General features: G+C 42.4%; 2 protein-coding genes across 2 annotated transcripts; one reads left to right on the forward strand and one right to left on the reverse strand.

The window, feature by feature from the left end:
* The first annotated feature begins 12158 nt into the window (after positions 1 to 12158).
* On the forward strand, positions 12159 to 56830 carry Ccdc158 (coiled-coil domain containing 158). Its single transcript, XM_051198285.1, has 24 exons — positions 12159 to 12401; positions 14465 to 14605; positions 16046 to 16263; positions 19367 to 19476; positions 19777 to 20104; positions 20408 to 20484; positions 21859 to 21969; positions 24192 to 24306; positions 30428 to 30547; positions 31092 to 31289; positions 31480 to 31962; positions 33970 to 34159; positions 36592 to 36744; positions 40203 to 40315; positions 42280 to 42438; positions 43677 to 43769; positions 44600 to 44725; positions 45601 to 45749; positions 47639 to 47698; positions 49920 to 49979; positions 50440 to 50507; positions 53457 to 53615; positions 55220 to 55327; positions 56628 to 56830. The coding sequence occupies exons 2-24, from the start codon at positions 14539 to 14541 to the stop codon at positions 56702 to 56704; spliced, it is 3342 nt and encodes a 1113-aa protein (XP_051054242.1). The 5' UTR covers positions 12159 to 12401; positions 14465 to 14538; the 3' UTR covers positions 56705 to 56830.
* Positions 56831 to 58738: 1908 nt separating this feature from the next.
* Stbd1 (starch binding domain 1) lies at positions 58739 to 62043 on the reverse strand. Its single transcript, XM_051198297.1, has 2 exons — positions 61807 to 62043; positions 58739 to 60365 (listed from the first exon to the last, which is right to left on the reverse strand). Exons 1-2 carry the CDS (start codon positions 62018 to 62020, stop codon positions 59593 to 59595), a joined length of 987 nt encoding a protein of 328 aa, XP_051054254.1. The 5' UTR covers positions 62021 to 62043; the 3' UTR covers positions 58739 to 59592.
* Positions 62044 to 72089: the final 10046 nt, after the last annotated feature.

Genomic DNA, 72089 nt, shown 5'->3' on the forward strand with positions numbered 1-72089 from the left:
CTCATAATCAAATCAGGCTGCCAACTTCCTGGAGTATTGAATTGTCTGAGTGCCCACTTACAACACTCATTTTTTTAAGGTCCCCTTTCTATTTGAAGCTCACAGATTACAGAGGTTTGTGTCTCTGCCCCGCCTTTCCTTTTCAAGGACATTGAATCCCAAAGAAAGCAATTAGAAAATAATCTTTTATTGCCATCCCTTTGTAGTTTTCTCCCCCATTCATTTTCCTGTCTTGTTTTGTACCCAAAGAAAAGTAATACTTTGGGCATTATACTGTCATCTATAACCTGGCTGCTTACAACTGTGTGCATAAATGTGGACGTGCCTTCCCTAAGACTCAGGATGTTCTGTCCATTTCTTTCCCCTGCAGTAGGGAACCAACCACCCGACCTTTGATGAACATGGGGCATCGCTCAGCAGTGCCTAAGTCCATTAAACATTTCTTTCACTGGCTCAGAAAGAAGATCTGAAATCAGTCTCTGCTTCTAAGTGTCACGCTAGACCAGTAGTTCTCAATCTGTGGGTCATAACCCCTGAGGGAGATGGATGGAACCATTCACAGGGTCGCATATCAGATAGCCTAAAAATCAGATATTTATATTCCAATTCATACCAGTAGCAAAATTATAGTTATGAAATAGCAATGAAATAATTTTATGGTTGGAGTCACCACAGCATGAGGGACTGACTGTATTAATGAGAGCCACTCCTGTAGACTCTTCCCTGGTTCTGCCCTTATTCTATGAACTTTCACTAATGCTTAAACACCTTGGAGCAGGAAAAATAACATTCTCTCTTCTCAAAGGCATCCATATTGTAATCCCTGGATCTTGGGATCATGTTAGGCTATTCAGCAAAGGAAGAACCAAATGGAATTAAAGCTTTAATCAGCTGGTTTTCCAAACAGGAATGCTATGCCCACTGGAATCACAAGGGTTTTTTTAAAAAAGCTGACAAATGGGTTGGGACTAGAGACACTTGCCTGGCATTCATGATGCTGAGTTCAATTCCCAGAACTATAAATAAACTAATAAAGTAGAAGCGAGGCAGGGCTGGAGGGTGGACTGATAAGTGAACCTTAGGCTGTGTGGTTGGCTTGAAAGATAAAGCAATGGGGCACTAGGTGATGTGGACCTCTAGAACTGAAAAGGAGAGGAAACAGTCTCTCCTGGAACCTCCAGAGGGGAGTCTGGCCCTACAGATGCTACAATTTTAGCCTAGAGAAACCTATGTTTCACTTCCAGCCTACAGAATTATAGATTGGCAAGCTTACATTGTGTGAAGTCACCAAACTTGGGGTAATCTGTTATAGCAGCAATAGGAAACGGGCACATACCTAACATCTCATGGGAACTTTTGTCTCCCTGCTTAAACTGCCCCCCTGCCTGACTTTGCCTTTCGCTAGTTGATTCAGTAGAAGTTATTAAATGCTAACTGTGTCAGGCACTGTGCCTGGTTCCGATAATCTGCGAAGAGTTAGATATAGCCACACCCTTTCATTTACTCAACATTTGTTTTCAAACAGTAGACAAAGAGCCTTGACTTCTAGGAAGGCTAGACCTCTACTACAGGCTCTGGTTAGGCAAAAAGGAAGAAAATACCCCCTGCCTTCAACAAGTTAATAAACATAAATAAAACATCATGATTCAGTGTGACGTGTTGGGGGATATTATTTTAAGGTGTGTTACTTTTGTTTTTGTTGCATTTTGTTTAACTCGGTGAAGCTGTGTTACTTTGCCTGTCTAAAACACCTAACGGTCTAATAAAGAGCTGAATGGCCAATATCTGGGCAGGCAGAGAGGATAAATGTATGAAGAAAAATCTGGGAGAAGAAAGATCTGGGAATAAGGGAGGAAGGAAGAGGACTTCGGGGGCCAGCCACCCAACTACACAGCCAGACACAGCGTAAGAATGAAAGAAAAAGTACACAGTAATAAAGAAAAATAAAAGCCCCAAGGCCAGAGATACATGGGATAATTTAAATTAATTAGCTGGCAAGAAACAAGCCATGCTAAGGCTGGACACTCATAACTAAGAATAAGTCTCCATGTGTGATTTATTTGGGAGACTAAAGAGCCAAAAGAGTAAACATCACATTACAGCGATGAACACATGATACAGGAGTACTGAGAGAGACCAGGCAACTGAGCTGCGGACACAGGGAAGTCTGAGGGGGATGTGTGGGTGAGCAAGGCTTTTCTTGCAGCACAAGGTGGGAAAAGATGTTCAAAAGCTTTGGTGAGAGGTAACATTTCTGTTGCCTTTCATTGAAACAGAGATGGGAATGGCTATTGGCGGCCATATTGGACAAAGCAGATTGAAGCAGACTATACCTCTGTGGATCCTGCCTTCCCTTTCCGTCCTGAACGCTTCTTAATGGGTGGGAATTAGTAACAAGTCACCTTGGTCATGCCAATAGGACATCACTCTGGGATGGAGGTAGGAAAATGGAAAGAACTTGTATATGGCAATATAAATAGCTACTTTCAGTTCATCTTATGTTTAGACTGTCATGTGGGGGGGAATTATAAATGCTGTGATTGTTTAAATAGATGCAGACAAACTTCCTCCTTTCCCAGCTGGAATGTGAACTGTCCCCCACAGGCTCCTGTGTTTGAATACTTGGTTCTCTGCTGTTTTGAGATGTTATGGAACCATTGGGGCTGTGGCCTAACTACAAGAGGATGGGCCTTGACGTTGATATCAACTTCTGGTTCCCTGCCTCCCGGCCTGTTGAGATGTGAACAAGCTGTGCTGTAAGTTGGTGCCACTACAGGAGGCAGGGATTCCCTTGCCACTATGAGATGTGAGCAACCCAGCTGCAGTGAGCATCACCACAGAGGGAATCCTTAGCCACTATGCATCTTGTCTTAGTTGAGGTGCTGGAGAATTCTACACCTTGATCCAAAGGCAAAAGGAAGTGAACTGAGACACTAGGCAGTACCTTGAGTATATATGAGACCTCAAGGCCCACCCCCTAGTGATGTACTTCCTCCAATAAGACCACACCCACTCCAACAAACCCATACTTCCTAGTAGCACCCTTTGGGAACCAATTTCTTTCAAACCACAACCTCTGCCTTACCTGGATAGATTGTATTCCCAAAACTCTGCTCCAAAATAAGCTGCCCTTCCTTAAGTGGCTCTGTCAGACACTTTGTACCAAAGCAAGAAAACTAACTAGCATATTGAACATACAATTCTCCTAGGATAATGAAGAGCAATAATAGCTATAATCTTTATCAAGATTTTAAAAACTCTCTGTAGCAGGCATCATACTATATTCATAGTCCCATTTAATCTCTGTGCAGTTCACTGAGGTAAAGAGTCTTATGCCCACATCCTGCAGACACCAACAGGTTCTAGCAACCTCTACAAAGAGCCACTAGCATTCTCATGAATACACACGTGGATTTTATCATTAAAGGTCTGGAAGGCTGTGCAATTGGGTTCAAGATGCAGACTTTTTCTTTTCTCTGTTTTTTTTTTGAGACAGGGTTTCTCTGTGTAGCCCTGGCTGTCCTCGAACTCTCTTTGAAGACCAGGCTAGCCTTGAACTATAAGGATGGAAAAATTTAGCCTAATTCTCCCTAGACTCTGCCCCCTAGCAGTGAGTAGGCAAAAGGTCATTCTTGACAGGGCGGTTTACAGACAGCACCTGTGAGTGAATGAGAACAGGAAATGAGCTGTGCCACAATACCCAGAAGCCCTAGCGAAAGCATACTTCCTGGGCTAAGCACGGGCTTAGATAGTTCAAATTGATTGGGCCACACTGGATACTATGAGATGATTGGTTTGTGATGTGCGGGCTTTGTTGTAACCCTATAAAAGCTGTCTGAACCCTCTGTACCCAGGGTTCCCAGTCCTCTACCCCATGTGGAGTATGGCTATGGACCCCAGTGCACTGGAATATAAAAGACCTCATGCTTTTGCATCAAGACCGCTTCTCGTGAGTGATTTGGGAGGGCCACCTTTCCTGAGTCAGGATGTGAGGGTTTGAGCCCTCCTTGGGTCTTTCAGAACTCACAAAGATCCACCTCATCTGCCTCCCGAGTGCTGGGATTAAAGTCATGTACCACCACTGCCCAGAAGGGTAGGACCCTATTCAGAATTCATGAGAGAAATGCTAGCCAGTGTAAACTAGTCATGGTTATTAGTTTCCTTTTGCTATCTACAGGATAGCTATATAGTGCAGTTCTGGCCAATGAGAAATAAGCAAAAGTCTGATGAGAAATCAAAAAGCTCCAGACCTGCCTGGAATGAGGATTCAATACTGGAGGTACGGCATTCACTGTGCATCCATGAGGGGAAAAGGCCACACATTAGAATGACAAATGAAAAGTCTAAGTGGAATTCTTGATTTGATTAAGCTGTTTCCATGCCTAAGAGCTGACCTCTACCTAGACTTCTTGTAGCTTGAGAAAAACAAGCTTCAATTTACTGAGGGCCATGAAAAGAAGACTTTAGTTTTTCAACAATTGAAATCCTTCTTAGTGGATATGTATGAATGTATGTATGTATGCGCGTGCGCACATATCCTATTTTCCTTGAGAAAGTCACACAGCCTGCATGATGATACTTTGCCTATCAAGGGCCAGTTGCTGTCATTCCCAACTCCTCCTGGCTTAGCCACACTGATTACTCTGTCTTCCTCAAAACACACACAAAGTAAAAGGGGGAGGGGCAACCTTACCAGATAATGGAGTTCAAATTCAACACAGTATTTCTTCCTCCACCCTCAAACACAAAAGAATTCCTCCTTCAATTACAAATGTCTCCTTGGGGGATGTAATTGCCTGAAAGCCCTTAAATATCCCATTGCCCTTGACTGCTACTAATCTGTAATTTCAAAATAGATATTATATTAAACCATATGAATGTCTGCTGCTTCAAAGAAATATAGGAAAACTCTAAAGCCTAAAAAAAAAAAAAACCCCAAAAAAATCAATGAAGATTGATGGACTCATATTGCAGGATCACTTGGTTCCAAAATCAGACCTATAATATATAGAGGGACAAAGGGGTTTTTTGTCTATACTAAAAATTGATTCAATTCCTTCTGTGTATAAAGCAAGCAATTCTCCAGAAATATTTGTTCGTTTGGCTTTTGAGACACTCTTGCTAGCTTGCTCTGGGCTAACTATTTTGGCTCTGTGTCCCCTGCTGGATTTGATGGCATGCACCACCACACCTGGGCTAATGATCTAAAATTATAAGAGCATTTAAAATATTTTTAAAGCTGGGTGTCTTCGGTTTAAGGGAGAGGTTTTTCTGACCGTGAACTATGCCACAGCCTTCCCCGACGTTGTCTATCTTTAATTTGTTTTTTGTTTGTTTGTTTGTTTTTTACAACAGAAGTCTCATGTAGGAACTGATCTAGTCTTTCATACACAAAAGAGAAGTTTGGCTATCAAATTAGCACATTTTCCTGGGGATTCCACTGAATAAATGAGCTAGACACACTTCCAAACACCAAGCTATCAAAAAACATTTCCAGATAATCAGGAATGCATGAAACAACAAATTAAGTGGTAAGTGGCATTCAGGCAATGCCCAGGAATTTTTCTTTTTCTTCAGTTTCCGATAAATCTGACACAAGTTAAAAAGTTGCCGACAAAACACAAGTTCATTGAAGACAACACTGAGCAGAAAACTTACCTTGGAAATGATTAACGGTTCTCCATGCTCCAGGCCACCTTTCAGGGTGAAGCCCCAGGGAGCCCCTCCCTCTAGGAGCGCTTCTACGTAAACGAACCTCTCCTTGGGGGTCCTGCTGGGGTTTGGTGCGGAGCTAGGCTCCTCCAAGTTCCTAGGAGTCTTCATCACGCCCAACACATGGTCAAGTCGGCTTCGGTTTAAGGTGCCTGACCTCGATGGAGGCCGGCGGAGCTTCCCTGCTGGGGTTAGATTGTGCAGCGCGGTACCCACGGGCGGGGAGAAATGTCCTCAGCTGGGCTGGCGTGGCTCGAGACTCTCAGGGTATGCGGACCGAAGGCCGGGCCGTCCGAGCTCCTCAGGGTGGACCTGCTGGAATTCAAGGCACTAGAGGAAGTCCCCTAGTGGGGTCTGCCCACTGAGTTCGCACCGACGTCCTCCAGGGTCACCGCAGACTGCTTTAGGCTCGCACACGCGCCAGAGCCTTCTCTGTGTTTTTGTTGTTGTTTTACCGAGAAAAGTAAAAAGCCTTTCACGCCGCGGTCTAGGAAGAAAGCCGCAGAACCGCAAAGGAGTAACTCCTTTTTGATTGATCATCAACTCTTTCTTCCTCAGCAAGTGAAATTTACCATGACAATAGCCTCCGCCCTCCGCAGAAACCGCGTTTAAAGAAAGCGGGCGCTAGTGGTGCTTTCGGAATTTTCGATCGTGTCCCTGGGGGCGGAGAGGCTGTGCGAAAACTTTGTACCCATTTTTTGTCAAGCATTAAGTTCATCGTTTATTTCTCGGCTTGAGGGAGGTTTGCAAGAGGGAAATAGGAAGTTGGGGCGCGTGAATTCTTAGTGGAGCGGGGGTGGGGGGGCGCCGTCCCCAAATCTCAGAAGCGACTTGCTTCTTTTCTTTGGCATTTTTAGCTATGGTCCGTCCCTCTGCAGCCGCCCTGAGTGAGAGTGCTGATGGCAGAGGCCAGCAGAGGCCAGCAGCAGCGTCGCGACCTTGGGGGCGCAAGGAGCGCGCTCTTCAGATTTCAGCCACAAAGACCTGGCAATGAGAGCTAGCCATACACCGAACACCGAGGAAGCAGAAAATACAGTACAGATGGCTAGAAATAGTTACCAGAAGAGCCCGCCCCTTACTAATTAAAGCAGAACTTCGGGCAGGCGTTGGTATTTTGAAAATCCCTCCAGGCCCTTCTGCTGGGCAGCCAAGTTGGAGACGCTGTGGCTAAGCGGTTAGGGATAACATTCAAGTGTCATTAGAAGACTATGCCACAGGCTACACAGGACCAGTCTCTCCAGTGAAATTGCTTCACTATGCAAATTGAGGAAGGCTTTTTCTGCTCTTGGCTGTGGTCAACCACAAGAAGCCAGTTTGTCACTGGTTGTGTACTAGGCACTCAGGGCTGAATGAATGTTACTGACCAGGTTATCAGTATGACTTTGTAATAATACTATATAACATTACCAGTGTAACTTTGTAATAATACTATATAAAATTTAACATTATTTTCTACTCAGAGTATGAGCAGTATTATGATAGCTAATTTATCTTGTCCAGAATCCTCTGCTCTAAATTTATTGGAACAAATTAGAATTCTTTTCAAAGAATATGTTTACCCAACGTTTTCCTATTGAAATTTGTGATAAGATGGATTTTATTTTTGGAAACTGAAGTTGTGATAACAATGTGATTTTGGTGTTTTTACTTACACATAATGAAAAGTAGATACTGAGAAACAAATAAGACCGAGATGTTATAGGAATAGTGTAATAATGAGTCAGCTAAATGGCTTGCTAGGTAAAGCACACAGGGTGTGTAAGCCTAACTGCCCCTTCCTGGAGCCCGAGTACAAAGCCAGATGCAGTGGTTCCCATCTGCAAAACCAGCATAGCTATATCAAGCTGGGGGGAAAAGTAGGGAAATGGCCTGCAAGTTTAAGGTCCAGATAGCCTGCAGAATACAACACAGCCCCAGACACAATGGCAGTGGAAGAGTCCACCTCAGGGATGTGGAAAGCCAGAATCGAGTCTTGAAAGTTATTTTCTGACCTCCACATACACACCGTAGCATAGGTGTACCCAAACTCTCTCTCTCTCTCTCTCACACACACACACAGCCATCACACACACACACATGCATATGCACACAATAAATAGATACATAAGCTAAAATGACTGTGGTGCTGAGGCTGGGTTGGGGTAGCTCAGTTGGTAGGGTTCTTGCTTAGCATATGGGAAGCCCTAGGTAGCACAGCATCGGCCACATCCAAAGGTAAAAGTCTTCCATAGGTGCATAGAGCTCAGGCCGGCCTGGGCATGTGAGACCCTACTACCCCTTAACTCTCAAAAGACTAACATTTAATGACTAGCACAGGGCATGTGTTGCTATATTTGCAGTAATAGCTCCACCATACATATCATGTTTTATATAATGGTAGCATTCTAATGGAAACATAGGTATGACAGACGAAAGTGGGAAGTCCTCAAGGGCAATTTAGGCTATTTTTAAAACATTGATATATCCTTTGGCAGTCTAATTTGTAATAAAAAGGAAAAGCTTAATGAAAAGGAGACTGGGCATGGTGAGTGCCTGTAGACCCACCTACTCTAGAGGCTGAAGCTGAAGAATCCTGAGTTCTAATACAGTTCAGCCTTAGTAATATAGCAATATTGTGTCTCAAAAGTAAATGAAAAATAGTAGGGTGGGTGATTGCTCAATACGTTAAGGACCGCTATGCAAGTGAGTTCAAATCCCCAGAACCTGTGTAAAAGCCAGCTGTAGCGGTCCATGAGTCTGTAACCCCTGTTCTCCTACGGGAACACCAAAGACAGTGTCCAAGCACACAGAAGCTTAGAAGTCAGCTAGGAAAGTCACAGGCCTACCAGACAATTGTTTTGCCTTCATGTGTGTCTGTGTGAGGGCACGAGATTCCCTGGAACTGGAGTTACAGACAGCTGTGAGCCACCATGTGGGTGCTGGGATTGAACTCAGGTCATCTGGAAGATTAGCCAGTGCTCTTAACTGCTGAGCCATGTCTCCAGCACCCCTACCCTCCTCCCCGCCCCCACAACTAGCCAATTGTGTGAAACAGTGGCCAGAGACCCCATCTCAAACAAGGTAGTAGGCAAGCGGTGACACTTAATGTTGACCTTTGACCTCCACACAAGCAACATGATATGTGCACCCCAAGGACACACACATGATATAGTGTAGCTTTTCCCTCTGGGTTTCACAAGGTCTTTCCATAGTCATCTTGCTGCAGAGTTAACTTGACCTGGCAGTCATGGTGTGCCTGTGGAGGTCAGAGGACAGGCAACTTGTGGGAGCGTCCCAGGGATCAAACTCAGATTGTCCATCAGGCTTGAAGTCAAGACCCTTAAATATCACTCTCACCCCGCAAATACGGTCCCTGGCAAACCATCCACAATTGGGTCTCTGCTATACACAAAGGAACCCAAGCAGCTTCTTCCTGGTTTGTAAGAAAGGTCTCAGAAACAAAAAAGCTTCACCATTTCCTTTCTTTCTCATCTACTGGACCCGCTCTCTCTGCCTCTAATTTAGAATTGCCTCTACTCTAGCAATAAAAAGTCCCTTTGTAGCAGACACATCTATCTAATCAGGCGGCAACTGTGCTTTCAATGTATATTTGACAAATTCTGTTTCTAATCAAGTTCTTTTTTACAAATCTCATACTGTGTCCTTAGACGAGAAACAAAATCACAACACCTTGCTCACCACCTATCATTCCCACACTCAACTCTTTCAAATGCTATTTGCCTAGTCATGGTTGTGACATCCTGGAAACGACATATCTATTTGTTAACATTGTGTAAAGGAAAACAATTTGTTCTTTGTGAAGTTTTCATTTATTGATTTAATTTTACATAGTATCCTTTACTATTTTTCTGTTTTTATTAACATTTTCTTTCATTTCTGTCTTTTTTTTTAAAGGAATGGTGTGTGTGTGTGTGTGTGTATTTGTGATCCAACCAAGGACCTTGCACATGCTAAACAAAAGCTCTGCCATCAAGCTACAGCCCCTACTTTTCTCATGTTTCTAATGTGCTTTTCATTCTTTTCTGTTTTATGGAAACACGATCTCACTATATAGCCCTGGCTGGTCTGGCAAGCCATATGTAGACCAGTGTGGCCTCAAATTCACAGATACCTAGTAGCTTCTGCCTCCTAAATGCTGGGACTAAAGACTGCTTCTAACTCATTTTCAAAGTATTGGGTTTTTGTTTGTGCTGTTTTTAACTGTGCCAGAACGTGTCTGAAATATGAAGCCAGGGTGACATCTAGTGGCACTTCAGGGTCACTAATTATTAAAGTCATTGCAGACAAGATTTGAAATACATATACATACTGAAAAGATTTAGTCTTAGGCTCTCTCTGAACAATCAAAAACAAACAAAACCACTTTATTTTAAAGTTTGTATATTTCTCTAGGCAATATTTCAGAGACAAAAAGAGTCATCTCTTCATGGCTCTTCTTAAGATTACAATTTAGGGAGCTGACATCTCCTTGACTCCAAAGGCCAGGATGTAGCTTACACATTGCTCTGGAAGAAGACACTTGGAAGAGCCACTAAGGCACAGTGGTTAGTTTACATCAATAGGATCTTAATGCTAATGTACTCCCCTGAAGTACAGAGCTTTATGAATACTTCCACATAAGGGGTCCAGTGAAAATGAAAACAGCATGGACTTCATGAACTAGTCAAGCCTGTCATGAAATGATCCCACCACAGTCATCTTTTGGGAATGGTCAAAACAAAGCTTTGGAGATGGATATCGATGAAGGTTGCATATAACAATATATTTAAAAATAAAACAATAAAAGCCAAAGAAAATAATGCCACTTAAATACTTAAAATGCCCCACAAAACAAATAAAGAAATGTAACTTTAAAGAGGTTTTAAAATGATCATTATATGTATACTTTAACACAACACAGCTATTTATAATAGTATTTTTAAAGTACTATAAAAAAAGATAACACTATTGGGGCTGGGATGTTTATCAGTGGTCCAGCATTTCCCTAGCATGCTTGAGGACTAGGATTTGGTTCCTATGACTACTGAGGGAGAAAAGAGATAAATACACAGTGCATGAGGCTGGGTGTCTTAGCAATCCCAGTCTGGCACAGGAGGTCTGGGAGTCCCTGGTCTTTGTGGGAAGGTTGAAGAAACTGGGTTGTAGTGGCAGCAAAGGATGGATGGCAACAACAAACTCACCTTCATAAAAATTTTCCCTCGCACTTCTAACTGGGCTGGATCCCACATTTAGGGTGAGTCTTCCCGCTTCAAATAACCTGATCAAGACTTCAAAAAGAGAAGGGGGGAAAAACCCACTTTATTTGGGATACAAGCAAAAATGAGTCACCAATAAAAATCGTGTATTAGGCAATTAAAATATTTTATGCCATAAAAACACACTTGTGTTTTGATAGAAATAAAAAGATTAAAAAGAAACTAACTGGAAATTGTTTTCTGTCTCGTCATAGAGATTAGAAATATTATGGTTTAATTTCCTGTTTATGTGCTTGATACTTTAATTTTATAGGTCTTTGAGAACATATAGGAAACACTGAAGATACAATTTTTTAAAAAAGTCTTTAATTCGTGAAGTATTATACTTCATAACTGCATTACAAAGGCGGTGTTCATTGATATTAATAGTCAATTTATACATTATATATTTGTTGCTGCAGTCTGCTTAACGTTGATAGTTAACAGAATTCAACATCACAAAGCCAGAGTTGGCCAGCGCACGCCTGTAACAGCATAGTCTAAGACAGAAGGATCCCAAGTTTGGGGCCAGCTTGAGCTATATAGTTTCTATCCTCAAAACGTCCACAAAAATCCCTCCAGGTGGTAGCTATCAGACTCCCGCCTCTCTGGAACCCTTCCGTTGGAATGTTAATTTGAACAGCACGCAGAAGTGTGCAATCTCAAGGTGCTAAATTCCCCGTTAGAGTTAACCACAGAGTAACCGAAGCACGGTGGAGAAAACAGCTCTCCGGAGTCAGAAGGGTCAGCCACCCCGAAAACAGTCTAAACCTGGAAAAACATTCCGGAAGGAGGCTAAGCACAGGCGGGCTGCAAAATGCGAGTTACTCTGTTAGCTTGAACAGAGGGGACCGGGGAACAGGACTGCAAGGGTGCGCCCTTGCTCGGTGCAGTCCCAGGGAGGATTTGTGCTGGCCGGTACCTGGGAGGGTCTTTGTGGGGCCTCAACGAGAGTGAGGCGAGGAGCAGGGCTGCAAGGCAGGAGGAAAAGTGAAGAAAAGTGTCCGGACAGACCCTCCAGGTTGCCTGGGCGACGGCGTGGAGGCTGGGGAGCGCGCCGGAGTCAGGGGGAGGCGTGGAGTCGCATGCCGCCCGCCCCGCCCCTTCCTCACGCCCCGCCCCTTTCTCGTGCTTCTTACGCCCCGCCCCGTCCTCCTCCTCAGGCCTCGCCCCTCTCGTGCCTCATCCTCCCCGCCCCTCCTCGTCCGCCCCGCCCTTTCTCTCTCTATGGCTTCCCCGCCACCAACCGTCAGACCTGGCTCGCGCAGCAGCAGCTGGCGGCCGGAGCGAGCGGCGCCGGGACGCGAGGTGGAGGGTCGTGCGCCGAGGAGGGGCAGCTGCGCGGGCCGCGGCCTCGGGGCACAGTGGGAGCCGGCGGGTCCCGGGGTCGCGCAGGTGCGGCCGCCGCCCCCACGGACATGCGGCCGGTCTCTTAGGACGAGGTGTAGGTAGCAGGTATGAGGGCGGGATGCGTCCTAAGGGTCAGGGCTGGGTTGTTCTCCCGAGGACCTAGATCAACTCCTGTTACTTCTGGAACCTTCCGTGGCTTTGTGTTCCCACGTGGTACCGGCCCAGTAACTTTGTACAGCTGTTTTAGGAGCGTTCAAGTTCTCCAGGGACAGTGCCAGGAAAACTGGGTCTTTGTGACTACGGGGGTCGGTGCAGAGATCCTTGGGCCCAAAGGACTGTTCACTTCTGTTTCTGCGGGTCTTCCTGGGACCACTGGAAGAGATGAGAAAATGTGGGGACAGACAGGAGTGGGACCTCGGACTGTCACCAGTCTTTCATCCCACATGGCACTGACACACGCTGTGTGACTTGAGCCCCTTGGTAATCCACTGCAGGTCCCAGCTTTTCCGCGCCAGCAACATCTGTCCTTTCCCACAACCCCGGCAGAAGTCCCCACTCCAGCTGCCCTAGGTGTTGTTCCTGTTACTAGTTTTGGTATGGGAAGAGAAGATAAACAGCATTTGTATTTCCAATATAGTTGCTCAATTAAATTGTTTACTCGGGGCATATCTTTTGTCTTTTTAGTACATCAGTTTCAAGATCGTGGGGTCAGTGTACATTGGCAGAAATAAGGTATTGAATCTCTTTCTCTGTATCCTCTAAACTGAAAGGAAAGAAAGGAAGAATGAAAAGGGCAATGCAAATAACAGATCGCAACGAGCAAATACTTAGGGTACAGCAAAGGGGACTTGCTGTAGAGCAGTATCTGATGGGAAAGGAGGGCTTAAACCAGATGGAAAAAGGGTTTTTGCTGATGCCCGTGGAGCAAGATTGGCAAAATGGCACTGCTTTTAAGGGAAAGAAGAAATGCCATTTAAGTCAGCAAAATACAGTGGTCAGTTAGATGTGTTTAGACAAAGGGTAGCTGAAGATACTAACACGTGTAACTTAGGAGTGAAGTTCGTAGAGCCATTAGCTAACATTAAAAAGCAGATTTAGAAGGTTATCTGACATTTTGCATTTGTTCTGTGTGAAGATGTCTTCTTTTGTTCATTCTGTTCATTTCAGAACAGGGCTCCTGGGTGACCTTACCTGTGCCATCTTTCCATGTGGTACAGAGGGTGGGTTGAATACCCTATTTCTATTCTGTTCCTACTGGGACCTCTTCCAACATCTCTTCCCTTTTGCACATTGTCTCCAGGGAAAGTCTCTTTTGAAACAATTCTCACACTGCTGCTCTGAGGCTGCTAGCCCATACTCAGGGCCCTGACTCTGAAAGTCTAGTCCAGGGTGTATCTCTCCAGCTTCTCAGTTCCCAGCGGGATGGTGGGGACTACCTTGGGAGGGAGAATCCTCTATTTGCATACATTTGAAGGTATTCTGTCTTTAGGGTACTGAGTGTGGAATACACATAATTTTGTTGGTTTACCACCTTGATTTTATGCTTGTTTGAGTGAAAATAAAGAGAAATTTGGAATTAGGTCACTACCACCATTTTCCAAACTTAGAAGCACCCTCCTGACCATATATAAAATATAAACAATATTTAACATTACGTAAGGCTTTTGGCTTTTAGTAATGAGATCTAATTTGCTGATTTGAGATCCTTGGAAGGGAGATAAGTTCTATGATTTAGCAACATAATTTTATAAGCAACTTGAAAGCATAACTGCCCCAATCAGATTATTAGATTTTAGTTGATCTTTAGTAGCCCTTTGGAGGCTGGCATGGTGGAGCACACCTTTAATCCCAGCGCTAATGAGGCAAAGCAGACTGGTCCTCTGTGATTCAAGGCCAGCCTGGTGTACAGAGTGAGTTCCAAGCCAGCCAAGAATACCTTGTTTTGTCTGGATGACCCTGCTCAGACAGAACAAACAAAACCCCTTTGGTCTTAAAATCAAATTTTTTATAATGAAATTTGACTTTTAACATATTAGTTTTATGTAGTAATAAAATTCTTCTGTATACATAGCTATTTTTTAGAGGAAAAATTTCAAAAGCATTAGAAGTCAGTCTGTGAACTTTTCCATACAACACTGTTATAAACTTGAATACTTTATCTCTCACAGACAAGAACTGAAGGATCCAAACAGGAAAGCACTCCTATTGCAAGATCTCTAAGACGAGGTAGAAAATAGTTACTATGGAATCAAAAACTTGTGAGTCAAATAATGAAGATCTTTTATCAAGTGGCATCACACCCAATGGAGGTATGTATTTTCTAAAACAAAATGAGGGAAAATTAGAATGAAACTGGCTTCGTAATAACCATCTCAGTTCCTAGTTTAGAATGTGCCTTGTTTTAACTGCAAGGCACAGAACTTGGTTATGAATGTCTCATCTTTCTTCTTAGTACTGACCTCATGGGTGGCTCATCAGGATCCTAGGTGCACAACTTCTTGACCTCTAAAGTTTTGGTTTCTTTAGTTAGTTTTTAAGATTTACTTTACTTTATGTGTATGAGTGTTTCACCTATAGGTATGTTTGTGTTCCATGTGTATGCTTGGTGCCCTCTGAGGTCAGAAGAGGGCATCAGATCCCTGGATCTGGAGTCACAGGTGGGCTATCAGCCACCATCTGGTTCCTGGGAATCAAACCTGGGTCCTCTGCAAGAGCAACAAGTGCAATTAACTTTGAGTCATCGCTGCAGCCCAGGCTACCTGTTCACACATCTTACTAGCATGTGTTGCATTTCTGTAACTGTCTCTTACTTCAGCCTCCCCTGTGTTACTATGGAACTCCTGTTTATCTGCCTACTGAAAGCAGTGCCTGTCAGCCATGATCCATGTCAACACCTCTCCACCTCACCCAGCCTTTTCAGTTATAAACATTTAAATGTCTTAGATTCACACTTGCAAATTCTGATTCAGTAGGTTCAGAGCAGGGCTTAGGCAACTGTATTATTACTTTAATGTTTTTCAAGTGATTCTGGTATACTGCAAAGATTGACAACAGCTATTACAGATTCTGATATTTACTCCTATAATACTGCTCTTTTGTGTGCATACCCAGCCAATCAGTGTCAGTGCCCCCTCTTTTATTATTTGCATTCTCACTGGAACAGCAAATGCTCATCAGTCTAGCTAATACCTCCATTTGGGGGCTGGGCTGCTGGAAGATTTTTGCTATGAATCTCTCACCAGGCTGCCACAATCTAGGTCTCCTATCTCAGCAGGGTCCTGATGCCACTGAGAACTATTTCCTGTGGCCAGATCTCTTTCTAGGTTCAAATCTATACCATACCGGGTGAGATTCAAACTCCTTGGCATGACTGCAAAGCCCTTCATGATCTGTATTCTCATCTTCATATGTGGCAGCGACTTTTTTCTTCTCCCAGAACATCCCAGCTGCCTCTAGCCCACTGGCCTTTAATACAGTGCTTCCACTCTTGAATGTCCCCTTGTCTTCTCCAGACTGGCATCACTCGTACATAGTTCAAGGCTTTCCACTTCCAGGGTCACGTGATTACCCGTGTCCCCAGCCTGTCCCTCCTTTGTGTCTTGTCCTTCAAGGTGCTCTGAGCTGTACTTCACTTACCTGTTTTTCCCATGAGACCTTGTACTCCTTCAGGGTTTGTTAAAGGCACCTTCTACAATAGTATTTACCACAAAGTTGTTTTATGAATAATTAATGAATTCTCTACTGTTTAGGTTCTTCAAGCCCGTTTTTTGTGTCATCTATTCGTGGTACAATAATTGAAAACCCATCTTCAACTGGGACTTTAACACAAATGCCTTTTTTCCCTAAATATGAAGTGGAACTTGATTCTCATAGAAAAGTCATCCCTTACCCTGGGAAAGAGCACATTGAACGTGTTTTGGAAGAATATTCACATCAAGTTAAAGATTTGCAGAAAAGACTAAACGAAGTGAGTTGCGTTCTTTTCTAGCATCTGGCACCATTAGGCCAAGGAGACATGTTGTCTTGAAATAAAACTTAATCCCCCAGAAAGAAAACATTAGCCATGGGTCTATCAACTAAACCTCTCCTTTCTGTTGGGCTAATGAGACATTTACATACCATTTTCTTTCTGGTATTAATAATGTCTTGGTTCATGATATAATTTTAATAAAATTTGAATGCTTTAAAATGTTATAATTAATGTCATTCATATATTATTAATAATTGGTTTTGGCCTGCTGTCCTACTATTATGATACCTGGCTTCTTTTAAGTAGAAATGAATATATATATACAATTTAACCATTCTGTATGTATACATATATATGGTTAAATAGAATGGTTAAATAGAATTTGGAAGGGCTTGCTAAAATGTCAAGTGGACCTCATAGAGAATCAAACTAGGTATTGAGTTCCTAGTAGTTTACTTTCTAAAATCCAGACTTTTTACCACCATGTACTAAAGTTTTATGCTATCCTTGTCTGGTACCCATTCTCTGTAGGTAACCTCTGTTCAGCAGTACTAAGCCATTTGCTCATCTTGGGTGGACCTTGTTAATCTAGATTTCCGTGTCTGTTGACTGCTGGAAGACTTACAGTCTTTCAGGGCTCTCTTTAAAGGTTCTTTTCTCTGAAGCCTTCCTTCTGGACAGCACTGAGGGTGTCCCTGTGCAAGTATTGTTTGTGCACATTTTGTGCATCTTACTATATCCATCAGTATGTTATTCTGCCTCATCAGACTAGATAAAGACTTTAGGAGATGAACTTACAATTTTATTAAATGTAAAAATTATGTCATTGCATTATACACATGGCATACAAAGATAAATATGTCATTGCTCTCAAAGGAATCCATAGTTTTGGAGATGGGCTAGTCATATAAACAAGTAATTATGAGACCTTGTGATAAATATACCACTAAGACAGAGGGAGCACAGACATAGTAGTAGAGAAAAAAACCACTAACTGGGCTGGCAAGATGGCTCAGTGGGTAGAGGTGGTAACGCACAAGCCTAACAACTTGAGTTCAATCTCTGGATCCTACAAGTTGTCAGGAGAGAATGGACTTCCTAGAAATGTCCTCCCACATGAGAGAGAGAGGAAGAGAGAGTGAGCACACTATTTTCTATGTCTAATTTATTCCTATCACCTCCTGATAGAGTATGTCACACTTGGTTGGTTCCCCGTAAACACTTGTGAAATACTTCTAATATTTATTAAATGGTGCTGTTATTGTATTCCTATGTAACAGAAATGTGCTAGGTACCAGATATATAAAGATGGAAAAGACACGGTCCCTTCCTTGCAGTCCTGTGATTGAGACATTTACAGTAGGAAGTCATATTGTGGGAGTTGTGCTGCAGGTGGGTTAAATGGTGATGCTGAAGCCACATGACACTTGACGTTCCTTTTCTGATTTGATTTTGCAGCTTATGCAGCCTCTGATTGTGGTAGGCATCAGCCTAGGGCAGCGGTTCTCAACCTTCCAAATGCTGTAACCCATTAATACAGTTCCTCATGTTGTGGTGACCCCTAACCATAAAACTATTTTCATTGCTACTCATAACTAATTTTGCTACTGTTATGAATCATAATATCTATGTTTACCAATGGTCTTAGGTGACCCCTGTGTCAGGGTCATTTGACTCCCCCTAGGGGGTCATGACCCACAGGTTAGGAACCATTGGCCTCATGCACACCAAGCAAGGACTCTGCTGCCAGCTGCTTCTGCTTCCTCCCTTCTTCCTCTCCTTGCCCTTTACCAGCCCCCATCTCCTTCATCCCCTTCCCCCTCCCTTCCTTCATCTTTGTGCCCTCCGTTCTTTATTCTGTCTTAAACAGGGTCTCACTGTAGCGCAGGCTGGCCTTAAACTTGGCCTTCCCTCGCCTTAGCTTCCCAGCCTTTGGGAATTTAGACATGTGCCACTGTGGCCAGCCTTAGCATCCTATTCTTGTTTCTGTTTTGTTTGTTTGCTTATTTGTTTTTAAAAGGTTTTTCAAGAAAGGGTTTCTCTGTGTAGCCCTGGCTGAAACTCACTCTGTAGACCAGGCTGTTGTCAAACTCAGAGATCACCTCCCTCTGCCTTCTGAGTGCTGGGATTAAAAGGGTATGCCACCACTGCCCAGCTTCCTATTCTGTATGGTTGTTATCTTTGTGTATGATACTAGAATCTCTGCAAGCACAGAGTTAAGGTTAGGGTTAGGGTGAAATCTCTACATTATCTTTGTTTCATCTGGATCTTTTTCTGGTTTTCCTGTTTGCTTAATTTTAGTCTCTATTTTTGTATTTCAGAACCTTGTCATTTTCAGTGGTTTTTGTTTTCTGTTCAGACTCAAAAATGAGGCAGATTAAACAGCTCTTCATCCTACACTGGTCATCAGCTGTTAGTCAGGGGATGCTTCAGTGCTTGGCTTTGGCAATCTCTGCATTTTTCTGTAGTTGAGCACCTTCACAGCTTTATTTTTATATTAGAAAGTACTTTAATTTTATATGTGTGTTTTGCCTGCATATATATGTGTACCATGTGCATGCAGGACTCACAGAGGCCAAAAGAAGGCATCAGATTCCCTGGAACTGAAGTTAAAGATGGTTGTGAGCTGCCATGTGGGTGCTGGGAATCAAACCATGGTCCTCTGCAAGAGCAGCCAGTGCTCCTAACCACAGAGCCATCTCTCCAGCACCACCACCTCCCTTTATAGCTTTTAGATGACAGTGGCTGTTGCCAAGAATTTAAGTAGATTGAACGCAAAAATTTGATTTTTCTGTATATATCATTTCAACCAGTTTTCCAATTTTAAGGGACAAAGCATTTTCCTATTTTTGCTTTGAGCTGGAATATTTGTTTCAGAAAATGGACAAGAAAAGGCCAAGCCAGGGAACCTTGCTGATGTCTTCTAGTTACCTAGGTGAGAAATTATTCACTGGGCTCTGAACTTCAGTGGTGAGGGGGCTTTTGTATACATAACAATAAATAATGCATAACCCTTGGGAAATTATTGTCTTCTATAGGCACTATGTTTTGATGGTTTAATATAGATATAGATTAATTTGTGAGTTTTTTTTTTTTTCAGAGCAATGAATTGCATGAGAAACAAAAGTTTTACTTAAGACAGTCAGTCATCGATTTGCAGACAAAACTTCAAGAAATGCAAATGGAGAGAGATGCCATGGCCGACATCAGGTTGGGATTTCTTACCTGACTTTCTCCTCCAGCAGTGCTAGAGACTGGACCCAGGGTCTGGGCATGTTAGGCCAGTGTTCCGCTAGAAACTACTTCATGGTTTTATTCTTAATGTTGGATATAGTCATAGTACTTGGGTGCTGAGATAAGAAGATTGCTTTGAGTTTAAGGTCAGCCTGGGCTACATAATTGAATTCAAAGCCAGTCTGGGATATATAGCAAAATTCCATGTATATATATTAAAATTGAGTGAAAATGACTTTTAATCAATATTATTTATTTTCTTTCATTGTTTCGTAGACGAAGGGAGAGTCAGTCCCAGGAGGATTTACGAAATCAGCTTCAAAATACAGTTCATGAGCTTGAAGCTGCCAAGTGCCTAAAGGAGGACATGTTGAAAGACAGCAGTGCACAGATAGAGCAGCTAAGAAAAATGATGCTTAGCCATGAAGGTGTGCTTCAAGAAATCCGATCAGTCTTAGTTGACTTTGAAGAAGCCTCAGGCAAGAAAATATGTGAACACGACAGCATGTCTACCATGCACTTCCGCAGCCTGGGCTCAGCTATTAGTAAAATCCTAAGAGAATTAGACACAGAAATCTCTTATCTTAAAGGGAGGATATTTCCAGTAAGTGGTGAGAACACTACTTTATATTACAATGCATTGAGAGATAGCTTGTAAAATCCTTGAAAAATAAGCCAGGTTCTCATTTTTTTGTTCTCTGAGATGAACATCATGTTCTCTGTTGACAATTTGCCTATAGTGCGATGTAAGTATAGCCAGAGCATGTGTTGTAAAATACAGGCATAGAGTTTGTTGTAGTATTATTTCTATTTTTATGTCTCTAAAGCCTCCCTTTCGTAGAAACTCTGCATTTTCTAGGCTTTAGAATTACCAGCACCCAACTTAACATCTCTATTTTAAAACCAGGTAGAGGACCAACTTGAAACACTGAAAACTGAATCACAGAACAAAATAGAATTATTACTTCAACAACATCAAGATCGGTAGGTGTCTGGCCGAGGCATAGAAAATCACAGTGAACTATATTCCAGTTATAGTCTCTCTCACCTACAGTTCCAAAGTCTACAGACTCTCAGACAACAACAACAAAAAAATTTCCTTACCTACCCATAGCAAACTTACATTAATTTTTCTGAAACCTATTGAAGCTGTAAGGAAGGCTTCATTCAAGACTACATAAATATATAGCCCTGTAAGTTTTGCTACAGGGAAAGAAAATAAGTTCATCTTCAACACAGTAAGGACAAGCGGAGATTTCTAATCAAGGAAGGTGAGGGACTGGTGGGTGGAACATTGTTCACATAAGGGTTGAAGATTCTTACTAAAGGTAGCCGTGGATATAGACTTTTAAGCTGAAGGATAGCAACTTGATCAGTTGTCAAGGACTGATCAGATAGTAAGAATGAGAATATTCTTGCTGTGGTTGGCCTTGGTCAAACACCAACCAGAGTGGTCAAGGTCAAGGCCTAGGTGGAAAGAACAGCCTTAGTTGTCCTAAGAGTGATCTGTCATAGATCTATTGATTAGATTAGCTGATATAAATAATTTAATAGTCTGTGACAGTGTAAATATTTGTAAACTTGTATCATAATGTGTTTTGTTGATAGGACCCTTCCCTATGTCTCCCTGGAGAAAGCATATGACATATGGTACATTATGTAACATATACTATTCATAATACTCAAAGGTGTTTGTTTTCTTTGAGAACAGGGTCCCATTGTTGCGCCACCTGGCCTGTATTCCAAAAATCTTCCTGCTTCACTTTCTCAAGTACAGGACCAGAGATACCATGCCTTGCTTGGTTCTCATGGTTTGACACTGAAACTTAGATTCTGAATTCTGAAAACTTAGTTGGTTGTAAGTAAAGGCTTCTAGAGTTGCTATTAAAAGAGCAGCATTGCCAGGTGTGGTGGTGCATGCTGTTAGTCCCAGCACTCAGGAGACAGAGGCAAGTGGATCTCTGTGACTTTGAGGATGGCCTGTTCTACATAGCAAGTTCTAGAACATCAGAGCTACATAATAAAAGAGATCCAGTCTCAAAAAGAAACAATTAGAAAAAAAAAGAAAAAGAAAGTAAGAAAGAGGGGTGGGGAGGCGTAACATTTACAAAGCCAGGCATGGTGGCTCACGTCTGCAATCCCAGCTCTTAGGAGGCAGAGGCAGGAAGATTGCCTATAAATTCAAACAGCCAAGACTACATAATTAAAGTCTGTCTCAAACAAACACATGAAAGAGTAGGATGTGTAAAACTGGAAACAAAATGCTAAGTTTGAAGGTGTTGGAAAGCGTTGATTTTTTGAGAAAAATCACGGGTAAGAATCTCCTGTATTATAACAATCGTTGTGTTCTTTCTGTAGAATTGAGCAGCTGATAAGTGAGCATGAAATTGAAATAACAGGACTTACAGAGAAAGCCAGCAGTGCCCGGAGCCAAGCCAATAGCATCCAGAGTCAGCTGGAAATCATCCAGTATGTGCATGCTAATGCTTTCAAATGATGTCCTAAGAACTATCACTTAGCTCTGGAGACCTGGGTTTGAGTCCCAGTACCTGCATGGCAGCTCACTGCTGATATTCATGATTCTGGTTCTTGTGTACATGGGGGTAGAGGCCCCTGCAGGCTTTATGGCCAGTAGGAAAATGATCTAGGTGAGGGAAGAATGAAACTGAGCTCAGCCTGTCTTAGGTAGCCGATGCTGAGCCAGACTTCCAGAGTCTGACACCAATTGGTTCATTTTAGCCATATTTAAGCATGGCACAGTTTTGGAAAAAAAGTTTTCTGATAGCTGTTAACTCAGTCCCATGAGTATAGTAGAGGTTAAGACATGTTTACATTGATACTCTTATAAAGTAAACCTTGTTTCTTTTACAAGAATGGATACTCTTAACTCAGAGATTATGGCCAAGATTTAGAGTCTAGGGGAGCTTGACTTAGGCAAATCTAGTGTCAAAATTGGCCTGGTCATAAGATAACATAGAAGTTACTCATGCTGTTGTAAAATATGTGACATCTCTCACAAGGATGTGTTTTAAGGCCTAGAAACAATGCTCAAGATCAGGGGGGGGAGTGGGGGGGAGAATGGTCTGGGGTAAAAACAAATTCTGAGGGGTACAGGTGGGGCCTGGCTCACCAGACAGCAAAGGATTACCAGGATGTAAACTACATTCTTTCCCAGCATCCCCAGAGAACAGGCAAACACCTTTGAAGATTCAAACCTGCAGTGTAACTTCCTGTTTTCTCCAGTGCTTATCTGAATGCATGAGAATTTGTGTCTTCCACTGTGGGTACAAGGCATGCTTGTGGTGCACATACATACATGCTGGCAAAACTCATACATATAAGACGATCATTTAGAAAACTATTATTTTAACTAATATGCTGTCCTAGTGTCTTTTTTAAATTGCTTAGTAATTGATTCCATGAGAAAGTGATAAAACTTTTACAACACTTGAACAGAAAAGGTAACAGTAATTTTTTTTGTGTGTGTCACACAAAGTATTATTGCAAGTATTCAGGCCCCTGGATTTAATGAGTTGTCCATTCAAATGATAGACAAAGAACATATACCACATGTATATTATAAATATATATAAATAATTACATGTATATCTATATGACTATATATGTGAACACATATACATATGTGTTATACCAAGGCACATATCATATGAAATTTTATAATTTGAACTGATGCATAAGACTATGTGTAGACATTTACTTTTAGAGGTTTGTTGTGTTTATATTATGTAACCTTTGTGTGTAGGTACAGGCACCTGTGTGCATGTGGGGACCAGAAGAGGGTGTCAGATTATTTGGAGCTGTAGTTTACTAGGCATTTTCAGAATGTCCAGCTTGTTATGTAGGTACTGGGACCATAACTGGTTCTCATGGTTATAGAGCAAACACTCATAACCAATGAGCCATCTCTCCCACCCCCAGCACAGACTTCATTTTTTTGTTTTGTTTTTTGTTTTTAAATATTTATTTATTATATACAGTGTTCTGTCTACATGTTTCCCTGCAGGCCAGAAGAGGGCACTAGATCTCATTACAGATGGTTGTGACCCACCATGTGGTTGCTGGGAATTGAACTCAGGACCTCTGGAAGAGCAGGCAGTGTTCTTAACCACTGAGCCATCTCTCCAGCCACGTTTTTTGTTTTTTTGAGACAGGATTTTTCTGTATTGCTTTGGAGCCTGTCCTGGAACTTGCTTAGACCAGGCTGGCCTAAAACTCATAGAAATTCACCTGTCTCTGCCTCCCAAGTGCTGGACTAACGGCGTGCGCCACCAACACCCAGCTCAGTACAGACATTTTTAATCATATGCAAAAGTAGAGACTAGTGTAATGAATACATACATATACATATATATATGTACATCTACATATATATATGTATACTTACATATATGTATATGTGCCACCAGCTTTGGCAAGTAACATTTGTTTTGGTGCTAGGAATTGAGCAGAACTTTACATATAGTACACATACCTTATACCTCTAAGCTTTGTCCCCAACCCTGAGCTAAAACTCTGAAGAAGCAAGTTTGCATAATGAAAGACAGTTGCTCTAATGATACCACATAAAGTAATTACTGATAATATCTAAGGGATGTGAGGGGCCCTTGAGGTATCATGCATATGTATTCTTAGTTTGCTATTTGCTTTATACCCTTTGCAACCCTTCTTAGAGAACAAGCAAGGAACCAGAACTCCATGTATATGCGCCAGCTCAGTGACTTGGAGTCTACCGTTTCTCAGCTTCGTTCTGAACTGAGGGAAGCCAAGAGGATGTATGAAGATAAGGTAAGTTTAGACTTCACTTCCAAGGGTTGTCTTATAATCAACCCAAGGACTGATCAATAATGGGTTTTTGATAGTTTGCATGTAAACAAAGAATAAAAAATAATTTCTGATTAAAAGAGGGTATTTTTAAAATCTGTGTAAGTTGGTGTGCAAACATGTTAAATTATTAAGTTATAAACTATTATTTAATTGCTTCTCTATGTTCCCAGTGTCTTTTTTGTGAAAGCTTGGATGATAAATCCATCTTTAGTCACCTGGTAGAGAGTCTTGCAGAGATAAGTGTAGTTTGTCCATCATCTTTACTCAGTTTCCCATGCCTTAGTTCTTTGGAGTAGTGGTTTAAAGAAATAGGAGGAGATGCAGCCGTTAGACCTGTTATAAAATGGAAGGAAGGTGCCCTGGTGGGTGGCAGTAGAAGCAGCAGTCTCTGAGAGCAGACTCAAACAGATAGTGCAGCACTAATTCCCCCACATCCTCGTTTTCTTTTCCCGGGGCGGCAGTGTGGTTCCCACTGTCACTCCAGTACCACAGGAACAGCTGTCTTCCTCAGCTCAACCATGTAACTTAGATGTCTGCCTTTAACCCTCTAGCAAGAGGAGGAGAATCTGCCATGGCTTTTTGTAGTCAGCAGAGAAGACTAACTCAAAATGTACTGTCAGTGACAGAAGAGCGTTTTGAGCAGTTTTCCTGACCGCCTGGTGCCAGAGCTGCACCAGCCCCAAATAACACATGGAGACACATATTAGATATAATGCTGTTGGCCAGTTACTAGCTTATTGGCTAGCTCTGTCTTAAATATTAACCCATTTCTATTAATCTTAAGTATTGCCACATGGTCTTATCTTACTGGAGAGAGGATCTGGAGTTCTTCTCTCTGGGTCCTACATGTTAAATCTCTCTACTACCTCTCCCCGAAACCTCCTTGCCTCCTAGTCCCTCCTATCTTGCTTTCCTATTGGTCAGCAGTGCTTTATTCATTAACCAATAAGAGAAGAATATTTACTGAATGGCATCTCCCATCAGATGGGGTCCTCCACAGTGGTGCCTTTCCAATATTTGGAGCACTACTCAAGGGAAGGTAGTCCATCCAGTTTCACATCAACTGAAGCAACAAAACAGTATTTATCTTTAGGAAATGGGAGGTGGTAGTTTCAGATTTGACTTGAAGATCATTAAACTGATCTTATGATTGACTTGGGGTTGTAGTTTGAATGACATCCCTCCTTTGTAAACCACCTTGCACAGCTCTTAACCTCCAAGCAGCCCAGAGGGGCTCACTTTTGTGTTCCAGTTTCTTTTCTCAGGACTTTTCGCTTGATGATTGTCCCCTCCCTTGTAGACAAACTCATCCTATACAAAGGACATGACCTCCCCTACATGGCTTCAGTACATTATGGCTGGGAGGATATTATTATAATCAGTCAGACATAGTGGTGTAATTATATTATAGTCCAGTACAACTGTTATTCATGACCAAGTCATTTTGAAAAGAGAAATATTTATTGACATCAGACTCTGAAAAGTCAAAACTACTAAATCAAGCTCAGTTCACCTGTGTTTGCTTATATAATTTGTAATTACTATGGCTCTCCATTATATCACAGCTTGGTAAAGTGATCTCTTCATAAGTTTCAGCCAGTTTGCTTATTCTTTAATTTGGTCTAATGTATCATGTCAACATATTAGAGTCATCATCTTAAAGGATAAATAATGGATGACCAAAAAATTTGACAATCTTAGATAATATAGTTAATAGACATAAGGAGGACAGCCAGCACATGGGAGGGTCACACATGCAAGGCCTGCCTTAGCTACATTGTAAGGCTCTCCCTTAAGAAAGGGAAAGGGATGTATCAGTCTTGATCCAGATCATTGAAATGTTGGTAAAATATATTGTTGTGAACCTGAGTGATGGACCTAATGATTCTTAAGTAGGCTGTCAAGGGGAAGCAGCTCCTATATAACATGTTATATAGAGGTGAATATATTTTGGCCTGAAGTTTCATTAATACTTGGTGTAACTGAGCAACCAAGACTAATCAAGTTAACAAGGATTTGCTTTGGAGGGATGCAGATAATCTATTGTGAAATGTTTTTGTTATAAAAACTTGGATGCAGGATTTAAAGAGAATATTATTGTGCAATTTTGTTTCATCTTCATATGTTGTGACTTCACATTGCTAAAATCTTAAAATACATTTTCTCCTTCACTGTTTCAGTACAGATTTTAGTATATAATGTTCAAAACCCAAGGGAGAAGTCAACAAAGATAAGACATAAAGGTGGGATGGAGCTCAGTGGGAGTGCCTGCCTACCCTCTCGGTCCCAACCCAGCACCAGGGTCCCAGAGCACACCTAACCTGGTAGCACATGCCTGAAATCCCAGCAGTTGGGAAACAAGGGCAGAGTGATTGGATGGTCAAGGTTATCCTTGGCTACATAGTGAGTTTAAGACCAGCCTGGGGTACATGAGACCTGCCTTGAAAACAAAGGGTTTTTTTGTTTTGTTTTGTTTGTTTGTTTGTTTTTGATAGGCCTGAACAAAACTTTTCTACTAAAAGTATATAAATCCAGAAAAAAATCCATTACAGTGGGCAATTTTTTCAGGTTAACAAAAAGTATTTCATATTGGTGAAAATAGAAGTTGTATTTCTAAGAAAATCTTAGATGTAGCTTTTTCAAAGTTGACCAAAGTGTTTAACTATAATGCTGTCTTCTATTCTTTTCTTTTCTTTCCATTTTAGGAGAACCTCCAGAATTCCCCTTTACGAATTTGGACCAGTAGAAGCTGTCACTATTGGCTCTGTAGATTTGGCTTTACTCTTAACTTTCGCTTTTTGACAACAAAAATAAATCATTATCTTGATTCTAAGTTTATTCTATTTTGAAAGGAGCTGGGGCTGGACTTCCTAGTCCGCTGTGAAGATTTAGTAGTACTGGCTGAGCTATCCACTGTGCTGGAAGAGTGTGCAAAGGCTTCCCAGAGTTCTGTGCAGCTTCATGCTGAGGCACGGTGCCTTCCCTGGGCCACATCTGTGTCTTTTTGAGCACAGAATTAAAGCAAAAACACCACTGTAAAAAAATAAATAAAGCACAGATCCAGTATGATTCGATGTGATTGGCTAATAACCCTAAAATCAGTGAAATTAGAATGAAACCCTTGTACTGATTTGTATTGATCCAAACATAAAAGTCTGACCATGGATAGTGAAAGGGAAAACCAGTGCTGCTATGTAAAAAAGCAAAGAGAAACCCTTCACAGTGTGTCAGATGTCCATGCCTCCTGGACATCGAAAAGGCTTTTTCCGTGCAGGATTCTCTCTCGAGCTGTCGGTGCCAGCTCAGCTGCTACATCCGTGGTTTTCCCCTTTCACTGTCCAATGCGTTAATTGATTCAGATGTTCTACTCTAAAAAGTGAAAGGTAAAAGCAGAGCTATAGTAGATGAGTCAGTACTGACAACTACAAAATGACACTAGTGTCCCTGCAGGGGTCTGGAGGGACTTCTGACAGTGGGCAAACAGAAAAGATGCCCTCCCCTCACTTCTCACCTTCTAGCTTCCGTCTCAGCTCTTGTTGTCAAGTTTGATATTATGAAAGCGCCACCTTGATTTTTTTTCTTTTGCAGTAGAAACAGACCTATTTTTAAAGCACATAAACAAATAGTTATTCGCTCAAGTATGAAAATGACTGTGCCAAGCTACGAGCAGAAAGTGTTTGCTGTGCTCATGATAATTCAAACTAAAATATTCTTGGTCCAGAAGAGTAGACAATATAGACTCTAAACTTTTTTGTTACTGTTCTTATAATTTGTGAAAAAAAATAAAGAATAAGGAAAAATTTTTTTAAAAGTAGGAACAGAATTGAAGGGATCATGAGAGATCATCTAGATACTTTTAAAACATTGTACCTTAGTAAAACTGAGGCAGGGCTCATGTTAGAGGACCTTGATCAGAACCCAATGCAGTCTATCTAGTCCTTCAGGGCCAGCCGAACTGCTGTGACCATAGTAAAAGGCTGTGGCTCTTTCCTGAGTGTTCTGTTCACTCCTAAGTGTGCCAACTCAAACTTTCCTAATGACAAGACTGTAAAGCTCATATCAACTGATAATTCATTTTCTCAGAAGTTACTTGCATTACAGGTTAAATTTTCAGGTTTTCTCTGTATATATACCTCCAAAGCAGCATAAGAGTGAAGAGAGATTTTTGGTTTTCATTTTCTTGTTGGTTTTTTTGCTTGTTTGCTTTTCTTTATCATTAATAGTAGTAGTAACACTAGGGAGTGAACCTAGCAGCTACTCTTGCACTGAACTGTATTTCCAGTTCAGAAATACTTCTTAAGCCAGATACAGTAATGCAAGTGGGTAATCCATTAATTCCTGTGAAATAGTTTTTAATAAACAACTTAAAATCAAATATAATCTAATATTTTATATGTACTTAATTCTTGTGAAAATGCCTTATAGCATTATCAAATACAATTAGTCAGAATCTAAAACTTTCTGTACTTAATCCTTATGAATGCTTAATCTTTATGAAATACTTCTTAATATATAACATACATACAGCCACCTTAAACATATATCCAATGTAAATGTTTAAATTTATATCCTAAGTCCTATAGGCACTGATACTACATTATAGACAAATGTATAACTGTATGATACTTCTATATGAGCACTTTTTTAAGTCATTTATGTATATATGTAAATAGTATAGAAGCTCTACATATTTATTGATACTGCATTATAGACAAATGTATAACTGTATGATACTTCTATATTAGCACTTTCTTAAGTCATTTATGTGTATGTAGATATAGAAGACCTCGCATTTAATAAATGTCAAGGAGATAGTTACATATGTATATATATAAATGTGTTTGATTATATATTTAATAAATGAAGAGTTTTAAATGAATCTGTTTCAAGTAAAAATAAAAAATTATTAAGAAAAAGTTTGTCTTGGTCATATGCTTTCTAGTTAAGATTTGATCACATCTGAATGAAGTTTTACTCTTGACACAGATTTTCAAGCCTATTGAATATACCTTAGAGATAGGAAGAAATGTGTAGCATTTCTGTCACTATAAAAGCTTTTTTAATCCTAGAAGGTAGGCGATAATATAGTTGTAGGTGGGTTTCATTGTATAACACCAAGTATTAACATTTTCTATGAAATAGTGCTTTATCTACATCTTGATATTGTGTAGTTTAGCTCAAATCAAAACCCGAAGTCACCATGGTCTTGGATTGTAGAGGGTTGTAGGAGCATTTGCCATGATGGAGCAGCCTGGGCCCCCTGTAGACCTGTTGCATGCTAGGTTTGTGTAAAGAAATGGTGTGTCTCTGGGTGATATCAATGGTTCAGTGAACTAAATGTCTCCCTGTCCTGTCAAATAGCTGTCCTGAATGAAGGACAAATACATTCTTTAAAATTGATTCTCATTTCTGTTTATAGTTGAAGAGAATAAAGTTTTGAATGCTTAAATTGTCCAACATTCCGCTTTCCTAACTTTAAAAATAGTTATTCACTCACTCTTTCGAAATATGACAACAGATATACTATCATTACTCATTCTTTGTATTCAGTATCTTATTGAGGCTTTGATTTGGGGGATGTTTGGATTTTTCAAGACATGGTCTCATTGTATAGCCTTGACTGTCCTAGAACTCCTATTTAGATCAGGCTGGCTGGCCTCAGGCTCACAGATCCACCTGCCTCTGCCTCCTGATGCTGGGATTAAAGGTGTGCTTTGCTATGCCCAGCTGAGAATGATATTCTAAAACAAGCTAGCTCTTCTCAGTATTGTGAAGTTCATTTGGGGTCTACAGTGCATTGCTTATGCCACCAAAAGATTCCCTTAATTATAGAATGTATCTCTCCAGAAGATAACTGAGAAAAGCACAAAGCACAGTGTGCTGTTACAGAAGCAGCAGTATTGAGGGAGGGCTCCACAGTGACTGATACTCCTGCTAAACCCTACGGAGATGTTAAGGTTAGAAAACTGCAGACATATAACCTGTTAACTTTGCCTCTACTGCTCATTGTCTGCTCTCACAGGCTTTGTATTCTGGCACACTGACCTGGGCTGAATTTGTTTGACTTGGGCTTTTCTTCCAGATAGAAGAGCTGGAGAAGCAGCTAGTCCTTGCCAATTCAGAGCTTACTGAAGCGCGCACAGAGCGGGACCAGTTCAGTCAAGAGTCAGGAAATCTGGATGACCAACTCCAAAAGCTGTTGGTGAGCTCCTGCTCTAGAGTATGAGAGTTGGGATCGGGGGAGATGTTCAGCACATTCCACAAGCCAGTTTATATTATATAATTACAGATTTTACAGAATAGTGTGCATACATGTGGGATATCATTCTACATACTTCAAGTAGTTTGTATAAGATATCTGGGTCTTTTTCTTTAGGTGTGGCTGTTACAAGTTAGATAAGGTCTTCAAGTAGCCATAGTCTTTCAATTAGAACTGCCATCTACTAAATTCAAGTTGTGGTTTGTTCATTTTGAAGCAAAACAACATTCAAAACACAAGTTATACACTTTCCATGTGCAGAGATTCAGGTGGGAGGTGCCACTTCTAAACCAAGATGTTTAAACAAAATATCAGGGTACCTTTCTAGGAAATAACCATTTTTAGTCTAGCTGTTGAAAAACATTTGTTTTCCATAACCAAAGGCGTCTCAAATCACACAACTGAAGACTGTGTAAGGCAAATAGGAGGATTTATTTTGACTTGTATGACAACGGATGGGAGAAAAAGCACTCCTCACTTCTTTTAGGCAGATCTCCACAAGAGGGAGAAAGAGCTGAGTCTGGAGAAGGAACAGAACAAGCGTCTGTGGGACCGAGACACTGGTAACAGCATCACCATCGACCACTTGCGGAGGGAGTTGGATGACAGGAATATGGAGGTGCAACGGCTGGAGGCCCTGCTCAAGGCCATGAAGAGCGAGTGTCAAGGCCAGATGGAGCGGCAGGTGAGAGAGCGTGCAAGCCAGGTGGCCTCTTCCGTGGGGGGAAATGTCCTTTGTGTCCTAATGTGCCGACAGCCAAATGATTTATATTAGGCTGTGTGGACTCTCCAGTTCAGGGTTTCATGCTTTGAGTTAACTTGCCCATCCCCTCCTTCAGCCACAACTCCAGTTAGGAAACTTGGTTTTTGTGCAGATGGCAGCCATTCAGGGGAAGAACGAGAGCCTGGAGAAAGTGTCGTCCCTCACTGCACAGCTCGAGTCCACCAAGGAGATGCTGCGCAAGGTCGTGGAAGAGTTGACAGCCAAGAAGATGACCCTTGAGAGCTCTGAGAGGACAGTGTCCGACCTGACAGCTTCCCTCCAGGAGAAGGAGCGAGCCATCGAGGCTACCAATGCAGAGATCACTAAGCTTCGCTCACGGGTGGACTTGAAGTTGCAGGAGCTTCAGCACCTGAAAAACGAGGGGGACCACCTCAGAAATGTGCAGACAGAGTGTGAGGCGCTCAAACTCCAGATGGCGGAGAAGGACAAGGTCATTGAGATCTTGCGGCAGCAGATTGAGAACATGACGCAGCTGGTTGGCCAGCACGGCCGGACCGCCGGTGCCATGCAGGTGGAAAAGGCTCAGCTAGAGAAAGAGATTAATGACCGGAAGCTGGAACTGCAGGAGTTTAAGGTCTGAATGGGGCTTGGGTGGGTTAGCTCCCACGTTTTCTGTTCTCCAAGCAACAATAACCTAATACTATATTGAGAAGAGCTGAAATTATTCTTGATGTTTATGGGGCCCCTAGAATAGGAAGCATCTGAGTTGCTATTGTAAGTTTTGGAGAACAGATCCCTGCTGCAACTCTCTAAAAGGAATGTGTGTCTCCAAAATGGTTCAGGATCATGGGCACAAAAGGAAAATAGCAAGGAACCCTCTCTGAAATGTTCCCTGAGCCCATAGTGTGAGGGCTACATAACACTGGACTGTTCACTTACTCTTAGTGCGTGTCTATGAAAACAAAAACACAAGCAAACAAAAACACAACAACTTTATTGGGCTGTTATGAGGCCAAAAAATACATATATTTGGCCTCAAATATACATCAAAGAAAGACAGTCTGTCCTGTGTAAATATTAGTTTCCTAGTTCTGTTAACCGCTCAACTGTGTACCTGTCACTTCTCTGCTGCACTGAATGTTTAAATATTGAGTCTCCTAACTGCATGTGTGACTTCATAAAGCAAAGCACACACCTTATTCATCTTTGTGTTTTTGCCCCATGTTTTTATGGTTTCTTCCTCCTCCTCCTCCTTTTTTTGGAAGCCAGATCACATGAAACCCATTATGGAGGCTCAACCTGGCCTCAGGCTTGCAATGATCATTCTGTCAAATGCTGGGATTCCAAGCATGAATCACGGAATGCTAAATCTTTTTTCTTTTTTTTTAATTTGGAGAGGGTGTCTCACTATGTAACTATGACTGATCTGGAACTCACTATGTAGATGGGCAAGTAGAGTAGACTGGGTATGACCTTCAAAGGCAGGTCTTAGTGATCTATTTCCATCAAGTAGGCTCCACCTCCTAAGGCTTCAGAGACCCTAAATACCAGCCAAGGACCAGTCTTGTGAGCAGACCTGACAGACAGGAGCAGGCCTGCTGTGTTAACACTTCTCTATACTCCAGCTCATCTCAAGTAACGGCCTCCCCCACATCCCTCTCCCTCACACCCACCCCCTCTCTCATACCCACCCCTCACATTCACCCCTCCCCCACACCCACACCCTCCCTCACATCTCCTTCCCTTTCCATAGTTTGTCTCTTTCTTGGTGTGTCACACACAGTTGTTCCCTGTCTCTCTTGTCACATGGGAGGTATTCAGGATTGGGACTTGGGTAAGGCAAGAGAAGTCTAAGATAGAGACCTCTTGTGCAGGCTCACTTAGTCCTGTCTCTCTGTGAGTCCCCAACATATGAAAAAGTACCCACTGTAGTGTGAATGGAGAATAGGAATAATTCCAGGTTATGATAAATGATCCTGGGTATAGACACCTGAGTCTGAAAAAATGGCAAACTATTCCTTTCTTCTCTCCTTACCACTTTCATTGGTGTCTTATGTTAAAATCCAGATTCAGTGTTGTACTGTGAGTGAATTAAAGTGTCCCCAAAGGCTCCTGTATTTGAAGGTCATTTCAGGCTTTGTCCCATTGCTTGCTCCTTTGGCCAGCTGTAAGGGTCTGAATCTGGGATGTCTTCATGGGCCCATGGTTGGAATGCTCATGCCCCGGTTGGTAGCGACGTTTTGGATGGCTGTAAAACCTTTGGGACTTAGCTAAAATGGGTGGCTGGAGGTGGGTCTTGGAGGTAAAAACCCCTTGATTCTGGCCTTAGCTCTCTGCTCTGTGATCTGTCGAGATGTGAGGAAGCCACACTGCATGTTTCAGCCACTGTGGACTGAGATGTTCCAACTACCATGCCTTCCTGTCATGATATATTCTCAAAAACCACGAACCAAAATACCACTCCACATAGCCCTAAGCCGCTTCTCATGGGCATTTTATCAAAGAAAAACTACATAAGTATCCTTAAAAGCACTGAAAAAAATTAAAAATAGATAGAATTGTAATGATACAGGGGCTTTTTAAAAATACACATACATATTCTTTTACTCTTTTTGCTATACTTTGTATTTGTCATGAACAGATTTTAAAAGATAAAAAAGATGCAAAGATCCGGGAGCTTGAAGCCAGAGTGAGTGATCTAGAACTGGAAAAGGTGAAGTTGGTGAATGCAGGCTCCGAGCGGCTCCGAGCGGTGAAGGACATCAGACAAGAGCGAGATCAGCTCTTGAATGAAGTGAAGACTAGTAGGACAGAATTAAACAGTCTCTCAGGTATGTCATTTCAGTTTATCCAGTAAGAGCTGTAAAGTCCACATGGGCACCCTCGTAGTGACAAAGAAGAGTATCTGATGTCACATGACAAACAGATAGCCATGCTGCCCCAGCCATGTGCACATCTCACAGGCCTTCATGAAGAGTTTCTGTGTCTTGATTTTACTAACCATTACCTTTACTCTCCAAGAGTAAGATGAAGCATCCAGACTCCAGACCTCCTGAGGTGTTCAGCAGAAATCATGTTGTCTGTACAGTTTTGCTTGTATGGAAATGGGATTCTTGTATCCTTTGAGTCAAATTACTTGATTAAAAGTTTAATAAAATGACATGTATAAAAAGAACTATGAAAAACTACTGAAAGGAGAAATCTGTATAAGGAGGACATGAACAGAGCCAGGGCAGCAAGAAGAAGGCCAAAGACTTAAGACTGCTTTGGGCCCATATGGTAGTTGGTAGTGCATGCCTTTAATTTCAGCACTCAGGAGGAAGAGGTGGTGGATCTCTGTGAGTTCAAGACCAGCTTTGTCTACACTGAGTTCCAGGACAGCCTAGAGTTATATAATGAGACCCTCTCTCAAGATGAACAAAAAAACCACAGACGCCTCCACATCCCCCACCCCACACACAAAACAAAGAATACTTTGGGAGGTTACATCAGTAGAACTCAGTGACTGGAACATTTCTTCTAGGGGATTTTTACTTTGGGGATTGGGAAACAATAATAGCAACAAATAAGGAGGGAACAAGGGAAGAGGCAGCTTGGGAGCAACATGGGAGGCAGAGGTAGTCAGTGTGAGGCAACAGTTAGTATGTGGAATTGAACTTTTGCATGTAAATCTGTATCATAGCCAAGTGTGATGCATGTTTATAATCCCAGCACTTGGGAGGTAGAGACATGAAGAATCAGGAGTTCCTGGTTATTTTTGGCAATCTAGTGAGCTTGAGACCAGCCTGACTACATGAGAGCTTGTCTTACCCTCTCAAAATCTCTATCATGTGTACATAGGTAAATAAAATATGTGGTGGATGAGTTTATGCCAAGTATTTTTTTGTTGTTATTGTTTCGAGACAAGATTTCTCTGTAGCTTTGGAGCCTATCCTGTAATTTGCTCTGTAGACCAGGCTGGACTCAAACTCACAGAGATCCACTTGCTTCTGCATCCCAAGTGCTGGGATTAAAGGTGTGCGCCACCACCACATACCTTATGCCAAGTATTTTTAAGTGTATTTATTCTTTGTGACTTTCATACAGTATATAATATATTTTGATCATATCCACCCCTCACTGTCCTCCTTCTGCTCTTTTTGGAACCCTCTTCCATTTCCCTCCCAACATCATGTCCTCTCACTATTATTTTTTAATAATCCACTGAGTTCAATTAGTATTGATTAAATATGCATGAGTTTAGGCCATATACTGATGCATGGGCAACAGACTAAGAACACACCCCAGCACAAAAAACACAGTCTTCCTTCAGCAGATATCAACTGCCAGTTGTTCCTCAGTTATGAGTGGGGTCTAGTGAGCCTCTTCCTTCATTTATGATAGAACTTGGACTATGTGTGTGCCAGGCTCTTTGATAGTTACTAGATAGATAGTAAATAAATAGATAAATGGATACATAAGGGTGTAACTTGGTGGTGAAGTACTTGCCTGTATGGGCAAGGCCTTGGGTTCAGTATGTAGTACCTAAGGGAGGGAGGGAGGTGACACACTTGGAAGTCAATTGAAAAATAAAGTTTGAAAAGGCACAGGAGCCTTAAGTCATCTGTGGTGCCATGAAGATTGGAGTCATGAAAAAGACATAAAGCTGGCCACGTGGCACAGGGCTTTAATCCCAACTAATGTACCTTGTCTTGGCAGAGTTTGGCGATCAACTTCCTTTGTGTCCCGCTTGTCCAATTTGGACAGCATACTGTCAGCAGTCACATCAAATGGTTTCTTGCCCAGTAGCTGTCTTTGCCACATTAAAAACAAACTCCATATGAAAGTTCTTTGATACCCATCATCCTTTCTGGCCAGAGACCCAACAAGAGAGCATCTCTCCACCTGTCCCAAGACCATGAAACTCCAAGTCCCTCCCTACTTCCTGTGTGTCTCTCTATCCATCTTCCTGTCTCTTCTGTACTCTCTATGGCTAATTCCTGTCAACTAGTTGATGGCTCCGCTCCCTGACCCAAGCTCAGTTTTATTAACAGAGTCAGTCTCAGGTTTCACAGTGTGATCAAATACTCTTGGCACAAAGGCAGGAGAAATGTGAGCTAGTTATGAAGGCTGGGAGAAGCTTTGAATGAAGGCAGGTAAAAGAAAGTGCAGCAGATCCTTACAGTGTGTGTGTGTGCACACCTCATGTCTGTATCAAATTAGTTCTCTTCCAGCCTCGAAGATGCTATGATTAATTACAAATATTGCTAATTATGTTATATAGAGGACTATGAAGTCTTGAAAAGGAATTTCCGAAACAAAAGTGAAGAAATGGAAACCACCACAAACAAGCTAAAGATGCAATTAAAGTCTGCGCAGTCTGAGCTGGAGCAGACAAGGAGCACACTAAAGGCCATGGAAGGGTCGGACGGCCATGGTATGTATGCTCTGTTTCACTTCCCTGTCTCTCATTCCCTTGTCTCCATTTATCAGGACACCAGCCTGGACATACTGTCTACCACCTCTTCACGGGCCAGCTGATGAGAGACATACCCACAGGCATTAGTGACAGGTGTTATGAAGCTGCGTTTCTACTGTGCTTTAGGAGAAATTGCCCTGTGCTTTAGTCCCTAGCATCTGAAAGCATAGCAGTCTTTTCCTTTATTTATGGCTATTTCAGTAATTTCTGAAAAATCTCATGGTCTTGCCTTATTTTTAAGGATAGAAATGTAAGCCCCTGATATTTTTCAGTCAGCTTCCTATTTTTTTCATGCAGATTGTCTATATAAACTGTAGATCAATGGCTAATTGGCAGCTCTTGATTTCTTCTCTGATAAAAATGAGATGGGATTTGGTAATGTAACTTCTAGATGAGGGGTCATTATCATACTTGTTACCTTTTGACTTGCTGGTCTTACTGACCATGCACGTGTCGTGTGAGAGTGAATTGTCCATTCATGTGATGTGTGAGTGTGAACTGTACATGCATGTGATGTGTGAGTGTGAACTGTCCATGCATGTGATGTGTGAGTGTGAACTGTCCATGCATGTGATGTGTGAGTGTGAACTGTCCACTCATCAAAATGAGAGGAGCTGGTCCTCTTACATTATCTTGCCATTTGGGGTATAGCTGTAATAGCTGGCTATAAGAATTAGTCTTTAGCCAGGCAGTGGTGGCCTTTAATCCCAGCACTTGGGAGATCGAAGCAGGCAGATCGCTCAGTTCAAGACCAGCCTGATCTACAAAGAGAGTTCCAGGGCAGCCAGGGACACACAGAGAAATCCTTTCTCAAATTTAGTCTGTTTTCCTTTCTTGTAACTGTTTTCACATGTGTTTGCATGTATACATGTGTTTAGACATCAGAGGTCGACATCAGGTGTTGTCTTTCATTATTTTCCACTTTAATTTTTGAGACAGGTCTTTCTCAATCACTGCACCTGGAACTCCTGATTTTGTAGATAATCGGGCCAGAGAGCACAGGATTACATACTAGTGTTCCATGCCCAGTTTTGCTGCAGGTGCCGGGGTCAAAATTAGGTCCCCATTCTTCCACAGCAAGGACCTTACCAACTATGCCATCTCCTAGCCCCCACTTCATTAATTAAAAAAATTTTAAATATATGTGTGTGTGTGTGTATACATGTGGAGGTCAGAGGACAACTTTCTGGAGTTGGCTCTCTCCTTCTGCCATGTGGGTCCAAGAATCAAGTTCAGGTTGTCAGTCTTAGTAGCAATCACCTTTACTCACTGAGCCATCTTGTTGGCCCCTTGTTGGAGAGTTTTTGTTTTGGTTTTTAGTTAGAAGATTCATTTATGCTTGAGCAACAGCACAGATTCCTTTTGTGGTTATTTTGTTGTTGTTTGTTTGTTTGTTTGTTTGCTTTGTTTTTCTGTTTTCTTTTTTTTTTTAAGACAGGGACTCTGGTCACCCAGGTTAGCCTCAACTTGCTATATAGCTGAGATAACTTCAACCCCTGCTTTTCCTATCTGGGATTACAAATCTGTGCCACCACTTCTGACTCTGGCAGTACATAGCCCCCAAATCAGAGTGGCACAGGGACTATGCTGCCCTGTGCACGGAGGACCCACAGTTCTAAAGTGCCCTGTTGTTCTTGTGGCTCTTGGCAGTTGTGCTTTTGCTGATTAATGCTAAGTGAATGGCATTGGAAAGGACACTGAAGGCCCTTCAGGGCCTGTTCTCTCACCCCAGCCATCCCAGTGGGTTATAATTACTAATTGCATAGGTAAACTTTGTAATTGCACTCAAATATTTGTTTTTAAGGTCAGATTAAAATGAAAAAAATGAGATTACCTTTGAAAACCAACCATAATCTACTTAATCAGACCAGAATCCTTCAAATTGTCAAGCAAATGGTATCAGTTTTTGATATACCAATAAATCAGTTAATCAGTTGGTTTCATATATTCCATATGGCGCATTCGGTAGTGTTTACCCAGTATGCATGAAGTCATAGGTTCAAATCCCCAACACCAAGTAAGTTCGGCCTGATGGCAGACCCCTAAATTACCAGTACTGAGGAGGCAGAAACAGGGAATAAGAAGATCAAGGTCATCTTTGTCTGCATAACAGATTCAAGGCCAGACCGGGATAAGCAAGACCCTGTCTGAGGGTGAGGGAAGGATGTGGTAGGAGCCCATTCCTGTAAGCTCGCAGGAGAGGATTCTGAATGGATTTGATTAAGACAATCATTGTGTAAATGTAAGAAATTTTCAAAAAATCAGTGCACTACTCCTGGGTTATAGACCTTGATTTTTGGCAGATTATTATGAAAACTTTTTTTTAAGACAAGGTCTTACTGTGTAGCCCTGGGTAGCCTGGGATTTGCTATGTAGATCAGGCTGGCCTCCATCTCACAGAGCGCCACCTGCCTCCAGAGTGCTGGGATTAAAGGAGTGCCCAACCACACCTGGCAAGAACTGTATGTTGTTAATGAAAAATATCACTATTTTTCTGATGTTTTCTTTTCAACAAATAGTATGTTTTCCTTTTCCTTTTTAACCCCTAATTTATCACCAGGCCTGACTCAGAGCAATATTAGTTTCGAACCTTTTCCCTCAACTAACTTTTAAATAAAAGATAAGGTCTTCTGACTTTAAAATTCTGTGAATAGACAGCCTTCCCATATCTTTTCAATAGCTTACTGCATCCTGAGGGTTCTGCCGGACATTCTCATCTGGGCTGGAGAGATGGCTCAGTAGTTTAGAGCACTTGTTGCTCTTGCAGAGGACCAGGGTTTGATTCTCAGCTCCCACTTAGGTGGCTCACAGTGATGTATGACTCCAGTTCCTGAGGATCTGACACCTTCTTCTGGCCTCCACAGGCACTACGCATACATGTGGTACACATATATAAATGCAGGCATAAAAAAACTCATACATGAAAATTCAAGAAATAAATCTTTAAAAAGTAAAGCACTCTCTGCTTAAACAGCCATTTCCATGCATTCTAGCACATGACAACTCTGGTTTGTGATATCCCTGGAATCAAAAGTTTGTTAATAGTAGATGCTTAAATAATATTTTAAACATAGGTTTCTGAAAAAAATAATCTTTGTCAAACGTATATGACTGTTTATATGTGTGTTTCCTATATGTATGTAATTGTGTTCAGTGTTATTACTACCAATGAAAACATGTAACTAATAGTATTCAGTGAAATTCACTGCAATAGCAAAGAAACCAGAGCACATCACCACATAGATTTTCCTAGTTCAGAATCTCTGGGGATTTGCTGCAATGATTATATAATCCTAGAACCTCTGTTCCATAGTAATTTATTTGACACTTCCTGGGGACCTCTGTGACTCTCACTTGTCATCCTGCCATAACTCACAGTAGCTTCTCAAAGTGTACAGCTTGCATCTTTCCTGCAGCTATGAAGGTGGCAATGGGCATGCAGAAGCAAATCACAGCCAAGAGGGGTCAGATAGATGCCCTGCAGAGCAAGGTGCAGTTTTTAGAAGAGGCTGTGACAAGTGCCAATAAGGTGAGTCTTTGTCCTGAGAAATCGGCACAGTTGCTTGGCAACACACTATAGGGCAGAAGAGGGCACAGCACAGGAAGTATAGTGGGAGAGATTTCTGATTGGGAGAGTGAGGGTAAGTTTCCAAAAGGAACATTAGTAAAGGAATTTTAAATTAAAATGTAATTTTTTGAAAAAAAATTTATGACTATTTTGTTGCACATATGTATGTATGTGCAGCACCTGTGTGCTGTGTGTGCAGAAGTTAGATATCAGTACCAAATGCCCTGGAAATGGAGTTATGGATGGTCATGAGCCACTGCGTGGATGCTAGGAACCAAGCCTAGGTCCTCTGCAAGAGCAACAAATGCTCTAAACCACTGAGCCACCTCCAGGCTCTGTAGAGTGAGTGATCTTAAAGAATAGCTAACAACAAGTGCAGGAATGGTCAAAGGGACATTCCTGATAGAGGCAGGAAATAGTCATTAAAAAATATAACCAATACTGTTCTAATTAAAGAATTGTGCAATAAATACTACCAGACTTAAAGAACAGTGAGGTCTAGAGAACCACACAGAATAGTAACACAGAGTTACATATATGAAGTTATTCAAGACCAAAGTAACTGGGGATTTAGCTCAGAGAGAGAACACTGGCCTGCTTATCCAGCAAGTGCAAGGCCCTGTTTTAGTCCCTCGGTAAGAAAATGAGAACATAGATAGATAGATGGATAGATGGATGGATGGACGGACGGACGGACGGACGGACGGACGGACGGACAGACAGATAATGCTCATGAAACTGCACATTTTTGTGAGGGTGAAAGGCCAAATGTGGCTCATAATCTAGGGTAAGCAGAGGTAGCTGATACATATGTTTTAAGAACGTGTGTGTGGGCTTTTTGTGTGTTCCTGCACAGCTCTAGTTAGTCAGGTGGAGTTTTCACAATTATTGAATAAAAAATGTTCAATGGCAACATGAAATTTGCATTGTTTGGATGTCCTCTGATGTCAGTTTGACACAAATTTATATTTTACATTTGTAACAAATCTGACCATAATGAACATACAAAAGAAATGGTATAGGGGTTGGAGAGATGGCTCACTGGTTAAAAGCACTGCCTGCTCTTCCAGGGGATCTGGGTTCAATTCCCAGCACCCACATGGCAGCTCACAACTGTCTGTAGCTCCAGTTTCATGGGTCTAATACCCTCACACAGACACACATTCAGGCAAAGCACAATGTCCATAAAATAACAATGTCATTAAAAATTTTAAATAGCATAAAAGTAATCAGTGTAACTAAACTAATTATCTATATTTATTATTAGTTATCACACAATGAGCTCCATTTCTCTCTTCTTTTCCATTTTTCTTCCCTCCTTTTCTTTTTTCCAGAATATAGTCTTTTTCTCTTTCTCATTATTTCCTCTTGGGACTCTAAAGTAGTGCTTATTTTGATTGGTCAGGGCTTTTGTGAAGTTACTGCCTGATGTCAGCCCACTCAACAATGAAGCACAATTGAAACCCATAAGACTTTCAAATAAATGCACCTTCCTTAAATATCTTATTACTCAAAGTAAATTTCAGTAAAATTTAGTATGCCATTATTCATTCAATCATGCTGCATCACATTTTATTTATTTATTTATTTTTCGAGACAGGGTTTCTCTGTGGCTTTGAAGGCTGTCCTGGAACTAGCTCTGTAGATCAGGCTGGTCTCAAACTCAGAATCCGCCTGCCTTTGCCTCCCGAGTGCTGGGATTGAAGGTGTGCACCACCACTGCCCAGCACAAAATATCATTTTTTAATGCTACAAGGCTGCTTTATACTTTGTAGATGTCATCAAAGACCTATGGAATCTAAGTAATACTAGGGGAGATGAAAATATATCTAACTCTAGAGTCCTTTGATGGATGTTTTAGGCTTCAGCACTTATCAAGTTTATACCAGCAATTATTCCTGCTACTTTCCTTGCTGTAATTTTAGGAGAAACATTTTTTGAAGGAAGAGAAGAGTAAACTCAGCCAGGAGTTGAGTACCGTAGCAACAGAAAAAAACAAGATGGCCGGAGAGCTAGAAGTGCTGCGATCTCAGGAACGCCGCTTGAAGGAGAAAGTTGCTAACATGGAAGTTGCTCTTGACAAGGTAGTTATTGACTGAGTGGATGAGGGTTAGCGCCTGGATAACAGCTGGATAGGGTAGTTCTCAGCAGAAGTGTTGTGCTGCCAGCTTGCATGACAGCCTGATGTTACAGCACCGAAGCAAGCTGTCACTTACAAGGAGACTGGATCTAAAACTCACAGCCGTGGCATATGTAGTCAGTGCCTCTGTGTGGCTGTCTCTAAACTAGCAGAAGCAGTGGAGGTCATTCATGATTTCGTGTTTCTTTCAGTGTCTCTTCCCCCCCCCCCAGTGGGAAGTATGGCAGCTGTACCTTACATCCTGGCTGACCAGTGAGCTGAGTGTGAAGCCCTTCAAGAAAGTCCCGTCCTGTCTTTAGAGGCCTTTCTGTCAACTGGGCCACCTCCTAAAGCTTCCATGCCATTTGAGGGACATTTTAGACTCATTTCATAATAGCATATCTTTCTTCCCAGGAAAATAACCATTTTCATGCTAATACAAGTCACAGGAGCAGTAGCTAAAACATGTCCTTGATATCCTTAGTAACCAAAGTAAACATGCCTCCATGAGCACCTTGCCTACCATCAAAACTAATCTAGATTTTATACAGTCTCTTAAGTGTTAATAAAATGATAGTGCTAATATCTGACACCTTGTTGTGTCTGGACAGCTGGGGTTGAAAACAGCCAAAAGGAGAAGGGCCGACGGTGTTTATCATTTGTTACACAGGGTAAAACTGTCTCCCTGTTACTTAGAAACCCTGAAACCTAAAGCTGCATCAATCAAAACCAATCATAACTCCTAAGAAACCACACCTTTGTGTTAAATAAAATAATTTGTATCTGATGATGCCAGCTTTGTTTTTTTTTTTTTTCAGTCATAGTTTTGGATTTTTGGATAAGCCCCCAAACTTGTTATGTAGCCCAGGGTAGCATTGGACTACTCATCTTTCTGTTTTTACCTACTGTGTCCTTGGATTATAGGCCTGCACCTCTGAGACCAGCATATGAATTTTATGCTTTGATGAGGTTTTTTGCTAATTCCATCCTTTGTTCATCCACTTGTACTAATGATTGTGTGTTTGCTGAGGATACACTGATAAGATAGGTCACATGGCTAAAGGCAACAGATAAACGGATCATTAGAATACAGTATGCCAGGGTGGATAGTGGTTTTCGTTGAAGAGCTGGAAACTGCAGGTTAATGAAATAAAAGTGCATACCAGAATGGAGGATAAACCACTTATGGTTGCTTGATTGTAGGCATCTTTGCAGTTTGCAGAATGCCAAGATATAATACAGCGCCAAGAACAAGAGTCTGTGCGTCTAAAACTTCAGCACACTTTGGATGTAAAAGTAAGGGTAGTTTTCATCATATATAATTTAAGTAGAAGCAATGCCTATGCTTGATGTGCTTTGATCTTTTCCTTGTGTACGTGTTTGTGTGTGTGTGTGTGTGTACATACTTGTGTGTTTTTAAGTGAGCACTGTGGAGGCCAGAGAATCAATGTTAGGTTTCTTCCTCAGTCACTTCTCCATAGGGTCTCTCACTGAATCTGGAACTCACAAGGTTAGGCTAGCTGGCCATCAAGGCCCCAGGAGCCATTCTCTCCACCACCCAGCACTGAGATTACAGTCTTACACCACCTACTTGGCTTATTCCCAGTACTGGGGTAGAAGTCCCTATGCTTGCACAAGCCCTCTACCATCGGAGCCAGCTTCCCAAGTCCCTGCATATTCATTTGATATACTTTCCACATCATCTGCTACATTTATAGTCTGTAGAAGCATTGCTGCACACTATACACATACTTCTCATTTAGGATAACATCAAAACAGCACATTTTAGTCTTAGTTGACAATAAGTAAGTGAAACAATGTTCCACGCGTGCCTGCCTTGGGAATACCTGAGGAAAGAGTTTTCCACACATAGGTGTCAGGTGAGCCAAAGACCCAAATGATCAATGTTGGGCCTGTTTGTGCAATAATTTACATGACAAAGTATGTTTCTTTAAAAAGTGCTTTTATACTAAAATGTGTATATTTTTAGAAGTATATTTTAAGTTGCTCGGTATTTTAACATTTTAGTAATAGGTTTCGCCTGTGAAGTCAAACGGCTGTTTTGATGTCACACTTCTTTGTAGCTGCAGTAAGCATTATCTTGTTCACATCTGCATTGCTTGTAGGAGCTGCAGGGCCCTGGCTACACCTCTAACCCTTCCATGAAACCTCGTCTTCTGCAGCCGGCATCTGTAACTCGGTCTCATTCCAATGTCCCATCCTCCCAGTCTACGGCCAGCTTCCTGTCTCATGTCAGTAACCAGTCATGTAACCCATAAAATGAATGACACAATATGGGAGTGACCCAAGTTGGGAAAAAGTCATTTATTAATGTTTATAGCTAGCATTTTCAATGACTAGATTTTAGATTTATACAATTTCCTAGGAATCCAATGGAGTCCATGTGAAAAAAAAATATCTTTTTTGCTGTTATTTTCTTGCAAAAGACAATAAAATTGTCATTGGGATTAATGATAACAAAAAGAATTAAATTATTTAAATGCATTTTATTCAGTTCTTCAGTTACCCCAGCACAAGCATGTTTCATATACGATGGTAAATAAATGGCATATCACATGCTAAGTGCAGCCTAGCAGTGTATTTAATACTTCACCAAGACAAAAACTATTGGCTTTATGTCATTTCCTAATTAACTATTGTTAATATTTTATTAATGCTAAAACACGTTTAGTCCCTCTAGTTAAAATGTTAGTAACTTGGTAAAATTTTTAGCTTAATTTTTTATACTTTCAAAACACAAGAAAAAACACAGACAATGTAAATTCAGGCTTTCTCTAAAGTCATACAAATTTCTTATAATCAGAATCCAGCTCTAACCTATAACAAACAGAAAGACAAGAAAGACTTATTCAGTTATAGTAGTCGTGTTTTTGAGAGTCCTGTATTTAAAATGGCAACAGGATTATCAGAACCATTGAAAGCACTGTGTAAATAAAAGTTAGGTGCTGTCTAAATGACCAGCAACTAAAATGGACATGTGCACTGCAAAATAAGCCACTGTTTATTCTGCTATCCCATAACTTCTGTTTGGCAGCTCAATTAATTCTGTAAGAGAATATAATGTACAAACATGAAAAATTAAGTCTTTGTGCATTGTTTTAATCAGCACTCTATGAAAACCAACACACTGAAGGAAGACCCTACTAGGGACCTGAAGCAGCTTCTGCAAGAGTTGAGAAGTGTGATCAATGAGGAGCCGGCCATGCCTCTGAGCAAGACGGAGGAGGATGGAAGGACACCATCCCTCGGAGCATTGTAGGTGACCATGTGAGACTGCATGCTCCCAATGCCAAAGCTCCTCTCAGGAGCTTGTCAGCACTGTTCTTCACATGTCTCTGTCTGGATAGTCAAGGGTTAAACAACTTTGAAGAGAATGTAAAGTTACCTGAAAAAGCAAAAGGTAGAGAGGTTAAGCAAAGAAGCCATCCCTCAAGGGCAAATGGACACATTCAGTCCAGAAAGAGTACACAGTGTTAGTCAGTGTTAATTTGTAGTGATTTATGATTCCCAAGAGATTGCACGTCCATAGTCATACCGAGTATTGCATCACCAGCTGTGACAAGGTGGGACAAAGTTTGTTTATCCCACATGACAAGTGAGAAAAACAAATCCCCAAAGGCTGATATGTGTGCAGCACATAGTCCATTGCGAAGCTAGAACTGTATAGCACTGTGGGCTACACACACACAAGGGATAAGCTAATAGGAAAAGCAAAGCCTAGGTCTCTGGATATTCATGGCAACGGCTTATAACAAATCAATAAGATGTCTCATCAAAACAGATGAGCTCACCAGCCCCTCCTGACCATATCTACAGAGGTCAGTGAGACTCCTGTGTACTTTTCAAATCTCTCATATTATCATTTAGATTAACTTTTATTAAAGCATGTAATGTGGTATCTGTGTTGTTTTTAATCTTATTTTGTAATACTAATGTTTATATGGCAAAGGTCTGAAAGTAAATTTTTCTGAAGAAATATATAACTCATCTCTAGTTCCTGAAGATGTTTTGAGATGTATATTTAACCCAAGTGCCAACATTAGCTGGATTTATCTAATTGTTAATAATAACAGTAAATCATTAGTAATATATTGATTACCTATCATGACACTGCATTACCTCAGCCACAAAAGCCAGAAATGTTCTGTTGGATAGTCCACCAAAGAATTCTTGGGCTTGCAGAACACTTTGTTTTCTAGGGGGCAGGGGGATGAGACAGTGTCACTGTGTAGCCCTGGCTGTCCTGGAACTCCCTGTGCAAGCCAGGCAGGCTAACCTCAAACTCACAGTTATCTGCCTGCCTCACAGAAGGCTAATATTAAAGGTATGCACTACCATGCCGAGCTTTTTTTTTTTTTTTTGAAATGGAATCAGACTGGATTTGAACTCTTGATCCTCCTGCCTCAGCATCCAGTGTGGATTATAAGCAAGCATGCACTGCCACGACAGCCAGAGCACTTTCAGTTTTATTGTAACTCTAATGGTCATCTAAGCCAGGTCAGTATTGTTAGGTCATTTAACACATGAATGAATTTCATCTGCCTGACCTACCTCTTATAAAACTAAGAGACAAAACCAGAAGAAGCAGGAGCTCTGTTCTGAGCACAGTGGCTCTATACTGTAGAGTCTGCCTGGTTACCATGGCTTCCCCAGTCCATTTTCATCACTGCAGTCCCCAGTGGACTTGATGTATCAGGACTGTATCAAACAAATGGATTTGGTGAGGATTTGGGTTAATTTCCTATGACCCTACAAATGGCCTTGTCACTAACATCTAACTTCTGCTCAATGCTGAAGAATGCATGGAAGAAAGTCCTTGTAGTGGTGCATGCCTGGGATCCTAGTGCTTGTGACACAGACACAGGAGTATTCCTGCAAGTTTGAGACCAGCCTGATGATGTAGTGAGTTCCAGGCCAGCCAGGGCTACACAGCTCCAACCTGTTAACAACAAATTAAAAACCCCAAACAAATTCCTGGAAGAAAGTGTTATCTGAGCTGAATCCAGAACTGGCTGGCTCCTGGTAAATATTGCCTAAAATACAGTGGTAACTTAAAGAAAAATTTAGTGTGAGCAATTATTTCTAACAGATCAAGACTGCAGAAGTGCATGTGTCTGTAGCTAACTGAGTTTGTCTGTCCACAGAGATGACAGGGTGAGAGACTGCATCACGGAATCAAGCCTGAGATCAGAGCTTTGCCACAGGTGAGTTGATGGGATTCACATCCAAGAATGTTGTCTAAGGACTGGTAATCAAGGAGTTGGTTTGAATAGTTTCCATGGCACTTGATGTGTCTTCAGAGAGGGAAAGCTGTTACATGTTAACTTTGAACGGACTTGAAGGGTCTGGAAACCAGCTGAAAGCCTTTTCTTCTTTCTTCCCTCTTTTGGTTGTTTTAAGCCTTGCTGACTGTAGTCCTCAGCTTTCTGTCACTATATCAAAGTGCCTGAGATAACTTACAAGAGCAGAAGTTGAAGTCCAACACATCCTGAAGGTCTAACCCAGCCAGGCACACCCAAAGCTTTGGGACTCTATTGGGGGTATCCTATGGCAAATAGCAAGAAAATTGAGGCAGGACTACTCACCTCACTGCTGAGAAACAAAAGAGAAGAGGACCAGGGCCACAGTTCCCTTGGATGTCCCACCCACAGTGGCCTAAGAACTGCCCACAAGGGCACACCTCCTGAAGGCTCCACTGCCTTCCATGCTGGGGACAAAACCTTAACTCATGGGAGTTAGGAGGATACTAAGCATCCAGACAAAAGCACTGATGTATAGCCATGGGAACTGTTTGTGTGATATGCCACACCACGGGACTTTCTGTACATTTACACATATTTACAGTGGTTTTCATAACTCTAAAGGATGGTCCGGAAGGAAGTTATAACAGCATATCCATCAGTAATTGAATATCTGAATTCTAAATGAAATCATAAAAAAATAGCATGAAGAAAACCTACAGCCTTCTATACTAAAGAGGACAATTCCTGAGAATGTTAGCAAAAAAGAAAAAAAATTTCCAATAACAATCCTTATTAGAGAATATGCAGAACTCATTGTTTCTCTCATCAATGCCTGCTACAACAAACACTAGTCCCTCAGCCTGGCATTGAAAAGTCTTTGGCTTTCACCAGAGAGTTTGTGCAAACTAGGTCTAAGCCAACCTGATACAAGCTAGAATTGTTTGAGAAGAGAAACTACAACTGAGAAAATGCCACCATAAAACTGGCCTGTGGGTAAGCCTGTCTAGAGGAAGAGGAACAATTGATGCGGGAGGGCTCAACCCACAGGGAGTAGTGCCATCCCTACATCAGTGGTCCTGAGTTGTTTAAGAAAGCAGGCCGAGCAGCCATGAGGAGCAAGTCAGTAAGCAGGATTCCTCCATGGCCTCTGCTTGGTTTCCTACCCTGACTTTCTCCAATGATGACTGTGATGTGAAAAAGAAACACTTTCCCTCAGGTTGCTTTTGGTCGTGGTGTTTAGTCGCAGTCAAAACCCTAAGACACAGCCTGTCCTGCTGTCTAACCAGATTATTCCTCTTCTATCTATCTATCTATCTATCTATCTATCTATCTACCTATCTATCTATCTATCTATTTTTGAATCTTGAGGTAGGATCTCATGTACAAGCAGGAATGGGTGACCTTGAACTCCTGGTCCTTCTGCCTCCACCACTTGATTGCTAGGATTGCAGGCCTGGGCCACGTTCCCGATTTACATGGTAATGGGGACCAAACCTAGAGCATTGTACTAAGCTGTCTTTAGTCCCCAGCTGATTACTGTCAGTTCTCAATGGTTCACTCCCCTCTTTTAAAAGACTTTCCCTACATAGACTTATTTGTGGTGTACGCATGCACAAATGCCACAAGACAAACTTGCAGGAGTCCATCTCTCCCTTCCACCATACAGGCTCTAGGGATTATATTCAGGTTGTTGGGCTTGGCTCTTCTTTCTTAGCACCTCAGAGCTGTCTTCCTTTTGACTTTACATTTTCTCCACCCAGAAAAGCTGAAGCTTTAACCTCAACCTTTTGAGTTTGTAACTGCCCCAAATTAGTGCTCACATGAAAGTGTGTTTTTATCATAAATCTAGCTACCGGTTTGAGAATGAATTGAGTTTAGGGTGCAGCTTATTCTTGTACATAGCCCTGGGTTCAATTTCCAATGCCTATCTCCACTAAAGAATAAACTATTTCTCTCACAGACTTTTATTATGTTGATAAAAGAATAACATTCTATCTTTGTTATTTTATTTGTTTTGTTTTGTTTTTTCAAGACAGGCTTGACTGTCCTGGAATTCACTATGTAAACCAGGCTGGCCTGGAATTCACAAATCAGCCTGCCTCTGCCTTCTGAGTGCTGAGATTAAAGGCCTATGTTACTATGCCCAGCTTTATAACATTGTATCTATAATTTCTCGTAACAGAAGTAACAACTCCTTAAGAGAGTCCACTGAAGGCAGCAAGTCCAGTGAAACTCTTAGCAGGTGAGAAATGATTTCCCTGCCCCTAAATTATAAAAGCCTTACTTTAATCTTTTCTGTTTACATGATCTATAAAAATGGAGCTATCTAAACCATCTTTATATTTTAAGAGTATGAAAATGATTACACACTTGAACTACTTAAATCTTAATGTGCTGGCTAGTTTTATGTCAACTTGATACAGGCTAGAGTCAGAGAAGAAGGAACCTCAATTGAGAAAATGCCTCCATAAAATCCAGCTGTAAGCAAGTCTGTGGAACATTTTCTTAATTTGTGATTGATGGTGCCATCCCAAGGCTGGTGGCCCTCCCCAAGCACCATCCATTGAGAGCAGGTGTGATCGAACCATCTCTGGAAACATCACAGATGCTCCGCCCCAGCACAGTACTGTGATGATCACCTAGGTGTTTGTTAGTCCAGTCAAGCTGGCACAATTAACCACACACGGCTGTTATGTTTGCAGAGAGCCAGTCGCGCTACATGCAGGGGACCTGGAAGACCCGTCCAGTTGCTTCACATTCACATCTACAGGTGAGTTTTCAGTGAAATCAGCAGAGGTTCTCACTGCAAGAGAATAAAGCCACAGCCACCACAGCAGTGCTTAATGCCCCATTGACTCTGGTCTCACTTCCTTCAACCCTCCTGTTCCGTCATTCTGTATTACCCATCTTGAACTCTTAGTTGAACCTGTCTCTCTGTCTTCTTGATGGGGCTTTTGCACCTACAGAGTCACAAACATCGCTAACCACCTCATCCTCTTTGAAATTGTGTTCAAATGTCGCTTTCCCAGCAACCTTTAATTCTCAAAACTTACTCAAAAAAAATCCCAACCTTCCCACACTTTCCAGTTCCCCTTACCTTTTCCACCTGGGTTACACCCCATCCTCTAATATACCATGTGACTTTCTTCTTGGTGGTGTTACTGTATGCCATGCCACAGCCTGGGAAATAGAACTCTGCAGTCTTTGGCTACCTGATGCACCCCAGGTATTTAGAGCCTTCCTGACATAAAGCAGCTCTTGAATAAATGCTTGTTGGAACTCACAAATTAGGCAAGGCTGGCCATTCAGTAATCCCCAGGGATGTCCTTCCTCTGCATCACCAGTGCTGAAATTTCAGTCTTATGCTAGCACTTTTTTTTTATATGGGTCCCTGCCTTCAAATGGAGGTACTCTTGTTTGCACAACAAGCATTTTACCAACTGAGCTATTTCTCCAGCCCTTTAAAATTGCTATCTTAATGATTAGTCAGGACAGTCGAGTAACACTCTTGCCTTTTAGATGACTATTTCTCACATATTCTGAACACCTTAGAATATCAATATCCTTCCAGCTTTCATACAATTTTGTTAACAAAGACTGATTACAAATATAAACACAGTTGATTTTCTTAGCTTTCTATTCCTGTGATAAAACTTGGTTACCAAAAGCAACTTGGAGAAGAAAGGATTTGTTTGGCTTACAGCTTCCCAGCACAGTCCATCATCAAAGAAAGTCAGGGCAGGAAGCTGGAGGCAGGAACTGAAGCAAAGACCATGGAAAAGTGCTGCTTCCTGGCTTGCTCCCCATGGCTCGCCTTGCCTGCTTTCTTATTCAAGCAGCACCACCTGCCCAGGGGTGATAGCACCCACTGTTAGCTGGGCACTCCCATATCAATCATCCATCAAGGAAATGCACCATAGGCTTGCCCACCGATGAGGCATTTTCTCAGCTCTGGTTCCTTCCTTCCTTTCAGATGACTCTAGCTTGTGTCAAGCTGACAAAAAAAAAAAAAGGAAGAAAAGAAAAAAAAATCACACAGGACAGGGTTTTGTTTTCGTTTTGTTTTGTTTTGAGACAGAGTCTCTCTGTGTACCCCTGGCTGTCCTCAAACTCACAGGCATCTGCTTGCCTTGGCCTCCTGAGCACTCAGATTAAAGGACTGCTCTACCATGCCTGGCTCAGGACAGATTATTTGTATTTTTCTGTAAATTAATACTTATTTTGATATGCTGCCATATTGGTACTTTATAACTAGTATAATATATATAAGTAATATATATATGTAATATAATTTTACTTAGTGCTTTTAGTATATACCTGAGGGTGATAAATTTTCTCAGTTCCTGAAATTATGTATTTCATCCTCATTTTGAGGCACTGTTGAGTATAGAATTCCAGGACAGGATTTTGTTCAGCTCACCTTTTTTTTTTTTTTTTTTTTTTTTTTTTGATTGTTTTGTTTTTTTGATACAGGGTTTCTCTTTGTAGCCTTGGCTATCCTGGAACACACTCTGTACACCCGTCTGGCTTCGAACTCAGAGATCCTCCTGCCTCTTTTAATATGAATAATTTCCCCCACTTAGGGTTTCTGTTGTGTCTACTAAGAAGTCAGCTGTAAATTTAATGTAATATGCCTTTCCCCTCTTGACAGGCAGCTGTAATATTTTTTTGCCTTTTGTTTGCTTGCTTGTTTTAGCAGTTCTTATCCATTTTCTTTCTTCGAGTAGAACACATCTGTTGTTTGAAGTCACTTGGTTTGAATCTATGGAAGTCCCTGCTGACAGTTCCTTTGTCTGGTCTCCCTGTATACCAGTGATCTACTGTTTACATTTTTTCTCTTGGTTTTCTTCCATGTCATCTTTCTCCTTACATACCCAGTTAGTTTTTATCATGTGACACTTCCTAAGAAATTTTACAGCTGGAGTGAGACTCAGATTGAGGTTGCCTTCTAGACAGAATTTATTGTGTTTGTTTTTGTAGACAGCTAAGGGTGTTGACAGTCATGGATCAGTTTGATCAGATCATCAGTGGATCTGATTTGACCCTGGGTCTCAGGGTCCTGCATGTTCTCATTCCTAATGCCAGGGTTCTCCAGATGAACAAAACCATAAGATGTTTATGTAACTAACTTCCATGTAATTAACTTCCATGATCAGAGGCTGGGAAGTTTGACAAAGACCACCTGCAAGCTAATATAGCAGGGGAAAACAGTTGCTTTACTAAGAATCTTGAGGGGGCAGTGCTTCAGGCTGAGACCTGAAGTCTTGCTTGAAAGTCAGGTTGAAGATGCTGGACCTGGTGTGTTCAGGCAATAGCAGTATCAAAAGCAAACCCACTCATGAAGAATTAAGCTCGGGTCCACAGACGAGCTTCCGAACCACTTTTTGTTCCAGCTGGACTTAACTTGCTGACACACCCACATAGAGGGGGTCCCCCATCCAGTTTGCTGACATAAATGCCTCTTTTCTCTGGAAACTCTCACAGACAACCCGAAATGTCCTCTACCAGTTTTCTGTATCTCTCTCAGTCCAGTGAATTAACAATAGTAAGCCATCACATAAGGTTCAGCCCTTTTTAGGACATAACTGTTCGAAGTAGTTGTCCTCCCATCCCTGTCATTGGACTCATTTTACTTGTGAAAGTTTGACTTTTTTTTATAAGTGCACTATGTTATATTTAGCTAATTCTGTCTTTTACCTTGGTCCTTATACAATCTTAGCAAGTCCATCTGTGAAGATCTCTGCCTCCCGTTCCTTCAATTCTTCTCCTAAGAAGTCTCCAGTGCACTCGCTTCTGACTAGCTCTGCCGAGGAGTCAGTGGGCTCCACATCACAGTACCGCTCCACCAAGCCCATTCACTCACCCGACTCTACAAAAGGTAAGGATGGCCTGATATTGCTGATGACATTGATTGATTGCCTACATCAGGGACTGCAAGATTCTGCACACTCCTCTCATATGCAGCCCTGCAGTTGGTGCTGTGAGTATGTGGTCTTTAAATTAGACAATGATTGTATGTGCACACTCATGCAGTAGGATACTAAAAGTTTAGATGTTACATATCAGTGCATTTCTACTCTTGTCTGGCATGAACAGTGAACTTTTTTTTTCTGTTAATTTTATTTTAGAATACATTGTGTCTCAGTGCTGAGACTTTCCATTCTTGCTTAGTTAAAGCATGGCTCTCCCTTGAAGTGCAGATGTCTGTTATACAATCTTGTACAAAATCTCATCAACTTTAAGTTCAGTTTTTGTTTTATAAAATAAATGAAAAATTGATTTGTAGTAAGTGCCTTAGAATTTTGAATTGCATATAAGTGTGTTGAACTGGACTTGAAATGTTTCTCATTCTATATAGCAGTGACCACAACCAGTCCAGCATTCTGTGGGATCATTCTCATTGATTGATAAGGCACAAGCCACACAAGGTGTTGTGTCATTGTCAAAACATTTCTTAGTCTTTTGATGTTTTATGACATACATATTTCCAGATTCTAAAAAAGTACAAAAATCAGAACCTAATCACATTTGAGTACACTTTATTGTTTCTGTTGTGTGCATTGTACCCTGTCTTTTGTTTCTGAGCTCTTTATTGTCTCATTGAGGAGACACAGAGAGGAGGTCTCCAAAGTCGGCTGGGTCTATATAGTGAATCCTGAGCCATCCATGGCTACATAGTGAGACACTGCCTCAAAGGAGGCAGACAAACCACAAGTAATTGCAAAGAATCAACTAACTGATCCGGGATCACTAGAGGAGGGCAACATCTGTAACATCGCATAGTGATAGGACATTTCCTTCCCCCTTTCAGATTCTCATCAGGCATCAGGTTATAGATTATTTCTGTTCAAGATGTTGTTTCTCATACTCTTAAACTGAAAACCTTTTAGAGAATTATTTTAATACTGTAATTACAACAACAAAAAAGGGTATTTGGTAATTAAAAGTCAGCAAAAATGTTTTTAAAATTAATCATACTCCAGGGCTAAGATAAAAACTCAACTCTTCCGTTTGCTAACCAAGTGTTTTAAAAAAATTGACAGAACTTACACACTTCCTAAAGACAGCCTTCATGCCTTTGGGCCCCTCAGTTACTACTGCCACATCTTAGGGTCACTGTGCCATGCCAGCATCCATACAACCCTTTCCCACCACTAGACCATCCCCACTCAGGTGACAGTCTGACATCAGAAAGTATGCCAGTGTCTGAATTACAGCCTGCTCCCTAAGCCTCAGTTAGGAACTACTTAGGTTTGCTGTGAAAACTGACCACTGCACAGTGGTATAGTTGAATAATGGTAAATCAACTTGATTTGAAACAAAACCAAATAAGACAGTTTTGCTGATTTTAAATGGGAATTGTTTTCATTTTAAAATGCTTTCAGGTTTTCTTAGGAACATTTCTTTAACACATAATTTGAAGATTTCTAAAAGAAATATTGAATAGACTTTTAATACCACATCTAAGCAATTTTCTAATAGATTCACAGTCTCCGTCACTAGAAACAACAGGAAAAACATGCCGAAAACTTCAGAACAGACTGGAAAGTTTGCAAACCCTGGTAGAAGATTTACAGCTGAAGAACCAAGGTATAGGAAAGAAAGGTCTCCGAGCCTGGGGATTTAGCTCAGTGATAGAGGGCTTGCCTAGCTATGAAAAGCCCTGGGTTCAGTCTTCAGAACTAGGGGGTACAGGGTGATGGGAGGAATCACAAAAAGATATACATATATACAACATGCAGGCTCACACAAATATTTTTCTACCAATGAACATTTATACAATAAATGTAAGGATATTAGTAATAATAATAGGCTCTGCAGGCACTCAGTAACCAGCTGGCACCTGTGTGCAGCCCCTGGACTCAAGGTTGCTCTTTTCTTCATGGGGCCTCACAGCATGGGAGTGTGTGAGCTGTTATTGTCATAATGAGAGCACAGCTAGTCCTATGTCACAGTGAACAATGGCACTGGGTCTTGATCGCTAAAGCCCACATCCTTCTAACACACAGAGGTCACAGCACATTGCTGTTGAATAAAATCCAGGTCCCCCTGAACAGTAAGAAAACTTTTTTTCTTAAGATTATTGAGTCACTTTTTAAAAAATTAGTTCAAGAATTTTATTTTGATCATATTCCTTCCCCTACCAGATCCACCCCCTCTTCCCGCTCCTGCCCAACTTTGTGTCTTTTTTTTTTTTTTTTAACTTGCCAAGTATAATTGGTGCTGCCCATATTACTCATTTTTAAAAGAATGTAGGGTTTTTTTGTTTTGTTTTTTTGGTCCACCTGATACCCACACTTTGATTGATATTTCTGAGTTCATCCTACTTATGCCATCCTGGAATCATCTAATTAGATGTGTGGCGTTTGTTTAATAGAAACAGTGCCTTGGACTAGAGGCAGTGCCTGGTAGGATGGCTCTTGAAGTTCTATACAAATAGTTTTGGAAGGTTTGGGCAGAGTTTATCAGAATTTAAAGTACAGGGCTGTAGATACAACTTGGTGTTAGGGCATTGCCTCACATGTGAAAGGCCGTGGGTTCAATCCTAACACAACCAAAACCCAAAACCATACACACATTTTCGAGGAATTCTCCCAAAGTCTTTAATGACCTTTGCCCCCCCCCCCCCAGAGATGGGAGGACATTTGGCTTCCCTGTTACCCCAGGGAGGTGCTTGCAGTATGCTTCTTTCATGTCATCCTGCTTATGGAGGCCATAAGTTTGCTCATCATAGCAGCCTTCATAAATGTGCACTGCATAGAAGTTACACACTGCTGGGCTCAAAGTCAGTGTGATCCGCACACAAAGGCTTATCCCTGAAGACAAGTGGGAGAGGGCTTAGAACCGGAGCTGACTTTCCAATCTAACTTTGCTTTATTGACATTTTCAGCAATGTCTTCAATGATCAGAAATCAAGAGAAAAGGATTCAGAAAGTGAAAGACCAAGAAAAAATGTTACTAAAATGACACATCGTTTGCCTGCTCTCTATAGAGGGCTCACGCCTGATTAATTGTGATGTTACTTATAATTAGTGCCCTGTGGACTTTTTCTTTTTATGTGAAAATTTAATAAAAGATGCCTTGTCCTGTAAACTGTTTTGAAATAAGCTTCTTAAATGCTCTCTCAGCAAAACATGGAACACTGCCAGCTAGATTTGAGAGGATCTATATATTATAATATATTCATTTATGCTAATTCTAGCATGTTAGTGTAATTGTTTTAAATTATTTTACTGGTTCTGAGATAATAGAACTATTTTTTCCAGCTTAAACAAATTCTGAGGAAGAAAAAAGAATATTCATACAGTCTAAGGGATACAGTGCCAAGAACAGAAGGACAAATTCCAGCATGCTGGACAAACAGTAGCCTTCTTTGATGACCTTGATCTCATTGTTCTGTCAATATCAGTAATCAGCAAAACTTTGGTGGCCCCAGTCAAAACTCCTAGAAATCTCTCCTCTTGCATAAAACTAAAGAAAGACAATACTTCGTTACTCTTTAACAAATGAATAGGTAAGCTCTAGATTGAACTAATATAGTCAGTCTACTTTAACTAAATGTTAATGTTAATAAATTGGGGGTATTTGTATGCAAACCAAATATAATGAGACAAGGAAGACATGTGTTTCTCTTGTGCCATAACATTAGAGACAATGTGTCAGGGGTGAACTGTCCCTGGTACACAGCTGCCTAGCTGGAGGCCATGTTGTGGCCCCGCCCCTCACCTGTGGGGGTGGTCACCTGACCAGTTCTCACAGGTGGAATGGAACACCAACAGAGACCTGTGTGCTCCTTCAGGTCAAAGTGTTAATACTGCAGTCCTGGTTTTCCTCAAGTTACTCCCCTCCCACAGGCTGGATGCAGAGTGTGGGGAGGGCCCTTAGGATGGCCATACCACAAGGTAGAGGGGGTCAGGGAGCTCTACAAGGAAGGGAGCTGCCTCCTAGATGACCTACTGATGACTGATACAGTGGCAAGAAATCTGTGTGGTGTTCTACCTTCTTAAACGGATGCCAGCAGGAGCCCTGACCCATCTGGACATGCTCTCTCAAGGGAACCTCGTGTCCCTCCCAGTGACAGTTACCACTCTAAGCACAGATGATGATCAAAGTAGACATACATTTAATTATAAATAATGTGTACATATAATAGCACAATCTGTTTCTTACATCAGTTGGCTTTAATCAAAGATTAACTTTTATTTCATCAGTAACTATAAATAGAATTCTAGAGACTTTTTTTAATTGCTTTACTTCACAGGAGTATTGAGCATTGTGAAGTAATGGCCAGTGCCTTCTGCAGACCTCATTATGGGAGACATAAGCAGAGTGATGAATTTCATCCCAAAAGGCTCTGAGCCCAAAGCTTGCAAGCACCCTTCCAAGCACCATCTGATGCCACCTTCAGTTGAGTCTATGGTTTTGTCAGCAAAGGCCATGTCAGCCAGAATTAAGTACTATTTTGCCAATAGATATTGTACTGTTTTAGCACATAAATCTGCAGGTGGACATGGGACAATCAGTGTTTGCAGGTCATCCTTTTGCAGGTCATCCTTAGCTATAGATCAAGTTCCAGGCCAGTTCAGGCTGTCCCCTCTCTAAACAACCAAGAGCTGGGCTGTAGCTCAGAGGTAGAGTCTTTGCCTGGTGCTCCATAAAACGGAGTGTGGTGGCACATGCCTGTAATCCCAGCCCTTGAGAAAGTAGATGCAGGAGGGTCAGTTTCAAGGGCATCCTTGGTTACACAGTGAGTTTTAGGGTGAGCCTGGGTTATCAGAAACCATGCCTCATACCGCTTCATCCTTAAATACCAGCATGCTGAACTCCCTTCTAAGCAAAGTTTTAGAAAATATTTAAAGCTCTCCAAAATGGAAAATAGACTCCATATGTCATCTGCTACATTTGATGTTTGCTTTTCTCTATATGTAAAATATTAGACCATTATTTTATATCTAGGTTATGGTGCTAAAATTGAAACAAATAATTCAGACATTTAATAAAGATATTACAACTCAGGATTTATTATTCAGTTATAACTTAGAACTTAATAATTATTCCTCCTCAGAGCAAAGATATTCTGTATCATGGCCCTATATAGATTTTCACTCACTGGTATAAAAGTAAGAGGTGACAGATGGAAAAATCTTCCCCAGGGCAGCCCATCTTTTGAGACCTGGTAGGAATTGGGTAGGGAAGTGAATAGAGACAGTCTGGCAGGACACTGTGGGTAAAGGATGCATACACCCTTGCTGGAGCCAGATGAGGGAGAACCGGATACCTTTCAAGCCACCTCACCATCTCTCACCCACCCCACCTGCTCCACTTCCTGGGATGACCAACTCTGATTAGGGCATTAAGACAAGCCTGCTAACTCCACACCTACCCTCAGCACTTATAATGGAACAAAAGCTAATGGGGAGTCTGAGTGTCACAGTTCCATATGGTATCATTTTTAAATGTAAACAGTGTTACTTTAGCTGTGTTTAATGAGGCTTACTGCCATCTCCCTATTCTAAGAGCTACAGGCTCTACCTTGCACTTGTGCAGTTGGTTAATTTCCCCTTGCCCATAGTCCATACCTCAGTCTTAGCTGAACCAAGTATCCAGGGGTGATCAACCCCTCAAGTAAATGATGTGTCAGCACAAACCAGTCAGTGCAACAAGGGGAAAATCCCAGCTCACAGGAAGCATCATCGGCAAGCATACATCTTTCTACATTTTGGACAGAAGCCACACTAGCAACTCTGAAAGAACTCTGATGGGTACACTGCCTTTAAATTATGCGGTGTGCTCTACAGCCTTAGCCTCTCCCACACTCTGCTGTAGCCTCTCGCTTGGATGCTTTGCACCGTGAGTCAATGAATCCCCCACCACCCATGAACCACTTTATCCTTGTGGCCAGTCTGCAGGAGTCTATTGCTGCACTCTTCCCAGCGAGTAACTTCCCTATTCTCTACCAGCACAAACTTCCATTCCACCACCGTGTCTGCAGGCAGGAAGACAGAATGAGACCACAGCCCATCCTTACAGTAGTGGAGTGGGATGTATCTGGCCCATCCCCCGAGATTCTCATGGTCTCCAGTAACTGCAATGAACTGCACATCGGTGCTTGTGGTGTAGTGCACCTGGAACTGGATGCTGACCTGCTGAGGTTCCAGGGACACCGCCTTCCCATCTGCTTCCCAGCTTCTTCCTCCCACAAGACTGTTTCTGCCATCACCCATCCCCTGACTTAGACCCTCAAGACTGCCACTCAAACCAACATCCCCCCAAGATGAGTGCCTAGACACCACTTCCCAGTCCTCGTGGCCTGCCGGGTCCTGACTGGCCAACTGTGCAGGGCTGGCTGCTTTAGCTCTGTCCCTGAGCAGGCTGCTGGAGGACATGCTCCCAGCTGTTTCTTGTCCTTTGCTGGGGCTCCATTCTCCTACATGAACTTCCTGGCTTTGATTCCTTGACACTTCTGGGTTGGTCCTGGAGTGCGTATCTGGAGTCTTTCCAGAAGGAACAACATAGTCTCCAGCATTGCCCCAATCCGCTCCAGCATTCTGGAGTCTCTGTGCTCCCTGCAGGTTACCAAGATCTTTGGTCTCAGAAATCAAATGTCCATTGCTTTCTTGAAGCTGCTCTGAGAAAGGAAAGTGTAGCAACATTAGCTAGTTTCACAATGGGAAATTGAAAAAAAAAAAAGTTGCTATCATCTGTTTCTATCAGTAGGTCAAGCTCCTGTAGAAACCAAGTGCCTGATTGCACGTTCCCAACACTGCTCTATGAGCATATGTGCAGATCCAACAATCAAAACACACTCAGTGCATAGCAAGAGATACAATGAAGTGTCAAGTTACAAAATCTCCCACAGGCCAGACCAAATTGGCAGGGATTCAAAGTTAAGTCACTTGGCTCCTGTCATTAAAAAAAAAAAAAAAATGCTGACCAGGGGTTGGGACAGGAGCTTAGCAGGCCCAGCCACACACACCATAGCTTCTGTGGGACAAAGGACTGCATGCTACTCGGCTCTTGTACTCCCTGGAAGTGAGTGCAGGGGTCAATTCTGTAAGGCAGAGTGGTCAGTGTGAGGAATACAAAGCATGATTGAATATAATTGGAATGGGGGAACCTGGGGGGGGAGAAATCTCTTCAAAGACACACAGGGTCCCCCCACACACACACACACACACTACAGACTTTAAAAATTGTTCTGAAAAGTTCACAATCTAAGTCGCCCAAAGACTTGGTTTCTTTCCTAGCTACCTAAATAGCTCTCTAAGCCTGAACTCCTACATTCAGCGCAGAGGCTGGGGACTCTTACTTCATTTTGTCTCTTTTTAATAGTGAGCTCCGGAGTCAGATGTCAACAAATCTCAATTAAAACATGAGGCTGGCCTTCATGTTTTATATAAAAAATCAGCCGTGGGAAAGATTCTCACAAAGCCACAAATGACCACTACTAAAAATTAAGTGCTGCCAGGCAACTACAACCTGCCAAAGAAGGGCACAGGAAGGTAAGGCTTCGTGCCAGTGTGCATTGGTTGCCTGGTGCGGGACCTCTAGAATGTAGATCTAAACTTATATGACAATTCTCGTCAGAGTTTGGTGCCAGCGCACAGTCCCAGCTGCAGTGGCTTTCCTGACTCACGTCTAAGCTGAATTTTTCTTTCCTGAAAGAACTGTCCAGACAGTAGCAAGCGAGTGCTCAACGCTCGCCAGCCCCAAACACAGATCTAAGAAGGGGTATAGAGTGTCAAGGCTTGAAGCTAGGGGGACTAAGACTCAAAGGAAGCCCCTCCCAGCTTCATCCGAGACTGTAGAGAGTTGTGAGATACCCCCCAAACCAGCCTCGCGCACTGCGCCAAGCCCGGCTGGGCGGAGGAGCGGGTGCCGGCTGGAGTGGCAGGAGCAGGGCGCGGCCTCTGGAGGACCCGCCTGGCTTCTCCAGGACAATACAGCCCCAGGAAGCAACGGGGCTCAAGGAGAGTTTCGTCCCAGGTGGGGAAAGTTGGTCCACCACGATCCCAGTGAACTCTGAAACCCCGGGCACGTCAGCCCCGAGCCCCGGGGAGGAAGAATACCTGGTTTGGAGACCAGCACCCGCTCGGAAGGTTCAGGGCTCAGGCAGCCACTGCCACCGCCACCCGGAGCCGCAGCCTCCCCTGGAGGTGCGTCCTTCTGCGGCGCCTCACTCCCGTCTTTCCCCGGGACCCCAGGGTCGCCCCGCAGCAGCCACAGGGTAAGCGCTGCCGCCAGAGCCCCGCCGACCAGCAGGGCGGACCAGACGGCGCCCATGGCTGAGAGGCTGCGGGAGACTACGGGGCTCGGGGCCAGAGATCTGCTCAGCCACACCCACCCCTCCCGCCTCAGCCTTTTAAGGTTCCACAGTGGCCAGGCCAGCCCAGCCCAGCCCTCAGTGGCCGCGAACTTCCCAGGCCCCGCCCCGCCCCGCCCCGCCCCGCTCCTCCCGCCGGGGTCCCTCTCTATTGGATCCCGCAAGAAGAGCCAGCCTACGCACAGCACCGAGCCAGGGCGAGGGATCCAGGAGCTCAGAGGCAATAGGGGTCTTAGAGACCAGTACTCTTGCTGACTCAGGGGTGGACAGGGGGAGGGGAGGGGGGAAGGAGAAAGGAGATTGAGGAGGGGGGCAGGGGAGGAGGGGAATGCAGGGAAGCCTAGGGGAAGTTCCACTCCTGACCCCAGCTGCGCCTAGCTGTCCCAAATCTCATATGTGATAATCTATTTAAAGGCCCATCTCAACCAATCCCTTTCCTCTTCGAACCTCTTACTCCCTCTTTTAAAAAAAGAAGGATCCAGGCTAGCCTAGAACTCTATATATCTAAGGCTGGCCTCAAACTCCTCAAGTGCGGGATTATAGACGAGCGTCAACATGGCCTGATCCTTGTATCTCTTTTTGCCTCGCGCACAGCCACCTGAACTGGATATTGAACATGGGTGGTGTCCCTACAAGTAAATATTGATAAAGCAGCGACCCTTAATCGAGCATCATATATTGTATATGAACTTAAATTGATCCTCACACAATAGAAGTCCTATGAAGGAAGAGTTTAACCACACTGTTCTGTCGATGTGCACACCTACTTCAGGTTAATGCTCCAGGGCTTTTTGTTTCTGGAGGCTTTCCTCCCACAACCCTCTGCCAAGGCCACAGCTGGAGAGTATGCGCCTTGGAGCTATTGCTAACATGGCTCCCTCTGGGAGGATCCATCTCTCCTTCCTGGGATCACACAGCAGCTCTGAACAGGCACTTCCTGGTAGGGTGCTCCTATCTTGATGCAAGCTTCAACTCCTAAAACAGAAAGAAGGTAGATAGGTAGAGAATGCAGCAATAAAACGACTCCTGTTTTATACTTAAATTATTGAATATTAAAATGAAATACTGCTATGCCAACAGCTGAGAGCATCACTCAGCCCTGTCAGAGAAGCTTCTTGCAGTAGATGGCAATTAATACAGAGCCCAGAGCTGGACCACGTCTAGAGAGTGAGAGACTCGGGAGCACTCAGTCCTAAAAGGGATGGCTTTATTAACCCCCTCCCCTCAGGGCTCAAGGAGCTACCTGGAAGAAGAGGCAGAAACATTCTAAGAGCCAGGGGTGGTAGAAGATTCTAAGGAAATAGTGTCTGGCAGACACCACAGGACTTGAGGCACTTATGCACTCAGAGACTGTGACAGCTTGAACAACACCCGCACAAGTTCAAACCAGACAAAATCCTGGCACTGAGAGGAGGGAGTGAGCACAAAATCCCACCCCAGTCAAGAAGCTATTGCAATCGATGCCTGCTGGAAAGGGAAAACCAGTTTTCTACAATGGAGCATCACTGGGTGTGTAAGCCACACTCCAGGAGTAGTTGGTCAACACACAGCAGATTCTATGTTTGTTTAGGTTGGTGCACTTTTTGTTGTGTTTTGATATTTATTGTCTTTTATTTTTTTTATTTTTTTAAGTTTGTGTTTTGATTTTCATTTTTTGTTGTTTGGCTTTTTGCTTTTTTGAGAAAGAGGGATGTGGGAGGACATGAGGTTGGGTAGGTAAGAAGAGAAGAGGATCTGGAACGAGTTGAGAGAGGGAAAAGGATATGATCAAAGTGTGTAAAAAAGATTTAAAATAGTTTAAAGGAATTTAAGTTCCAAAAAAAAAAAAAAAAAAAGGTAGGTAGCCAGATGAAAGATGGGTAGCATAAGAAGAGATACACTGATAATACGTGAAAGCATAATTAGAAGAGTTGCCAACTCACCTAGATGAAGACATTACTACATGCTAAACTAAATCACAAGTTCCTACAGGCTACCTGTGGGATCCCACTGCAATCATGGCCCGCCTCCACTGAAGACTCTTCAATGGCTCTACATTTCACAGCAAAACCCTGTCCACATGACCTCTGAGAGCTCGCCCTCTCTGATCCTCTCCAGCCAGGGTGGCTTCCTCAACTTACATAGCTCTTACATGCATTTCAAGCACAACTTACATAGAACCTGATGTGATCTTTGCCAAATACATTTCATGTCTTTGACTAATTATTCAGTGGTGAACATGGGAGTCATAATATATCCAAACCATAGCATGTACTTTCCATTATATACCAGTGAGCATAAGCCCAGGGTTGCCCTGAGTTCTGTGAAAAACCAAGTTCATGAAACCTAAGGGGAAAAAGTCACAGGATCCTCCAATTCATAACCAGCCAATCAGAATCAGGAAATGCATGGCTCTGGGATTAACCTCTGAAATGGGGAGTGTTAAACTGAGCCCTTTAACTTATGGAATCAAGACTGACTTCAGGCACAGAGTGTAAGAACTGTGTTAAATTGGAAGACATCAATTTGATGTCCATGAGTTGGAGAATTGCTTGGTGGGGGGGGGGGGGACTTCTCCCTACTTACCAGTTCTCACCACCTGGAGCTAGGTTCTTAAGTGTAGGAGAGAGTAAACAGTACCCTCCCACTGACCTCTACATTTTCAGTCTCAGTACAGGGCACCCTGGGAGCTCATCTGTGTACCTCCATCCCTGATGCACTCTGCATCGATTCTCAACCCTGCTCAACAACCACCCCCCAAACTTGGCATTGCTTTCCTTGGCTCAGAATTCCACTTCAGCACCTCCCCCTTCCTCACACTGATATATGCCTTTCTTTTATTTGAATTCTGAACATATGAACTTTTTTTTTTTTTTAAAGCACAATGTCTGAGGTTTTCTCTTACTGTATACTTACTTTTGGAATGTGTCCCCTCCTCCTTTAGCTCACAAATCCCTTGAGGGGTCAGAACACTTCATTCTTTGTGTTCCATAGAATGCCAAGTCTATCATATAATATGCCCTTTTATTGTTGCTTTTTATTGAGTGCCTAATTGATGTAATTGACACTGGCCCCTGGCTGGTGCTTCATCGGGATTATCTCATGGATGCCTGCAGAGTCCAGATCTGCTCAAGGTCATCTAGGGGATAGCTGACCAGGCTAGGATTTGAACCCAGCATCCTGACCCCAGGATCCCAGCTCTGAACATCTAGCTACACCAAATCCTGATGGTGGTTAAACCACATTCACATTTCAAGACCTGCGTTTTAGAAGTGGGTGTGTGAATTGGGTGTGTGTTATAAGAGGAGCCTTCAGGGAATATTTCATTGAGATGCTGAAGCATAGCTGTGTTACTGGTTTCTAATTCCTCCCTCTCCAAGCCCTGGCTCTCTGGGGTTGTACCACCAGCACCTGCTCACTTCTGTCAAACCCTGTGCCTGTGTCTTCACATGACACTCACGGCAGGCAACCCCTGTCTGCGGATCAGTCACGTTGGAGCCTCCCAGCCTCAGGTTTCATAGAGACATTTTCTAACTGCAACTGTTTGCAAACCTCTGACTCATCTTGGAATCTGGATGGACTCCAGGCTGAGCTGCTTGGTAATGACGAAACCTTTAGAAACGGACAATCTGTATTGGGAAAACTAGCTAGCTCCCTCTAAAGAGAAGCGGGGGTGGGGGGGGAAGTGAGGAGTGGGGGTGGGGGAGTTAGTTGTGCTGCATTAAACAGTGAGTTTCAGGTGGAAAGAAAACCCTAAATGAAAATGGTAAAAGTGCAAAGCTAAGGGAATGAAATCCAAGATACTGTCACAGTGGCAGTGTCTAATGTAGGAGATGCTATGATCACATTTAATGGATGCTAGACAATGTTTTAGATGGCTCCAGGCAAGGGCAGATAGTTGTGTTGTCTACAAGACAAAGGATTAATAGCCAGATACCCAATAGACTCTTACATATTGACAAGAAAACATGAGGGACATGCTTTTCTTGACATCTGGACTGAGCAGACAACAGGCACCCACAGGCTTTAAGAACAAATACGGAGATGCTCGAAGCCACTGCCAATCAGAAAGGCAAATTCAAGGAAGGTGTCTGCACCTATCCCAGAAGCAAACATTAGCAAGATGTGATGGGGCTTCTGGGAAAGTTACCGGGTGCAGTCAGAAGCCTTGCAGGAAATGAATAGCGCATGCACCCCACCACACAGCCCCCATCAGCATTCAAGGCCTGCAAGTCACCTGGCTACACAGGGAGGAGAAAACTACTCGGTGAAATGTGATGGAGGCCTAGGAATTACTGTGAGTGTTCTACAAGGTGTCCAGGGTGCTGTGCAGGAGGGTCTTCACAATGCTGAGTCAACAAACAGAAGGAGGGGTAAACAGAATTAATCCAAAAAATGTCCAAAGGGCTTGGGGCTTTGCTATTGCTGTTTAGGGTTTGTTATTTTGCATCGTTGGGCATTGGACCCAAGGCTTCATGTGTGCCAAGTACATGCCTGGACACCGAACCCAGCTTCCCTCCTACCTTCCCTTCCTTTCTCCTCTCCCTCCTGACAAACCTAGCAAAACCATGATGAGTACAGTCTGGGGTGCCCCTTACCTCCTGATTCTTGTATTATTCTCTAAATGTTCCTGGCACCGCTCACCCAATCACAGCGCTGTAAATCTTGTCTCTGTGTTATGGCTTGGATGTGAAATATTAAGTGGACATTTTCCCCATCCTGTGTAACAACAAAAACCTCCACAGAATTTCATTTCTTCACGCTAGCTGGGATCCAGACTAGAATGTGACTCCAACTCACCTATGGATGATTCTGCCTACTGGTCATTCCTCAGGCACAATTATTCTGGTGCATTTTCTCAATCCAAAGACTTGTGAATTCAAGAAACAATTTCCCTGCACCCCATGACAACCACCCCAAAATACAACAGGAGGAGAGTTACAGGATAATTATCACAGGCAGCCCTGTTCAAAGAGAGGGAGCTGAAGGTGCACAGGAGTCATGGTTCCCATAGCAACTCTGAGGACCAAGGGAATACTGGAAGTTACTAGATTGGGACCCTATGTAACTACAGCCCGTGAACATCATAGCCTGGACTTGCTCTCTTGGTTCTGTGCCTGAGCCCTCTGTGCTGGGACAAATGGGCACCCAGCCAAATTCTCCTGGCCAGCTCCATGCCATTAGAGCTTGGAGATTCAAAGCTCTTTTCACTTTCTGCTGCCTGTGATCTTTTTATAAAGTCTGACCTGGAAATATTTACATCAGTCTTTGGGAAACATACATTTTCTGTGAATCTTACTGGATCCATACCATTCTGGATGATTTCCTAAACATCATCAAAGGTTTTTAAACAAGTCCCCCACTTCCTTAAGCTTCTGCAATCAAGACAAGACTTTCTTGTCCTTAGGCAAGGAACAGCATCTTTCACCTTCAGAGAAGCCCCATTGTTTGATCAAGGAATTGAGCTTTTGTTCATGTATAGATTTATTTCAAATAGTAGTTATGCAAATCCTTTGCCTGCATAAAACTGAGTTGGTTTTTCCTTTCTTGCCAAATCGTAAAAAGGTTTTCTATATCCTGTATTAAGATAATAATAGACACATGGTTTTCAAACATTTTCTCCCTTCATATACTATATTTCACTGTGTTAATGACAAAATTTGAAGGGAATAAAGTATCTAGTTTTGACAAAGCTTTAAAAAAGAAAATCTGTGCAAGGCTGAGTTTTTGGTTTGATGTTTTATCTAACTGAATAACATGGAGGGATCATTCTCCTTTGAGCTTTCTGACATCCAAATAAACCATTCAGCAATCACATCCTGAGATTATCTTTAGACTGTTTCCAAAGTGTTCCTAGATTCAGATGCTTCTAGAAACTTTTTCATAATGTAAACATCATTTGCTGCCTAACAAACAGTGGTTTTCCAGTCTGTACAGCCCTGGTTCCTGAGGCTGAGGGGGCAGCTCCTTTGCTAGAGTGCTTGCCTAGCAAGCCTTGAGTCCTGGCTCCCATCACTAACAGCATAAACCGTGGGTAAACCTGCAATCCTAGCCCTCAGGAGGCAGCAGGAAGTTCAAGGACTTTGCGGTCAGCCTGAGCTCGAAGGAAAGATTATATGTAATTGCTTTTTATTTAGTGTAACTATGGTTTCTTTCGTCTTACTTTTATCTTTATTTTATCTAAAAGCGGCAAGTAGAGGCTAGGAAGCCTCTCAACATTTCTATATCAAAATCTCCTTAGTTATTCAGTTCACACAGGGCATTTTCTGCTTGCTGTGTATGTTGAGAAAAGGGAATACCTCTTTTTCCCTCTCATTTCTTACACCATAAACAACACGGACAACCTCTATGGTCAGATGTGTAGGACTTTCCTCATAACCACCACCAAGTTATTCTCCATCAAACAGGAAGCTGTGCTTCCCCTAATTCAGTTAAACTCTGACAGGATCTACCTGGATACATTATCAGTTCCACAGATGAAGGGTTTGGTTCCCAAGACTGCACCCACTCACCATGTTGGACACCACTCAAAGTCTGGGATCATTTTACCTGTGTCTATAACTGACCAGTTATAAATCAGGCTTTCCGGGCTAAGACCATAGCTCAGTGAATAAACATGGGCTTAACACTGTGAGGCTGGGTTCTATTCCAAGTACCCACAATGTAACTTGAATCCATAGCTTCTCCAGAGCTCGTATGTGAAGATATAGCATTGTCCAAGAAAGGGAAAGTCTCCAATGCTGATGAGGGAGCATATAGGAAGATACAGATGGCTTGAAGTACCCTAAACTCCCAAACCATGGAATGTACCACGTGGATGCCATAGCAAGAATAACTGGTTCCTGGAGCCAGACGCTTCTGCTTCCGTGGAGATCAGCCACTGTCACACTGAGACCATGCTGCCCACCTGGAACCTCCTTCCAGCCCAGGACTGAGCACAGAAGAGGACTGAGCATGGCAGAGGAGGACTGAGGCAGGGTGATGTGAGGGTCCTCCCGAGGGCAATAGCAACCTGGGGACTTCCCCAGGGACTGCTGGAACTTCGTCTGCTTTAAGTTGGTGTCAAAGGTGTCCTTACCTTAGTCTTGACTCCTCCCTCATCTTACAGCCTTCCAGCCCCTGTCTATGATCTTCCTTGGAATTGGGCTTGAGGACTTCTAATCCTATCTTGCTGTTTGTTTTCCCAGCCAACTTGAACTAAAGGGCTTTCCTTTACCACAGAAATCCCCCAACCCCTTGGCAACATGGAAGCCTCTGGGATTAACTTTGTGGAAACAGCTTTGAGAGAGAGGGGAAACCCTGTTCTCTCTAGTCTTCACCTCTGACCAGCATCATAGCCTAACATTGATGATGTTTCAGAGACAGGGTGCCAGTCCACAGAGTCTTTGAGGAATTTGGTAAGCTGGTTGGTGTATACTGCCATTCCTAAAATGCAGTTACACACATTTCAGCTAAGTAGTTGATTCTTAAAGGCAATGATTTAACATCTTCCTAGCTAAATGACTCAATACAATCCTCTCCAGTTATTTATACCTATTTCATCTTGATGTTGGGAATACTATCCAATGGTGTACTGTTTGTGCTTCTGTTTGGATTCTGGAAACCAGAGTTACACTTTCTCTTAGCCTAAAGGCTGTGAAGTGACAAGGAGGCCAGGTTTAGATATGCTGTCTCAGCTCCTTTATTCAGTAGTCTGAGAAGCTGCCAACTTTGAGCCCAGCATGTCACTCAAGAAGGCATCCTAACCCCCCTGAGCCCATGGAGCTAGTGTGCTTGGAACCTTTGCAGCAGGCAGGGTCCTGAAGAGAGCTTCCACAAACCCAGAGAGAATGCTGCGTTGGGCACTCCATGTTCTGCAGCTCAGCCACAAACTTGGTGTCATAACACTGTTCTCTTGGCTTCTTGCTGATCAGTAGTTAAACACGGCAGGCTGATCCGGAGACAGGTGGTAGTCATGTGATAGGTGCCCCTCATTAGCCCAGCCTTGGGTTATCTGATCCATCAAGCCTGGACGTCAGCTAACATACAGTGAATGTGAGGACTATTCCCGGGTCTGTTCTCAGCATCTGTAACGTCTCCCTGGTCCTCACCACATCGCTGGGGATGGAACTGTTGTGACTGAGATCATTCCTACTGGAGCTGAGAAGACTAGAGTGGACAGTATAACAAGTGTGTCTCGGATCACCCAGCTGGTTCAGTTAGAACCCAGGGCCCTGTTACAAAAATCCTACATCTAATTACCCAACCACCTGGCTTCCCTGGTCTCCTGTAAGAGTTCTATGTAGTAGCACTGGGTTTGAGCAGAGACTGAAGACACAATCAACTGTACAGTGTGTTGTTCCTACCACTATTCCTACCACAATTGACTGAAGAACCTACACAATATGATATTAGCAGCTACACATTACATCCCAGGGTGGTACTGAAAAATCACAAATTTTCTAAAATTTTAAGCATTTTATCCTTCTATGATTTGGATGTTACCATTAAAATTTATTTTGAAATTGAGGGTCTATTGTGAGGTTCTAAGAGGGTAAAAACACAATCAGGCTGGAAGTCAGAGGCAGGACATGAAAGAGTTAAATGAGGCCATAAAACCGGGGTTCTAATCCAATAGTTCTATGACTTTATTAGAAAATTGGCTTGATAGCTGGGTGTGGTGGTTCATGACTTTAATCCCAGCACTCAGGAGGCAGAGGCAGGCAACTGTCTCTGAGTTCAAGGCCAACCTAGTCTACAGGGTGAGTTCCAGGACAGCTAGGGCTGTTACACAGAGAAGCTGTCTCTAAAAACCAAAAAGAAAAAAGAGAAAAGAGGCCTGAGCTACACCATCTTGGGACTCTGAAGAGTTCTCACCATCAAGGACAGGATCTTGAACCATGAGTTTGTGGCAATATATTGTGATAAACATGTATCTCTTACATTCTAAAACACTGTAACTTTTTCTGGGTCTCCCAACCAGAGTTAATTATACACCTTGGAGTCACATAAGACTTGAAGCTGCTGTCCAACTTTGTACCCAGACTGTTTGTTTAACATGCCTTTAAGAGAACAAAGTAACAGCCAACCTCATTTGTCTTGCATTACCCATGTTATCAGCTTTTACTACCAAGGCTAATGCATGGATGCAATCTTATGTGATCTCCCATGGCCCTCACTCAGAGTAATGTGTGTGTGCTGAAAACAGCAGAAATAGAGGTTGGAAACAATCTTATAAAATGAATATCCACCATAAATCTTGAAGGCAATATTCAGATATTGCTTGATAAACAATGATGTTTGTAGTACTGCCTATTATCTGGGCCAGATGGGGTCAATTTGAATTAGGGATTTAATCTCTTGTAAAACCCTGTTAAAGATTTCTGTGGTGTCCCTCACTCCTTCCCCATTAGATGTTTTCCATGCTGTTCAATAAATACAGAACAAAGCCTTCTGTTTCAGATATACACACAGTCGCACACAGACTCAGAGTGACACTGAGACAGAATCACACGGCAGATTCAGACTCAGGCAACAGAGAAGATAGACGACCGAGCACACAAAGCAGAGAATTCAAATCTGGGCCCAATCATGATTAAATGACATGAAGGGAAAGGGCTTTCTTTCCTTAATGCAAAACCAACATGCTATTGGTGGCTCAGAGCTTATTATTAATGCATTCTAACTGACCAAATGTGGGTGTTTTGTGTGAGGAGTAGGCAATGTGTTTAACCCACTCACGAGGTGAATAAACTTCTATGTCTAAAAAAAGTTCCCCAGCTGTGCTCTTCAGTGATGGCAGCAGAGAGCAAGCAGAGCAGATCCTGTTGGCCACTCCAGCTGGAAAGAGCAATGGCCTGTGGTTTAATTCAGTAGCTAGAGACTTGGAAGGACCAGCAAAGCAAACCTAATGACAGGGATGTTTGAGAGAAAGGGAAGGGGCATAAAAGGACTCTTAGAATTGATCTAGAGTGTGGGAGACTCATTCTTCGAGACACCAGCAAAGGCTCCAAACTACAAGGTGTATTCAATAACCAGTGACAAGCTCTCCCCATGGCTCAGCAGGAGCAT

This window comes from Phodopus roborovskii, unplaced genomic scaffold (genome assembly GCF_943737965.1).
Source record: "Phodopus roborovskii unplaced genomic scaffold, PHOROB, whole genome shotgun sequence".
Taxonomy (NCBI): Eukaryota; Metazoa; Chordata; class Mammalia; order Rodentia; family Cricetidae; genus Phodopus; species Phodopus roborovskii.

Excerpts from the sequence above, each read along its gene's own strand:
- Ccdc158 (XM_051198285.1), top strand. The coding sequence starts at position 14,539 with ATGGAATCAAAAACTTGTGAGTCAAATAATGAAGATCTTTTATCAAGT. Across the intron at positions 19,477-19,776 it reads GATGCCATGGCCGACATCAG|ACGAAGGGAGAGTCAGTCCC; the intron begins GTTGGGATTTCT and ends ATTGTTTCGTAG. Across the intron at positions 20,485-21,858 it reads CTTCAACAACATCAAGATCG|AATTGAGCAGCTGATAAGTG; the intron begins GTAGGTGTCTGG and ends TTCTTTCTGTAG.
- Stbd1 (XM_051198297.1), bottom strand. The coding sequence starts at position 62,020 with ATGGGCGCCGTCTGGTCCGCCCTGCTGGTCGGCGGGGCTCTGGCGGCA. Across the intron at positions 60,366-61,806 it reads GGTGCTGGTCTCCAAACCAG|AGCAGCTTCAAGAAAGCAAT; the intron begins GTATTCTTCCTC and ends TTCCTTTCTCAG.